The 72,089-nt window shown below is 46.0% G+C and overlaps 1 protein-coding gene across 3 annotated transcripts; it reads left to right on the top strand.

Annotated features, from left to right (window-relative positions):
• The first annotated feature begins 5,423 nt into the window (after positions 1 to 5,423).
• LRRC18 (leucine rich repeat containing 18) lies at positions 5,424 to 25,667 on the top strand. Of its 3 annotated transcripts, none has more exons than XM_068264776.1 (3): positions 5,424 to 5,481; positions 22,904 to 23,014; positions 24,848 to 25,667. In XM_068264776.1, the coding sequence occupies exon 3, from the start codon at positions 24,853 to 24,855 to the stop codon at positions 25,615 to 25,617; it is 765 nt and encodes a 254-aa protein (XP_068120877.1). In that variant the 5' UTR covers positions 5,424 to 5,481; positions 22,904 to 23,014; positions 24,848 to 24,852; the 3' UTR covers positions 25,618 to 25,667. The 3 variants fall into 3 exon arrangements, with proteins under 3 accessions (XP_068120877.1, XP_068120868.1, XP_068120870.1); XM_068264767.1 differs by lacking the exon at positions 5,424 to 5,481 and adding an exon at positions 13,164 to 13,230; XM_068264769.1 differs by lacking the exon at positions 5,424 to 5,481 and adding an exon at positions 13,166 to 13,222.
• The last annotated feature ends 46,422 nt before the right edge of the window (positions 25,668 to 72,089 follow it).

Genomic DNA, 72,089 nt, shown 5'->3' on the forward strand with positions numbered 1-72,089 from the left:
TTGAACCCAGGTCTAGTGCTTGGTAGGCTGCTATCCTAACCATTATACCACCAACACTACATGCTGAAACTTCTTGGAGCAGACTTCCTTCCTTCCTCCAAAAGACACACATACATACCCAATAAAATCATTCAACAGCAACTGCGTGCACGTTCTTCATGGTACACAGTCTCTGTGGCACAATTGGTTAGCGTGTTTGGCTGTTAACTGCAAGGCTTGTGGTTCAAACCCACCTAGGCATGACCTCGCTTTTTGTGTTCAACAGTTGTCTGAAGAGAACCCCAGATAGCCATGTAGATTCACCTCTCTCTCTCTCTCTTCTCTCTCTCTTCTCTCTCTCTTCTCTCTCTCTTCTCTCCCTCTCTCTCCCTCTCTCCTCTCTCTCTCTCTCTCTCTCTCTCTCTCTCTCTCTCTCTCTCTCTCTCTCTCTCTCTCGGATGGTCACCGCTTTCCACGGAATTGTATTTTCCGCAATTTTGGGTGAAATTGGTCATTCCGTTTCCTCGGAACGGAATTGCCTTTTCAATCCAGCGGAATTCCGAAATTGCCTGTGAAATTCTGCCGGTATCCGTTGATGGTTTTAAGCTGAAAATTCACTTCAATGGCATCAAGTCCTAGAGAGAGAGAGTGAGAGAGAGAGCTCATTTTTCTCTTGGGTATATCACAATGGTACATGCTAGGCTGGCTTTAGCATGTAGCATTGTAGTGTGTTGTGTTGGTGGTAGAATGGAGAGAGAGAGCTCATTTTTCTCTTGGGTATATCACAATGGTACATGCTAGGCTGGCTTTAGCATGTAGCATTGTAGTGTGTTGTGTTGGTGGTAGAATGGTTAGGATAGCAGCCTACAGAGCGGTAGGCATGGGATCTATTCCTGGCCAACGTGAGTTGGCTTTTGACATACTACAAATCCTTAAGCAAGCTCATTTTTCTCTTGGATATATCATAATGGTACATGCTAGGCTGGCTTCAGCATGTAGTGAAATGGTGGTGGTATAGTGGTGAAGTGAGCTACCTACCACGCACTCAGACCTGGGTTCAATCCCTGGCCAAGGTATGTAAGCTGGCTTTTGTAATACTGCAATTCCCTGGAAGACAAGACCCTCCTCCCTCCGCGAGGAGGGAGTACACCGCCTGAAGTTGTAAAGCAGTGTAGGCCTGCAATTGAACATTCAATGAGATTTGTGACCTTAAAACACTGCTTTGTGTCAAATCCAGAATTTTTTCTGGGACTTTTGATTTGTATTGCACTCAACGATGTCTTCCTCCAGGTATTGGACCCCTTGAAACATATTTTCTATCATTTTTCTAGTCAGCAGAAATGTTTCTAAATTTTTAAGTTCGCCTCCCCATTGAAGTCTATTGTGGTTCGCGAAAGTTTGCGCGAATCGAACCTTCCACGAAAGTTCATGAACGGGGTTCGCGAACTGAAAATCAGAGGTTCGCGACATCTCTAACCACAGCCCTGGTGGTGCCTAACCCCAAGACTCCCCCTGGTGGTGCCTAACCCTAAGACCCCCCTGGTGGTGCCTAACCCTAAGACCACCCCTGGTGGTGCCTAACCCAGGGCTGGCTATACCATAAGGCACTGTAGGCACATGCCTACAGGCATCTGTAAATGGAAAGGCGGCTTACTTACCTCCCCTTCTTCCCTATGCAGAGTCCCGAGCAAAGCATAAATGAGTGGTTACTCTCCCAGCTCTCAGCATTCCACTGATCTCCCTTCAGCACCACTAGCTACTTAATACTGATTGTACCTCTGGATACCAAATGCTAAGGGACACCTGTAGCTACCTATGACAGGAAAGTGAAGTAAGAGAGAAGTGACAGCTAGGCCAGCCAGCATACTTGCAGTGCAGTTCGGCGGGGGTTTGAAGGTTCATGAAGGGTGAAGTCTAGTGTAACAAGACATCTGTGCCTATAGGCTCCAGTAATGTAAACCCTGAGACTCTCCCTGGTGATGCCTAACCCTAAGACCCCCCCCCCCCCCCTGAAGGTGCCTAACCCTAAGACCCCCCCAGGTGGTGCCTAACCCTAAGACCCCCCTGGCTGGTGCCTAACCCCTATGACCCCCCCCCCCCCCCCTTGGAGGTGCGTAACACTACCCACCGCACAAACACCATTACAAATGTAAAGTTTGCACATACAAATGATATAATATTTGATAGTGTACCATTTGTACATAGAAACAAAATAATATAAATACAACGTGGCAAGTTTCAAAACACTATATTTAAAAAACGTTTATGTTGTTATGTTGAAAACGGTATTTATCAGGCTCCCCAATTTCTACTTTGTTCACCGTATTATTAATATACAGTAATATTTGCATTAGAGCCTATGTGATGCCCCCCAAGTCATTCGGTAGCTGTAGGCACCTAAATTTCCTGCTACCAATACCTGCTATCGTCAATAGTTAACCTGAGGCCCGAAAACCTGAAAAACCAATGGTGATGCTTTATTATGATTGATTATTAGCGCCACCATGTGTTGTGGAGCTGCTCTGTTGTCTATATAGCACCATGATCTTTGGAGGAAGCGTACAGTAAATACACACAGATTATGCATGCAGCCAGGGAAATTCAGACAATGCAGAGCTGAACATGTACATAGAGATGGGACAGAGATATATACTGTATGTACAGCAGCACCAGGAAACACTGCGGCAGAGCCCTGCCCTTTCTAGCTAACAGTAGAGTGGAGTGAATTTACTATAGTTACTATAATTTGACTAACTTGCACTGCAATTCTTAAAGGAAAACTGAAGTGAGAGGGATATGGATCATCTGCCTCTAATACTTTTAGCCATATACCCTGAACAAGCATGCAGCAGATCAGGTGTTTCTGACAATGTTGTCAGATCTGACAAGAGTAGCTGCATGCTTGTTTCAGGGGTTTGATTCAGACACCACTGCAGCCAAATAGATCAGCAGGGGTGCCAAGCAACTGGTATTGTTTAAAAGGAAAGTAATATGGCAGCCTCCATATTCTTTACACTTCAGTTGCCCTTTAAAAACGTTTCTGCTGATTGCCAGCCTGAAGAACTATCTCAAGGCCTGGTAAATGGCTGGCATAGCGTCAGACAGGTGGTCCGTGGTGAAATTTGGAGGGAGATGCAGATGAAAGTTATCTTGACTGGGTACTATGTTTTTGATTTTAAGAAATCTTCTGTAGCCTCATTTTATCTTACCTCATGTCCGAAATGTGGGTTTACATCCCCGGATCTATTTCATTTGCTTTGGAGCTGTATTAAAATACAACATTTTTGGAAAACAGTAACGAAACTTTGTTTTCCGGTGACAAAAATAACAAGATCCTTAAACCCAAAGTTAATGCTTTTTCATTATGACTCTACCCTAAAAGGCAATTCGACCAATTCTTTAAAACCCTTGAAGCATTTATTTTTTCTAGCAGCGAAAAAATGTATATTAACACTTTGGATACATTCTGAATGTCCCTCACATAGACAAGTTCTTGGAAAAATGCGCTCTCTAATGTACATTGCTAAATTTGACGCTGAACAAACTAAATCCAAATCTACTCATAAGTTTTTCAAAATTTGGCGCAATTTTATAATTACATTTGCTCCTAAAGCAGAATTGCAAAAAATAATGCGCCCTTTTACCTATACCACTTGGTATCTTAGGAAGAAAATAGCAGGAACTTTGGGTCCTTTGGGAAATTGAGGATGATATTTAATAAGGTTAGAAATAATCTATGCCCTTTCACTATTAGCTTATGAATATTTGCTGATGAAAGCTTTTGCACAAATAAATACCTACTGGATCTTTGTTGGTTGTGACGTGTGATTAGATAGCTAGATATGTTTCTTTTATTAGCTGCTCCTAGTTTTACTCGAGATCTATCCTTTTTTGATGGTAGTGAGAGTGCCGTCAACTTACCGGTAAGTGGAGTATGTTAATTATGGGGTTATATGAGGTCCCAGGTTATGGGGAGGGAAAAGAATGGGTGGGTTTGGGGTGGATTTTATAGAACCTGGGTCCGCTGATGTTCTGTTGGGGAGGGAAATAATAAAAAAGAGAAGGGCAAACTGGCTGGTTAAGCTCTAAGATGATACTCTTTTGCCTTTCTTAGAATGTATTTACTACAAAATAGTATGTAAAACTCTGATGGAATGTTTTCTTTTCCTTTGTCATCTTACCTGTTCTGGTATTTTTGTATGTTATTTGCTCTTCAAAATAAAATGATTTATAAAAAAAAAAAAAAAAAGCGTTTCTGCTGTAAGGTGGAAAAAAGTTTGTGACCTGGGTCATAGCAGAAGACAATGGAGTGGTTGATAAGATAGAGAATTAAAGATTGTTCTACTGTAACCACATGCGGCATTCTGGCACTCTATACAGTGAAAAACTTTATTTCATTTTGACAGCAGAGGGAGAGGGCTTCGGCAATGGGAGAGTGGTGCGAACGGCAAAAGTGACGGGTCCGCGCGGTGTGACGTCGGTGAGCCCCGATTCCCATTAATGATACAATATTTTCATCACAATCGATGTGAAATGATTCTTTGGTCGATTGGAAAAGGCAAAAATATCGATCCGAAAGTTGGATTTTATGATTGAATTGAAATGTAAAGCCTTCTTAAATCGCTCCGGTAATGGGGAACAACTGATAATTGTCTGCTGATCAGTTTCGATCGCTCAAATTGCGTCCACAGATTGAACCTGAAGGAAAAATTGTACCATTATTGGGAACCTTTAGGATGGACATACACCATACAATCTTGCTTGTACAATCTTTCCGCTTCTCTTTAGTATGAAGAATACTTTTAAACAGATTGTTAGGCAAGCCCTGATAGTACATAAAAGCGTTAAGATTGTACAATTGAAATTGTATAGTGTGTGTCAATCTCAAGTCTTATTGTTTGACTGTCAGCCAATAGAAATCGTCCCTTCCTCTAGCCACATATGGATTAAGCTATAATAGGGCCCTAGACAAGGTAGTAGAATTGGGACCCCCTTTGTGTTTTTTTTGGTAAGCTAAAATGGAGAGAGGTCAGAGGAGGTGGCTGGTGGGCCCTTTGACACCTACTAGTCCCCAAGCACCTGCCTAAGTTGCCTGGTGGACGATCCTGCTCTGCCCCTGGCTGGTGATTGGATAAGAGCCGACAGTCACTGTTTGCCTTAGCACAGTATCTCGGTTTCTGTCACATTCCAATCTTTCATTGGCTTTTAATGTTCTGTTTATTGAATCTGTTTGCGTTCAGTAACTTTACACCTGCGTGCCATTATGTCATGTAGAGTTTTCTCCCTTCTCTGCCCACACAGCGTTTACTGAAATCAAGACAAAGGCAGAGCTTTGCTTTGTGTGGGAATGGGAGTTTTACAGCCGCACTGCGAGTGTTAAACCTCCTGACAACCAATGTTTATAGCAACCGGCCAGCATTGGGAGCTCTGTGCATTAATTTAAAGGCAAGAGAGACATCTCAGAGGAGTCAGAAGGAAACAGAGAGGCTGGGAGAGCAGCATGTAAGTGTCTCTATTACTCTGTGTGTTGTCTGACAGATAGAAAGATGGAACTGGTGTGGGGCAAGCTGTTATAGGCGGGGGGGGGGGGGGGGGGGGATTTGGGCAGCACATATTAAAGGGGCACTACAGAGAAAAAATGTCAAATTTACAATATGTGCAAAGATATACAAATAAAATGTACATTTTTTTCCAGAGTAAAATGAGCCATACATTACTTTTCTCCTATGTTGCTGTCACTTACAGTAGGTAGTAGAAGTCTGACAGAATGACAGGTTTTGGACTAGTCCAGCTCTTTAAAGGGGATTCTCAGGAATATATTTGTTTTCAAAAGCCCTTAGTGAGTGGAAGTTGCTCTGTCCAACTGCCAAAAAACTGTGTAGCGAGCAGGGAAGCTGGCCAGCATCTTTGTTTAAATCCTTTTTAAGGAATAACTTTATAAAGAATAAAAGTCTTGCTGAGAATCCCACATGAAGAGATGGACTAGTCCAAAACCTGTCACTTCTGTCAGATTTCTACTACCTACTGTAAGTGACAGCAACATACGAGAAAAGTAATTTATGGTTCATTTTACTCTGGAAAAAAATGTACTTCTTATTTGTATATGTTTGCACATATTTTAAATTGTACAGTTTTTTCGCTGTAGTGCCCCTTTAAAGTGAACATGAAGTGAGAGGGATATGGAGGGTGCCATAGTTATTTCCTTCTAAACAATGCTAGTTGCCAGGCAGTCCTGTTGATCTTTTGGCATCAGTAGGATCTAAGTTACAACCCTGAAACAAGCATGTAGCTAATCCAGTCAGACTTAAGTCAAGAGCATCTGATCTGAATGCTTGTTCAGAGTCTATGGCTAAAAGTATTAGATGCAGAGGATTAGAGGAACAGACAGGCCACTTGCTTAGTCTAAAGGACACCTGAATTGATATGACATATTTATTTGCTTTTAAACAATACCAGTTGCCTGGCAGGCCTGCTGATCTATTTGGCTGCAGTAGCAGAAATGTACGTAAGCGCTCACAGGAAATGGAAAAGAACATAAAATAGGTTTGAGAGAATTTTGTAAACACCAATCCATGCACGGTGGAGCGCTGCCTGACTATTAGTGAAAATAGCTTTTTGAATGCAGAGTAAACAGTTGGATAAGCGCTCAGAGCAAAAAGTCTCTATTAAAAAGTTCATTTATAATTAATGATTCCTGGCATCAAAACATCGCAGAGACAGCACTAGGGGGGGGGGAGGGGGGGGGAGGCCAGGAATCATTGATTATACTTGAACTTTTTAATAGAGACTTTTTGCTCTGAGCGCTTATCCAACTGTTTACTCTGTATTTGGCTGCAGTAGTGTCTGAATAACACCAGATACAAGCATGCAGCTAATCTTGTCAGATCTGACAATAATGTTAGATATACCTGATCTGCTGCAGGCTTGTTCAGGGTGTATGGCTAAATGTAAGAGGCAGAAGATCGGCAGTAGAGTTGCAAAGCTGCCTGTGAGCGTAAATTACATTTATTTAACCGTGGTAATGATACCCTGTATGGAGTACAGACTGTCTGTGGACTCCCACCAAACATTTTGAATGACTGGCACTGTTCAAAGATGAAAAAATAAAAAATTCAATTTTTAATCAATTACATTTTCATCAAGATTAGCATCTGAGCGCCCATTCCTGGAATCCTATACTATAAAAACCCTGTGTCGCTGCGTTCGTCCATCCATCAGTGCTTTTTATTTTATATACAGTATATAGATTTAACTACTAGCCGACCGCGTAACACCGATGGGGGTGGCAGCCCCAGGACCGCCTAACGCCGGTCGGCGTAAAGTCCTGGGGCTCTGTTTTGCAGGAGATTGCACGCAGGGTGCATCTCCTGCTTGGTGGGCAGAGCGGAGCTCCGCCTTCAGTCTTGGAGCGGCAATTGTCACTCGGGAGACTGTTAGACGGCGTAACCGCCGTCTAATTACATGTACAGCGCTGCGTTCAGCAGCAGCGATGTACTGGGGAGAGCCGTATGACACGGCTGTCCCCTCCTGAGACACAGAGGTGATCGGCTGTCATAGGCTGAAGCCTATGACAGCTGATCACGGGGATTGGCTGGCGGGGGGAGGGAGGGGGAGTTACAGTATAAAAAAAACACTTATTTTTATTTTTAAAAAAACACACAAACAAACAAATAAACAAACAAATAAACAATGGGGGGCCATCAGACCCCACCAACAGAGAGCTCTGTTGGTGGGGAGAAAAGGGGGGGGGGGGAAATCACTTGTGTGCTCTGTCGAGTGGCCCTGCAGCTTGGCCTTAAAGCCGCAGTGGCCAATTTAATGCAAAATGGCCTGATCTTTAGGGGGGGGGGGGGGGGGGGGTGGTTAACAGTGAGGTCCTCAAGTGGTTAAATCTAGTTTTTCCATTTTTACTGTTTCATTGTCTCTGCTCAATGACACATGCATTGATGTATACCAGAGCTTACATCTATGAACTATTATCCTTTTTATCTCTTTCCTGCTCTCAGAAGCCATTTACTGACAGGAAAGTGTTTTATGGCTGTAATTCATTATCAGTGCAGGTTATGACCCAGTCCGGACCTGGACAGAAACTGTCACTTGTATACCTGATGTTTAATTCTTTCAGGCAGAGAAAGAAAAAAAGGAACACAGTATAGTCATTTGTGTGCTTGGCACTGTACATACACATGTCTATCTCATTATGTCACATGTTACCTCGGTTGTCTTTGAAGGGTAGGCATCAGAAAGGGGGTTTGTTGTGGGGGGGCGATTAAAGGATTGCCCCCTCCCCCCCAAAGTACGCTCTTTACGTATCTCTCCAGCAGCCGCTGGAGAGATACGTAGAGGGCGCACTTTTCTTGTGCAGACTTGCTGCGACTGGAGGAAGTTACTGGACCCGGTATCGGAGATACAGAAGATTGAGGGTGGCGGCGTGGGAGCGATCCGTGCGCATGGGGCTGGAGGAAACCCCAGGTAAGTATAACACTTTTTCTTTTCCTTGTCTCTGGTACACTTTAAGGTTAGACATTAGGAATTAAGGGTTTAAGGTGAGGCTCCCATTACCGGCGACAGCCGGGCCGGGTATTTGAAACAATTTAGAAGTGGTTCAATAAGGCTGGCATATGTGTCATGCAAAAAAACACCAATTACCGAAAAATTCAAAAAATACAAAATTGATTTTTATTAATGTACAATAGCTCAAATATTAAAAAGTACATTAAAAGCGCATGGGATGGCCACCCCACCACACACGCAACTGACAACCCACTCACTGGTGCACAGACACTCATGGGATGACCACAAGTTCAAATTTATGGATTGGTCCTATTGGTTAGTATGGTTAGGAAGTTGTTAGTTCCATATAGCAAATGCAGCAATGATGGAAAAGAACGGCAACAAGGACCTCTTTGCATAAGCTTGGCATAAACAGCATAAACCGCTTGGCATAGGAAGCAGTTGCAAACTTGTAAGGTGCTTCAGGGACCGAAGCCAAATCACCACAACAGTTCCAGTTATCCAAGCTGTTAAGCAGAAAGTGGCAACAGGGTCACCCTGTATATCATATTGGCAAAGCAGTTCCACACACTCAAAGCCCCTTTGCACATATAGCACAGCATGCACGAAAGCTTGTCTCAACCACACCTCGGTTGGCCGGGTGTTGGGTGACTCTTCCTGGATCTTCGCACTCGTCATCATCACGCCGGCCACTACGCGTCATCACGGCTGATGTGACAGGTCTGCGCATGCGCGGTTTTCTAACTATAATCCGCGCATGCGTAGACCTGTCACGCTGGCCGGCGTGATGACACGTAGCGACCAGCGTGACAAGTCTTTACATTCGAGCAGTTTTTACATTCGATTCCGATTTTTAATCGTTACTGCATGCTGCGTTTTTTCCTCCGTTTTTCTGTTGATTGTATTCAGGGAAAATCGGAATTGCAAATCGGAATCGCAAAACGGATTTGCAGTGTGCAGGGAGGGGTGTGAGGGAGCGATAAATTCTGCTTAATGCTTTGTGTACACATATGAGCCAATGAGACAAAGAGAGGCCATCATTCAGGGCAGTTTCTAGGCTAAATTGCACCCAGGGCGAGGGTGTAAAAAGTGTGCCCCCCCACAGTCACACATCCACAGGTCACAAATAGATCTGTCTACTTACTAGTGACCAGCCGCTCATCAAGGAGGAAGCAGGGACCAGGAAAACACACAGGCGAAGAGAGCCCGGAAAGCCGACTCCTCATGGGTGCCGCGCACTCACAGCCTGCAGTACCGCTACAGGACACTAGGTGTCATCACGTGGTGGGGACGGGATGATGACTTGACATCTGGCACAGGCAGCCCAGGAGTAGTCAAGGAAGGTGATCAACCTGGTAATTGTCTTTCTTCTTCCATTTGGCTGCACCCCGCGTCACCAGCTCCATAGCAGTTATGACCTTCTGTCTGCGCCCCCCTTCTTCTACTTGCCGGTCTGTGCCCAGGGCGGTCGCCCTGGCCGCACTGCCCAAGAAACGGCCCTGCCTTCATTCAAATCACTATTTGAATGAAGGCCAACTCCCCAGTATAATAGCCAGATGTACCCCCAGTATTAGGTAGCCCCCCGTTTCCCATTTACATAGCAAGATGTTCCCACCCAATTAGGTAGCCCCCAGTCCCCAGTTAAGTTAGCAGGATGTTCCCTTAGTATTAAGTAGCTCCCTCCCCAAGTTAGGTAGTCAGATTAGTCCCCAGTATTAGGTAGCCCTCTCCCCAGTTTAGATAGCCAGATCACCCTCCAGTATTAGGTAGCCCTCTCCCCAGGTTAAGTAGCCAGATCAGCTCTAATTATTAGGCAGCCCCCCCTCCCTTTTTTAGATAGCAAGATCAGCCCCAAATATTAGGCAGCCCCCACTCCATTTTAATAGCAAGATCAGCCCCAGTATTAAGTAGCCCCTCCCCAGGTTAGGTAGCCAGTTCAACACCAGTACTACGCAGCCTCTCTACCCAGTTTAGATGTCCAGATCAGCACCAGTATTAGGCAGCCCCTCCCAAGGTTAGATAGCCAGTTTAGCACCAGTACTAGGCAGCCCCTCTACCCAGTTAAGATGGCCAGATCAGCCCCTAGTATTAGGCAGCTCCCTCCCGAATTTAGATAGCCATGCCAGCCCCCAGTATTAGGTACCCCCCCATCCTTCCCAGGTTAGTTAGCCAGATCAGCCCCCAGTATTAGGTAGCCTCCTCACAAGTATAGATGCGCCCTGTGGCTGTGGCTAGTGTCTTCCCCACCTCAGCCTCTACCTGGCCCTGCAGGTAGAGAAACACAGAATCTGTCATATCAGCAAAGCTACTATCCTTCTGCAGACAACATGTATGTGTTATCAAAGAAAAATAAGCTGGCTTCATCTGTAAACTCTTTTCTGCTTCACGAGTTGTTGCATCATTCTCTTCAAAGTAAATACTTCAGATCTAATAACGTTGAGGCGATTCCTAAGCACAGGTTATTTACTAACTTCAGCTAACTGTCCATCTAATTGACCCTATTAGGCAGAAGCTAATTATTTAAGTGTCTGGGATGAAGGATTGTACTGACTCCAGAATGCCTTGGCGACCTAGCAACACACTGAGACAGAAACTTGTGTGTCCCATGGAGCTAAACACAAGCGGAGCAGCTTGGCTTATGCAGTCCAGAGCATGGGGGAGAGCAGAGGTTAGTACAATGGGGAAAATGAGCACCAAGGGTACGTACATGGCCCAACATGGGGCGGTGTAGTCTGCCTGAAGGAGAAAGGACACTGTTTTGAGGATAGCAGAAAAGGATTAAGACGGCCTTAGTCAAGATAGCAGTTTTTGCCCACCACTGATGATCAGCTGGCTTTTTTAGTAAGATTTGGTGGGGCTAGCAATCTGCCAGGCCCCGGGACTCTCTCTAGGCATACATATTAGTACGGTGACGGTGAGCTTGGCGCAGGGCGAGCCGAATGATGGCTCATCCTGCTGCCGCTCAAATTCCCGGCGGTGTAAAATACTCTGATGGAGATGTCATTTGGGGTCCAGCCAGAGGCTTAACTACAAATCATGGGGCCACCCAGCAAAACTTTGATGGGGCCTTCCAATATTCACACCGTTTCCCTTGCCTACACCATGTGACCCTCATAGCCTGAAGGCCATCTTGCAAGGGTCATAAAACAAGTGTGGACATTGTAACCTTCACACCTATGACAAGTGTAGCCACCAAAACACCAAATTTAAAGGATGGACACGTTTATCAGCGGGAGTGAAGGTCAGCAGTTGAGGCTCCATTACAGCTCTGGGCCTCCCTGCGGTTACAGGGGCTACTCCCCTCTAGTTACGCCACTGGGTCCGGCGATCACCAGAACCCCGAATGATGCTTCCGTGCCTCACGCACTATAACATTGCCGCTATGGCAGTGCCTAGTTTCGGTGCTTGCTGTTGAGCGTTGCGTGCCGATACAACCTGCTTTGCTCTCCAGGCTCTAGGCAATGGCCTAGGTTTGCCTTGTGGATGATCTGGCTTTGGGCAATGTGCATATTTTGGACACAGAAGCTAACTGTTTGCGTGAGGTCAAACTGGAACAACCATCTCTAAAAAGGGAATGGAGGGATTCAAGATCATTTGTCGTCAAATTTGTATCATATTGTGGAGATAATTCACACCTTATGCCCACAGGTAAAGCCCTAATTCACTCTCTTGGATTCCTCATTGTTAGTCAAGGTAAATAATAGACTGTGTAAGTACATTAAGGGCCCTTTTCCACTAGGCCATGATTCACTTCAGAAAAATGGATCGTGGCTTTTGCCGATTGCAACAGCACTCTGTTTTATCATATTGTTTTATCCAACATCCCAAAAACATACAGATAAGTTAACTGTCTATTCCCCTAAACTGACAAGACAAGACAAATAACATTTATATCGCGCTTTCCTCCTGGCGGACTCAAAGCGCCAGAGCTGCAGCCACTAGGGCACGCTCTATAGGCAGTAGCAGTGTTAGGGAGACTTGCCTAAGGTCCCCTACTGAATAGGTGCTGGCTTACTGAACAGGCAGAGCCAAGATTCGAACCCTGGTCTCCCGTGTCAGAGGCAGAGCCCTTAACCATTACACAATCCAGCCACCACCCTAACTGGCCCTAACTGTATAGATACAATACTAGGTTCAAATAGGAGTCTGGACAGTAAAGTGGTATTGAGCAGAAAATTGGGCTATACGGCAGTGGCACAGCCAGTTAGGTACTTTCAATGTGTTCACGGCAAAAATTACAGACCTACAATGCACAAAACCAGGGCCGGGCTGAGCAGAGCAAAAGAGGCTCCAGCCTCAGGGCGCAGTGCAGGAGGGGGCGCACAACTCACTCAGCTACCATTAACCTATTGTGTTTAAATCAGAGAGAAATAAGAAAAGGGGATACATGGCAGTGACCGCAAGCCAATAACTAGAGATTGAGGTATTGGGGGGTGTTGGGGACCCTGGGGCGCCTCTTAGTCTAATAGCAATCAGTGTGTGACGGCTGGGGTGGGAGGGATGGGGGCACACTTTGGTGTCTCAGCCTTGGGTGCTGGAGGACCTTGTCCCGGCTCTACACAAAACACTGCACATTGTTAATTAATGCAAACATTGCATGCACTAAGAAAAATGGGAGGCTGAACTGGTACATAACATTACACAGCCAACAGCTGCATAATAGTGTCAGTTAAGAAGGCAGTTGGCTGAAGTAAGCAGACTACCTACATTTCTCCTTCAAATAATAGAAGTAAGGAAGTAAGTCTGTAGGAATAAAGAAATGTTTTCTAGATAAGATGTTCCCCAACCCTGTCCTCAAGGTCCACCAACAGTGCATGTTTTGTAGAAATCCACAGAGATGGCTAATCAGCTCTGCTGCAACACTAATTACCTCACCTGTGAAAGTTTGTGGTTTCCTGCAAAACATGTACTGCTGGTTAGGGCTGGATTTATCTCACAGGAGCCTATAGGCACAGATGTAGTACCACCCTAAACTTCGCCCTACATGAACCTACAAACCCCCGCTGCACTGCACCGCAAGTGTGCTGGCCGGCCCAGTAGTCACTACTCCCTTCCCTTGCCCGTCATAGGTAGCTACAGGTGCCCCTTAGTATTAGGTAGCCAGAAGTACCCTCAGTATTAAAGAGTACCTAAACTGAAAATAAAAAGCCAAAATAAACATAGACAGGTCATACTTACCTCCCGTGTAGTCTGCTCATCAATCTCCTTCTCCTCTCCTGCATCCATTTGTCCACTGTGATCAATGGAATTCTCCGTCCTCCATTTTGAAAATGGCCATTGCCCATAACAGCTTTCTGGTCAGCACACTGTTAAACTGCTATATCGCCCACTTGAGCCGTAGGGAAACATGGACATTACCTTGCACATGCAGTTGCAACTGACAGCAGCTGTTATATAACTGACAGCAACTGGTATATTTCAGTTCTGACAAAATCTTGTCAGAACTGGAAGGGATCCCTGTAACAAGAAAATGGTGAGATTCTGAGAGGAACTGACAGTGAGGTAAGTATGTAATATTCATTTGCAGCTACGTCATGTGTTTATTTTAAATAATTTTACTCAGTTCAGGTTCCCTTTAAAGGGAACCTGAAGCGAGGAAAATTATTTAAAATAAACACATGAAATAGCTGCAAATGACTATTACATACTTACCTCACCATCAGTTCCTTTCAGAGGCTCCCCATTTTCTTCTTACAGTGATCTCTTCCAGTTCTGACAATATTTTGTCAGAACTGAAATATAGCAGTTGCTGTCCGTTATTTATCAGCAGCTGTCAGTTACAACTGAATGTGCAAGGTAATGTCCATGTTTCCCTATGGCTAAAGTGGTTGATATTACAGTTTAACAGTGTGCTGACCAGAAAGCTGTTATAGGGTAATGGCCATTTTTAAAATGGAGGACGGAGAATTCCATCAATCCCAGTGGACAAACAGGATGCAGGAGAGGAGAAAGAGATTGAGGATTAGACTACACGGGAGGTAAGTATGAACTGTGTATGGTTATTTTGACTTTTTATTTTCAGTTCAGGTTCTCTTTAAGTATCTAGAGGTGTCCCCAACAATGACATAGCTAAGGAGCTATGGGCCCCGGTGCAAGTTTTACATTGAGGCCCCCAATGCACTCTAAATATAAAAATTGATACGGTGTGCAAGAACCTGCAATGGAAAACCACAGATTCAGAGGCACAAGAAGGGGATGGGGAACAGCTTGTTAATGATTATTATAATTTAAGGCATTAATAGAAGTAATCATTACAAGCACAGGACCAATAGAGAGCTAATACTGTGCTTGAGGAAGGGCCCTACGGAGCCCCTCTAGCCCAAGGGCCCCGGTGTGGTCGCTACCTCCGCACCCCCTATTGCTACGCCACTGGTATTAAGTAGCTAGAGGAACCTCAGTATTAAGTAGCTAGAGGTGCCCCTGACTGAAGGGAGATGTCATCAGTGGAATGCAGAGACCCGGGGGAGTAACCTCTCACTGACACTCTCATCAGGACTGCATAGGGAAGGAGGAAGAGAGGCACTCGGGCAGGGCACTGAGCTGCCTTACCATCAGGAGGTGTCTGTAGGAAAGTGCCTACAGTGCCTTATGGTAAATCTGGTCCTGGGTGGTGGATGTTAAGGACAGGGTTGGGGAACTCTGTTTTAAAACGTGGGGGGGGGGGAGAGCACAGAGGAGGGTGCCGACATGGGTGGGTAGTAGGGTGCCACTTTGGGTGGGAGGAGGGTGCCCCTCTGGGGGGAGAGGAGGGTGCAAACATGGGTGGGTGGTAAGGTGCCACTTTGGGTGGGAGAAGGGTGCCACTCTGGGGCGAGGAGAGGGTGCAAATATGGGTGGGTGGTAAGGTGCCACTTTGGGTGGGAGAAGGGTGCCACTCTGGGGCGAGGAGAGGGTGCCAACATGGGTGGGTGGTAGGGTGCCACATTGAGTGGGGTGAAGGGTGCCACTCTGGGGGGAGAGGAGGAAGGAGGGTGCCACTCTGTGGGGGTGAACTAAAGGGTGCCAGTGGGGAGAAAGCAAAATTTGCGGCACCAGCCGCTGAAGTGTAATGCAGGGAGGGGGTGACATCACTTCTCCCTCCCTCATCAGTGCTCCCTCCCAAGTCCCCTTGCAGAGAACGTGCAGCGGGCGTTTAGTTTACCTGAGTCTCTGCGCTCCGGCCGGCTTCTTCATTCTACTTCCTGTTTCGCGTTATGGGAAACAGGAAATAGAATGAAGCTGGCCGGAGCGCAGAGACTCAGGTAAACTAAACGCCCGCTGCCCGTTCTCTGCAAGGGGACTCAAAAGGGGGGCACTTGATGGAAAGGGAGGGAGGAGTGATGTCGGCCTCCCTCTCTGCATTACACTTCGGCGGCTGGTGCCGCGATCTTGCTTTCTCTCCACTGGCATGTGGCGAGACCAGTAGGGGGGGGGAGATTGGGGGCATCTGTAACCCCCCGTGCGTGCGCCAGTGAGCCCCCCCCCCCCCGCGCTCTGCTGTCCCCCATAAATCACACAGCCGTGCTAGCTAGTAGCAACACGCAGCGTGTCGATAGCAGGCTGTTTACCTCTGCACTGTCACTCTCGTCGCTCCCCCGCTTCCTCTATGTCGCCGCTCCCCGCCTGTGTCCCTTCTCTCCCTGCTGATTGGAGGAAAGGGACACAGGCGGGGAACGATGCTATAGAGGAGGCGGGGGAGTGGCAGAGAGTTGCAGTGCAGAGGTAAACAGCCTGCTATAGACACGCTGCGTGTCGCTAGCACGGCTGTGTGATTTATGGGGGACAGCAGAGTGCAGGGGGAGCCTGGGGGGCAGCAGTATAGCAACAGAGGCTGGGCATTATATGCAGACCCAGCCTCTGTGTGCTAATAGGAATCTTAGAACCCACCTCGGGTTCTTTTTAAAAATCAGTGGGCCTTATGTAGGTGTGAATGGGGTTTCACCACCCATAGCTCTGTCCCTTTTGTTTGTCAAGGCAAGCAATGCCCCTCCTGTTGTCATTTGTGCCAACTTGCAGTACAGGAGGTGCTGGTACTCATATAGTGTAATAGTTAGGGCTCCTCTGTCAGAGGCAGAGCCCTTGAGTTCGAATCTCAGCTCTTCCTATTCAGTAAGCCAGCACCTCATTGGTAAGGAGTTATTGGGCAAGACTCCTTAACACTGCTACTACTGCCTACTGAGTGCACTCTAGTGGCTGCCTCACAAGCGCTCTGAATCTCACAGGAGAAAAGCGCTATACAAACATGGAATTGTTATTACTATAAAAAAAAAAAATCCAGATTTTTTTTTTGTTGCTATACCATTACTTTAACCCTTTCTAATTAATTCTCCCAAACACTCATGAAAGGGGATAATTGCAAAACTGCTGCAGTGCCTCAGATGCGGAATGTCTCTACCTCATCGTACTAGAGCAAGGAGGCATCAGGTGTAGGGGTGGGGTTGACATCAGCACCGCCCCATTGCTCACGTGCCAACGTAATATCTGTATAATATGGCACAGCATGGGACTGAAGAGGATCAAAGTGTCAGAGTTTGAGCAACACTTTGATGCTTATAGGCTGACGCAATACCATACCAGATCTAGCAGCAGCACGCCTACAACAAGCTCAAGTGCATCCATGTAATATTTACATTATGTGGCACAGAGGCGTAGGATGGGGCCACTGGCAATCAGATCGTCGGTATCAGTTTGATACTTTCCTCTCAAGGGGCTGACACTGTGGCAGATTTTATTCCACCACAGCGCTCCCTAGCGGCAGCCATTTTTCCTGTGTCAGACTCTGACATTAGACTTATACTAGAAAGTGCCATCGTCCAACATAGGTTTGCAAAGGGTTAATAGGTCAGTGTAAAAACACCTGGAGCCATTTTCAATATGATGCCGGAGTTCCACTTTAAAGGGAAACTACATCTTTTCAGATGAGCCTGGAGTTGACCTCACCCACTACTGCTACTGAAAGATAAACTCTTTGTACAAAACAACAACTACTCTGAGCTCAATAATCAATACATGTATGCAACCAAAAGGTAATATCCAACACTAAATCACAAAAAAGGCACCTTATTGGTTTCAAATGGCTATCTTGCCACTTGGTTCACAATATCCCAATAAATAAGCACTATCACACATGACATCAATGAAAAAATGTAATCAAGTTTATTAGGGACATGTCCCTTTAAAAACAATTAAAAAACAATCTCATAAAATCCCTCTCAAAGTACTGCCTGTAAGCAGACACCCTGCTGCATAAATCATATCTGAAATGCAATTATCCAATATGGTACAATCAAGGAAAAAACACAGGTGGGTTCAAGACCAAACAGTGCATATAGTGCTGTAAACAATAAATATGTGGTATAAAACCTTATATGGAGGTATACCTCACCATGGAGGTATCTGTATTCAGTGACTCAAATGTACTAAAGTGCCAAGTGCAAACCTAATGGATGAGAGATGATGAATGATCATCTCAATGGCTTAGTGAAAGTGAAAATTGTTATGGCTGAAACTCACCCGTGTTAGAAAAACAGCAAGGAAGAGGGAAGGCCCTACGCGCTCACAGCTCCGGCTGCTTCTGAGGAGGCCTCCTTTTTTCTTCATCAATTCCTAGGTAGTGCCTCCCTACTCAATGTGCATAATAAAATACTGACCCTTCCCACACCATCCACAGTGTGTTTATGAAAAAAGTTAAATTAAAAAGTAGTAGTGGGAAATATTTTTTTTTATGGCAGATAGGGCCATGTGGTATAAGGTACACTTGTTGTTGTATTTTTTTATTTTTTGTTTTTTTTATAAACACAATGGCCTAGGCCCATATGCAATTCACTTTTTCTCCTGAGTTTTCTCCTAAGTGATATTTCACACCTTGTCATAAAATGCATTTTACGGGAAATGGGAAGTAATACCGAAAATATATTAACATTAAAAATTGTTACTTAGTTCAACAATACAGCTTAACTTAAACCTACTCTCACACAGAACCCTCCCCTGGTGGTGTCTAAAATGAACCACCCCCCGGTGATGCCTAACCCTGACCACCCCCGGTGGTGCTTAACCCTAACAACCCCCCGGTGATGCCTAACCCTAACCACCTCCCTGGTGGTGCCTAACCCTAACCACTGCCTGGGTGGTACCTAACCCTAACCACTCCCTCTGCAGAAACACCCTTTTACACATAGAAACAATAATATCTTTGATAACGTAAAATATGTACATACAAACAAAATAATATGACAAAAACTATAACTTTGCAAGCTTCTAAAACTATAACATACTTCAGAAACTGTAATGTTCTAATGTTGTTAAAGAGTAACCGTCAGGCTGCAGAAGCTAATTTAAACCTCTATTCTCCTGTGTTAAACAGTTTAGAAGGAAGCCATAAAGGCATTATTGAAGATAAAAATCTCTGTTACCTTTGATGTGTTCTTATCAGAAAAGCTGTTAGACCTAAGAGGACGCAAGCCGCATACTATACTGCAAAGCATTCTGGGGCCCTCCCCTCGGCTGCTAATGAGACGTTTCAGCAGCTTGTAACTCAGTCCAGCGCGTAGCACTGATAAATCTCCGGGGCAAAGTACACTGCAGGAGTCAGCTATTGTTCCTGCGTACGTACAAAAAGGGCGCCTGGACAAAAAGGGCGCGGGGTGTAAACTCTAAATAATAATTAATCATTAATAGGGTTTATAAAAATAGTGTGCTATATTTCGTTTACAAATAAAGTTTAACAAAACTATAAATCATTAAATAATGTTTATAAAATCGGAAATTGTGAAAACGTTAATCTTCCCTATTTCTAAAGTTAAACTTATAATTACGTTTATTAAAAAAACAATAATATATGTTTAATTGTTATAATTGTATATTATTGTGAATAACCTTCATTTATGGTTTGTTCTTATAATAAAATCTGAAAATATTCTTTATAACGATGATATAAATATAAGTACGTTCGTAATAAGTGTTGTAAAACATTAGTAATTATTACTAAAATTTGACTAAAACTATACCTACGCCTACTCTTACACAGAACCCTCCCTGTACCTATCCCTAACCCCTAGACCCCCCTGTTGGTGCCTAAACCTAAGACCCCCCCTGTTGGTGCCTAAGTAACCCTCCCTGTACCTACCCCTAACCCCTAGACCCCCCTGTTGGTGCCTAAACCTAAGACCCCCCTGTTGGTGCCTAAACCTAAGACCCCCCTGGTGGTGCCTAAACCTAAGACCCCCCTGTTGGTGCCTAAACCTAAGACCCCCCTGTTGGTGCCTAAACCTAAGACCCCCCCTGTTGGTGCCTAAGTAACCCTCCCTGTACCTACCCCTAACCCTTAGACCCCCCTGTTGGTGCCTAAACCTAAGACCCAACTGTTGGTGCCTAAACCTAAGACCCCCCTGGTGGTGCCTAAACCTAAGACCCCCCTGTTGGTGCCTAAACCTAAGACCCCCCTGTTGGTGCCTAAACCTAAGACCCCCCTGTTGGTGCCTAAACCTAAGACCCTCCTGTTGGTGCCTAAACCTAAGACCCCCCTGGTGGTGCCTAAACCTAAGACCCCCCTTTATTATGTGGATAATAATGTTTTACAAATTGTGACTCCAAAAAATATATTCCAATTTACATTACGTACTGATCGCTTTATTTTGTGAATAATGTTTTAAAAACAGTAAGGGATAAAACTTTAAATAAAAAAATATATTGCAATTTACATTACGTACTGATCGCTTTATTTTGTGAATGTTTTAAAAACAGTAAGGGATAAAACTTTAAATAATGTTTTAATTATTTAAATTAGATAAATATATTTAGTATTTTCATAAACGTTATTCGGCACGGGTGCATTTTATAAACGTAAATCAACACAAGCTCAGTTATAAATCATTAAACAGCTCCGGGCGCCGTTTGTAAACTTTATTTAGCTCCGGGCGCCGTTTGTAAACTTTATTTAGCTCCGGCGCCCTTTTTTCCTGCTCGGCGCCCATTAAACGTTATTTATTATGGGAGTGAATGGCGGCGCCCTTTTTATCCACTAGCGGCCTGCGCCCTTTTTTCCCAGCTCCATTGTTCCTAGCCACATGGCTCATTAATATTCACTGCACACTGTGTTGTTCAAGTAGGAGCTTATCTGTGATCAGGAAGCAGGCAGGACATGACGACACATTTGACAGAAAAACATGGAGCCTGCCATGAGCTGTCAGGAGCATCTATCTCTGCATATACTATATACAAATTCTGTGAAGTACAAACGTGGACAGTGAAATGCATATGTAATGTAAGTACAGCCAATCTTTAGCTACTGATATATGTGTTTATTTTCTCTGAGACCTTATACCTAACAGCTCCTCTTTAACGATATTTATCATGGCGCCCTTTTTTCGCTGTATTAATGATAATTGCATTAGAGTCTATGGCTGCGTCCTTTTCTCCTGCTACCTTTTAAACCACCAGCAAGCAAGAAAATAATTTGATAGTTTTTTTCAACTACTTTTTGGTACTTTATCAATTGTAAAATGCTGAAAAGAAGAATATCATGACGTGGAAGATAACACAGGACACAAAGTCAATTGGATATGGGCCAATGGGAGGGTAAAAGAAGGGTTAAATACTTTATTACACACTGGACAGGGAGGAAATGCCAAGTTGTGTTGCTGCAGTAGGAGAAGGTGGGCAGGGTCATATGATCTGTTATGCCCTAGGGCGGGATCTCCAATAGAGTTGGGCCGAACCTCCGATTTTAGGTTCGCGAACCGGGTTCGCGAACTTCCGCGGAAGGTTCGGTTCGCGTTAAAGTTCGCGAACCGCAATAGACTTCAATGGGGATGCGAACTTTGAAAAAAAAAATTTATGCTGGCCACAAAAGTGATGGAAAAGATGTTTCAAGGGGTCTAACACCTGGAGGGGGGCATGGCGGAGTGGGATACACGCCAAAAGTCCCCGGGAAAAATCTGGATTTGACGCAAAGCAGCGTTTTAAGGGCAGAAATCATATTGAATGCTAAATGACAGGCCTAAAGTGCTTTAAAACATCTTGCATGTGTATACATCAATCAGGTAGTGTAATTAAGGTACTGCTTCACACTGACACACCAAACTGTTCACTGAACAGAACAGGTATGCAGTGGCGGGTTCACTGAACAGAACAGGTATGCAGTGGCGGGTTCACTGAACAGAACAGGTATACAGTGGCGGGTTCACTGAACAGAACAGGTATACAGTGGCGGGTTCACTGAACAGAACAGGTATGCAGTGGCGTGTTCACTGAACAGAACAGGTATACAGTGGCGGGTTCACTGAACAGAACAGGTATACAGTGGCGGGTTCACTGAACAGAACAGGTATGCAGTGGCGGGTTCACTGAACAGAACAGGTATGCAGTGGCGGGTTCACTGAACAGAACAGGTATACAGTGGCGGGTTCACTGAACAGAACAGGTATACAGTGGCGGGTTCACTGAACAGAACAGGTATGCAGTGGCGGGTTCACTGAACAGAACAGGTATACAGTGGCGGGTTCACTGAACAGAACAGGTATACAGTGGCGGGTTCACTGAACAGAACAGGTATGCAGTGGCGGGTTCACTGAACAGTACAGGTATGCAGTGGCAGGTTCACTGAACAGGTATGCAGTGGTGGGTTCACAGAACAGGTATGCAGTGGTGGGTTCACAGAACAGGTATGCAGTGGTGGGTTCACAGAACAGGTATGCAGTGGTGGGTTCACAGAACAGGTATGCAGTGGTGGGTTCACAGAACAGGTATGCAGTCAGGGACAAGCTAAGCCTAACTAATCTTTCCCTATGAGAGACAGTGCAGCAGCTCGCCCTACTCTCACTAATGCAGGCAGGCAGTGGCACACGAGTGACCGTAATGGCCGCCGCTGCCTGCCTTATATAAGGGGGGTGGCGCTCCAGGGGCTAGTGTAGCCTAATTGGCTACACTGGGCCTGCTGACTGTGATGTAGAGAGTCAAAGTTGACCCTCATGGTGCATTATGGGGCGAACCGAACTTCCGCAAAAGTTCGCCTGCGGGACGCAAACGCGAACCACGAAAGTTCGCATGGAACCGTTCGCAGGCAAACCGTTCGGCCCAACTCTAATCTCCAATTCTGATAGGAAGAAAGAGCTACTGGATGCTGCCGGACAGGACCTTTCACTAAGTTTGTTGCAAAAAGTTCAGATGTGTAATGTACAACACATTGTGCATTGCTTATTAGTGCAAGTTTACCATCATATGCAATAAAAAGATGAGAGGTCAACTAAGGGCTTGTACGTATTTATGCTGTACTCGTATGTTTGACTTGACATCATCTTACTGTATGTATTTTTATGTAAGATTACATCCCAAACGTGGCGAGCCAGCTAGAGTGCTACATTAGGACTGCGTTAAAGGGAAACCTGAGGAGTACTGAGTTAGCCATTAATGATTTGTCCTTCTTTCCTCGCAGGCTTCCCACCATATCATCTGTCTCCTAGGCTTCTTATGTAGCTTGCAAAGTAGAGCCTGAGGTCTGAGCCGCGGTCCTGTTTTGTCTATCTCCGGAGCAGTGAGAAAACAGGTAGGCTGATGTTTTATGCCTTGTATTTTTGCTTATACATTCGTTATTTACTAATCAGATATCCAGATTTCCTGTTACCACGACTCTGAACTTATACGGCATCAACAAATGACTCAGCTCTGTACAATGAATTAGTGAGGGGTGTAGATTACAAAGGCGAGAGAGCCTCTAACTATATACAAAGGAGAAAAAGAAGAACCTGATCCATCAGGATCAAAAAGATCTAAAGGCTCATACTGAAATCCAACATAATGCACAACCAACCGCACAACATGACCAACCACACAACAAGTTGTTTACATGACAAGTACGTACACACATGCCAACCAACTAAACAACCAACTCACTTAAAGAGACTCTGTAGCCTCCGAAAATGACCCTTTTTTTTTTAGCCAGCCTTGTTAAGCATTAATATATTAGCTGAACCGCCGATATCCTGCGGCAAACCAAGGCTTTAATCACCCCCAAAAGCCCAGGGCAAATTGCGGTGCTCCTTCCTGTTGGAAGCAGAGCTTTCAGCTGCAGGGCCGCCTCCTCCCGCCCCTCTCAGTCTTCCTTCACTGAGAGGGGCGGGGAGGAGCTGGAGATCCGCAGGAGGTGGACGTGAATGGAGACAGAGCTGCAGCTGAAAGCTCTGCCTCCAACAGGAAGGAGCCCCGCAATTTGCCCCGGGCTTTTGGGGGTGAATAAAGCCTTTTTTTGCCGCGGGATAGCGGCGGTTCATCTAATACATTAGTGCTTAACAAGACTGGCTAATAAAAAGGGTCATTTTCAGAGGCTTCAGAGTCTCTTTAAATACTATGTGTGCAAGCTAAACGACAAACTGCACAACATGTCCGCATTTAAAAGCAACAAAGTAGTTTAAAAGACTTGTACACACGTGGCCAACTTGCACGATAGTTGGGCAGGTTCAACCACCGGTTGATCTGGCAAACAACCTGTTATCAGTTGGTCGTCTTGTTGTTTGCCTGCCGTACACAAGCCCAACTATCTTCCAACTGACTAAGGTTAGAAGTTAGTTGGGCAGACAGTTTGAACATGTGTATGATGAGCCTTGAGGCAGGGTAGCCTCTAGATACTGTAGGGGGAGAAGAGCACACTGCTATAACAGGCTTAGGCTCGGTTCACACTGACATGGATGTAACTACTGATCTGTGTAAAAAAACAATCAGTGGAATGGATCAGTTTTTAAAGGCATCGGTGTTCCATCTCCGACACATCTGTCGATCTGGAAAAATGACTGCAGATCCAAACTTGCGGTCCATCCAGCAGATCGTGTTGAACGGGTCTGTTCGAATGAACCACTGTGGGCAGATCCATAGGTTAACATTTAAAAAAAAAACTGTAAAAAAGACAAAACATTTGGAAAAATAAAAAGGAAGCTATATACTCTACCAGTTTATAAATTCTCAGAGGTCAACTTATGCTTGGTCAAAATCTGGCAGCCTGAAACACGCCCCAATTTAGTTATATGGGTGTGAAAGAGGGAGAATGATTCCCCAGTCAACTGACTGTCAGCCTATTATGACTTTACATTGTGAGGGAGGGTAAGAGCGTAAGTTTGTGATGTTTCTCATTTTCTGTGAATTTTAGTGCAAAAATAAATTATTTTTTTGCTGCAAAGTAATGAGTAAGTTTTATTTTTTTTTGCAAAACTTTCCATGCATTATTCATATATGAGAATGTTCTTTCAAAGACATATAAACAGAGATAAAAAATATATTTGTGACCATTTATTTTACAGATTGCTGTAACAGAGCAATTAGTGTTTTTTAATTATTTATTATTTACACTGCTGAGATTCTGATTATTTTCCTAAACCTTCTTTCTCAGGGCAAATGCCAAAAAAGGCGAAAGGCCCCAAGGGTAAGAAAATTACCCTTAAAGCAGCCAAGAACTGCATGCGGATTACATTTGATGGCAAGCGGAGGCTGGACCTCTCTAAGATGGGCATTGCAGTCATACCTAAGTGCTTGTTAAAGCTCTGTGACGTGGAAGAACTGGATCTAAGCCGAAATATAATACGCAAGGTGCCTGAGTGGATACAGCGCTTCCAGAACCTTCGCTTGTTAGACCTTCATACCAATCAGATCGAGAAACTTCCCGAATCCATAGGTCAGCTCCAGAACCTTCTACATCTCAATGTCAGCAACAACAAATTGACTGCAAAGGGTGTTCCCATGGAACTGAGCCAGCTGAAGAATCTTCGCCAACTCAACCTGGGTCTTAATGACCTTGAGATGCTACCAAGCAACATCGGGGCCCTCAAAGAACTCAAGGAGGTGGGCCTTTTCGATAACAATCTTACCGCCGTTCCCCCTGGTATCCTTAAATTGCCCAAGCTAAAGAAACTGAACACCAAGAGAAATCCCATCTCGCCAACCAAGGAGGAACTGGAGGCCGAGGAACAGGAGAAGATCCAACGTGTGCAAAGCCTTTATCTTGTCAATGAGAAGGACTTGTGCTGTCCTTGTTCAGCCAAGTGTCAGGCTGAGAGAAACAAGCTTAGTGGCCTGAAGGCTATTGTGGTCCCAGGAATGAAGAAATCTCATGTCGCTAACTTAGTGGCCCCAAACTCATCAGCCAAAGAAGTACAAGCATAGTTTACAAAGAGACAGAAAATAGGCAATAAAGTGGTGCTGTAGAACACAAATAGCGTTGGGCGCAACTGTCATAGTTTAGCGGTTGTAATTATTTCGAGCAGTCTTTCAATCAGTTCACCATTTAGACCAGTAAATGTGTATAAATCTCATAAATGCATTTCTTACATACTTTGTTATTATTTTTTTTATTATTATTATTATATAATGTCATTAACAGCCCTGTGCACAGTGCAATATAGAGCAATAATACATTTCATACCTATTCCAGCAACTAGACCAATATTTGTAAAGCGCTTGTTCTCCCAAAGGACACAAAGAGCACAGCGTGTTTCAGTTCAATAATTTGTGGCAGGCTCGATTTTGTCACAGAGGAAAGAGGTACATGTCCACAAATGCCAAACTAAACAAACGTGGTCAAACTTCATGTGAACCCCTCAGGGATGGAGCTGTCTTTAATGAGTGTGGTAAGGAGTTCCATAGGGCAGAAACAGCACGACAGAGGGCTCTGGTTCCAAAAGTTTTGAAGTAATTCTGGAGATGAATAAGTTATTAGATCCAGTTGATCTGTAGTTGCAAAAAATGCGGTACAGATGCAACAAATCCTACAGATAGCCAGGGCCTAAATCGTGTAAGGATTTTAATGTCAGACTCAGTAGGCCATATTGTAAGAGAATTCTTCACTTGATGGATAGCCAGTGGAGAAAGCAAAGGATTGAAGTTATGTGGGATTGGGTTTGGCAAGTTGGCAGTGGTGTTGTTTCCAAATTGTAGGTGGTGCAGATCCTTATTTGGAACGCCTATTTAGAGGGCACTATAATTGTTCAGATGTGATGTAATGAACATTTAGGAGTCATGGGGTGTTTAAAGTCAATGGGAATCTCTAAAAAAAATTAAAAATCAGCCGTATACTTACCTAAGGAAAGAGAAGGCTCTAGGTCCTATAGAGCCTTCCCTCCCCTCGTTGCAGCGGCAGCTCCTCCATTTGAATCCCACACCGCAGGGGACTTCAGAAGACTTCAGGAGCCGAGTCCTCCCGAAGACAAGCTACTCCATACTGCGCACATACGAATGCGCCAGAGAGGGTGCTCGGACGTGCGCAGTATGGAGTAATCCGTCTCCTGAAGACTTCCGAAGCCTCCTTTTGGCGGCAGAGAGAGCAGTATTTGACCAAATTTGTGAAATACTGCTACCGGGTTGCACTTGCCAGAGCTGGAACATAGAACTGAGAGAGGAGCAGAAAGGCTCTATTGGACCCAGAGCCTCCCCTCTCCTTAGGTAAGCCTTAGGTAAATATCTGGATGATTTTTTTATCATCGATTTCCAATGAATTTAACAACTTCACATTTAAGCCTTGTTTCTGCCTTTTGGACAAAAGTAATTTTGTCATTTTAGCTATGTCATTATTTATTCCTTAAAAAGCCTATTCAGTCTAAAATATAAATTCTCTGGATCCTCTTCTCATGTAAAGTTATAACTACTTTGCAAGTCTTTTTCCTTCACCTCCCTCCACTAGCCCGTGTCTGCCGCGCATATCTCCGCCCCCTTGAAGAGAAATGCTGTGGCGCTTCCATGGTACTTTCTCTGTCTCTACTGCCACGGCATTCTTCTACAAGAAACCGGCAGACACCGGTGCTTGGGGAAAGTTGGAGGAAAAGAGTGAAAGGATGGGGATTTAAGGCTTAGTTCACACTGTGAGTACATTACAAATCGCGAATCGCGATTGCAATTGAGATTTTGTGGCACAAAATTTTGCATTTTTACCACGATTTGCGATTCCTGTTCAATAGAACGAGAATCACAAAGCAATCGCCCCTAAAATGCTGCCTGCAGCGAGTTTGCGATTTATGCAAATCGCAAATGCTGCAGTGAGAGCAATCCCAAAGGGATACCTTAGACACAGCGCTGGTGATGAAAACAAATTTCACATATCCTAATTCATTTTGCATGTAAATGTAATCAGGAATCATAATTTCACAATTTTACTTAATTTTCATGCAATTTCATGCAGACTTAATAGCAAATAGCGCTTAATAGCAGTTAATAGCTAAGCTTCCATACATGCTATCGTCACCAAAATTGCTCAGTATGTTAAGGTAGAAATAAGTCAATTTTTTTTTTAAAAAGACCTTGAAGAAACTTGATTTTAAAAATGCAAATGAAAAGTAGTTTCTAAACTGTCATTTTTCTGAGTTTAAAAAACATTTTTCCTGTGCATTTTCAACCACTTCAAGTAACTTATCTATATATCTTATCTAAAGTTTAGATAGTTTACACATCAAATCTAGCTGCAAACAGCTTCACCAGTAGATGTTTATTTCTTCCTGTGACACAATGAGGGCAGCCATGTTCCGTTTGTCACAATGTCACAGGCTGAGGGCTGGAGATGCTATCAGCTTGCCTGTGTGTAAATTCAGTCCCCTCTCCTCCTCCCCTCTGCCTCTGAAATCTCTGGCTAGTTACCTCCTCCTCCTCCTGCCCAGACTGACCTCCCATAAGCCACTCTAAAAAGCTGTGGGCGAGGCGTGTTTAGTTTATAGGGAATTAGAGTATTACAACAAAACAAAAAGTATTTGGCTTGAGGAATGCTCTATAAACTATATGAAAGAAATACAATTATGCAATGAGTAAAAGTTTATCTCGGATCCACTTTAAAGAAAATCTGTAACTTCAAAAAGTTCCCCTGGGGGGTAGGGTAGGGGGAAGCCTCCTGATCCGATCAAGGCTTCCCCATCCTCCTGTGTCCCACGCCGGTCTCGCTGTGCCCCTCCGAACAGCGGGCATGTAAATATTTACCTCCCTGGCTCCAGAGCAGGCGCAGTATCCGTTCGGAGATAGGCAGAAATACCCGATCGCTGTCGGCCCGCTCTACAGCACAGGCGCCATTCTCCTGTGCCTGCGTAGTAGAGCAGACCCGACAGAGATCGAGTATTTCCGCTTATCTCTGTATGGTTTGCGGCAACAGCGCCCCCGCTGGAGCCAGGAAAGCTAAATCAATCAGCGCTTGTCAGCCTTGTCGAGGGAGGATTCCAGGACACTTTGTGGGAGCCAGCGCTGGACTGCCTGCAGCTACAGGGGAGGGGGAAGCCTCATTGGGACCCTGAGGTTTCCCCCTACCGAGGTGAGTACCCCCCAGGGGAACTTTTTTTAGTTACAGAGTATCTTTAAGGATCACAGGTTTTTTCCTTTGAAAACCAAAACAATTTTCACAATTCAGTGCTCCTCCTATTCATTCATCAATAACTTTATTGTTACTTATCACACTGAAATTATCTATACATTGGTTTTTTTTCCACCACAAATTAGGCTTTCTTTGGGTGGTACTTTTTGCTAAGATTTATTTGATTTTATATGTATTTTAAAGGGAATAATACTTTTTTAGCCATTATAATTTTAAAATAAAATGTGCTTCGATACATAAAACCCACACATTTTATTTTCCCATTTGTCCCACTTATTACAACATTTAAATTGTGTCCCTAGTACAATGTATGGGCATAATATTTTATCTGGAAATAAAGGTGTATTTTTTCTGTTTAGTGATTTTTAATACTATATCACTAATTACATGACTTTATTTGCAAAATTAACAGTAACATGCCCTCATGACATACATATTAAAAAAAAGTCCCTAAGGTAATTATTTATGCAGTTTTTTTCTTTAAATGATGTAATTTTTTTTATTTATTTTAACAAGTGTTATTTTGGTAACTATGGGTCAGAGGTGGGAGGGGTTAAAAATAATAAAAATGTATTTTAATTTTTCTATGTAAAAGTGTATAATGGTGTATTTGGGTGTATTTTTACTTTTTGACCACAAGGATGGTGCTACACTATTCTGTGTTCTATAAATAGAACATGGAATCAAGTGTTTACATCAGGGTTTTTTTTGAATGAGAGTTTGAGTTGCTGCCGCCATCTCTGATTCATCACCGCCACGGTGATCAGGTTTGAGAACAGCTTTTTCCCATACCCTGATTACGGAAGAAGGGTATTGTGATCGTGAGGCTAACTGAAACAGCGCAGGGATTACGAACGGCGCCAGTAAGTAAACAATACGCATATCTACACCCTTGATCCGCAAGTGAAGTATACAGCGGCAAAGAAATGCGTAGCAAATGTCCGGAAGTGGTTAAAATCTACACAAAATAAATTGAATGTTCAAATCAGAATTACGTATTGCCATAATTGTGAAAATGTATGAAAAATTTAGCATAATCGTAATTAGCAGATTGCGATCCCGATCATCACTACACAGCGCTTTGCCAAGTGCTGAAAAGCTCCCAAGTGTGAACCAGCTCTAAATGATAATGGCTTTTATAAACAAGAGGCACCCAGAGTAATAAAATGGTTAAAGAGAATCTGTACTGTTAAAATCGTACAAAAGTAAACATACCAGTGCGTTAGGGGACATCCCCTATTCCCCTCTGTCACAATTTTGCCGCTCCCCGCCGCATTAAAAGTAGTCAAAAACAGATTTAAAAAGTTTGTTTATACACAAACAAAATGGCCACCAAAACAGGAAGTAGGTTGATGTACAGTATGTCCACACATAGAAAATACATCCATACACAAGCAGGCTGTATACAGCCTTCCTTTTGAATCTCAAGAGATCATTTGTGTGTTTACCTTCTTCTCCCTGCAGCTCTCATCCACTGAAGAGTGACAGGCTGATTGTTTCTTCCTGCAGACAGCTCTGCCGTGTCTGTAATTCCTCAGCATGTGACAGCCCAGGCAGCCAGCTCCTTTCACAGCCTAACAGAGGACAATTTATCCAGCTTGTAAAGCTCTCTTCTCTCACTGAGAGCGCAGAGAGGCTGCCTATTCTAAATAACACACACGGGAGTGTGCATAGAGGGGGCCTGGAGGGGGGGAGGGCATGAATAACAGATCAACAACACTGAAGAGTTGGCAGCCTTCCAGACACAGGGCGACAAATCCGACAGGAAAGAGATAAGTTGATTTATTACAGAGACGGTGATAGTAGAAAGTGCTGCAGTAAGCCAGAGCACATTAGAATAGGTTTAGGAACTTGTAGGATAGTAGAAAAAAGGATGACATTTTTGTTACAGAGTCTCTTTAAAAGGGGAACTCTGATGAAAATTTAAAACGTTGTACCCCAGGTGTGAGTAACGCTGAATGAAGCTGACATTTTTTTTACCTTTACCAATCTGTCATCTCTGGCAAGTTGCTAAATAAATACTATTAATGGGAGGACAACACCTAAGCTGCGTTCCTGTGCTTGTACTTCTATGGTCAGGGAGAGCTACAGACTGACAGCGGCCTTTGTGATCCAGTGCTGTCCAGCAATGAGCAGTCATTTCAAGGATCATGGGAAGTGTAGGGCCGGGGGGCTACAGTGATGATGTCATCAGGATATTAACAAGTACAGTAGAGTCTCTGATATCCGGCACCGACAGGTATGGGCTGATGCCGGATAAGTGTGCTTTCTGGTTTCTTGAGACTCAATGTTAAACATAGGCCTAGTTAATAAAGTACTATACTGTCCTCTATACAGGTATACATACCATGAACTCTGTATTAAATGTAAAAACACAGTTGCTGAAAGTATATTGAGCTTGGGGAGCCATGGAACCCGGTCTTTAAAGAGAACCTGAGATGGGGATTAAAAAGAAAATATACATACCTGGGGCTTCCTCCAGTACCCTCCAGGCTTATCCCTCCCATGCCGTCCTCCTCCGCCTCCATATTCTTCTGCAATTGGCCCCAGAAATCCTCCAGTGAGAGGGTCAACTGTGCATGGCGCGGCCACGCACTCCTGCCGCGCTACCATCACCGGGAGCATTATGTGCCTGTGCAGTACTACTGCGCAGGTGTAGAAAGTTTCCTGCGACAGGAGTGTGTGCAGCCGGATTGCACCTGTGCTAACTGGCACCGACTTTCCGGGCCAATTGCGGACCAACGGGGCCAATTGCGGAGGAGGGCGGTGATCGATAAGCCTGGGGGGGGGGGGGGGGTGCTGGAGGAAGGCCCAGGTAGGTATATTTTCATTTTTAATCCCCCATCTCATGTACACTTTAACTACTTTAGGACCGCCTCACGCCAATGGGCGTGGTCGCGCCGGCAGCCCCAGGACCGCCTAATTGGCGTCAAGTGCTGGGGCTGCATTTTGCAGGAGATCGCTGCTCGGGAGACTGTTAGACAGCGTGATTGCCATCTATATACACGTGCGATCGGCAGCAGCGCTGTACTGGGGACAGCCGTGACACGGCTGTCCCCTCCTGAGGCTGGGGAGTGATCAGCTGTCATAGGCTGAAGCCTATGACAGCTGATCACCCTGATTGGCTGGCGGGGGGAAGCAGGGAGGGAGCAGGGGAGGACAAATAAAAAAAAGCAAAAATAAATATTTATAAAAAAAAAAAACAACAACTGTGGGGCGATCAGACCCCACCAACAGAGAGCTCTGTTGGTGGGGGAATCACTCGTGTGCTGTGTTGTGCGGCCCTGCAGCTTGGCCTTAAAGCTGCAGTGGCCAATTTAGCAATAATTAGCCTGGTCTTTAGGGGGGGGGGGGGTTAACACTGCAGTCCTTAAGTGGTTAAGCACTGCACAGCCCACAAACAGCATAGCAGTTGGACTTCACCACGGTGAGTACTGCAGGCGATTTGTGCTGGTTGGTTGAGACTTCTGGTTAGTTGAGTTCTGGACTCTACTGTACTTCTTTTTAAAGTTTATAAGTGAATCTAATCAAAAGAGGGTCAATAATACAATACAATATTTTTTTCTCCCACAGGACTCAAAGCACATATATATTATTACTATATAGTGCAAACATCATCCATAGCACTGTACATAGTGCAACACAAATAGTGGGCAGCATAGATACATGAGAACTTCAAAACTTTGTACAATCAGGACATCCAGCAATACAAATACATACCATATTTTTCGGTTTATAAGACACTCCTGACCATAAGACGCATCTGGGTTTAGAGGACAAAAACCAGGGGAAAAAAATACACTAAACTTGGTGCAGGCAGGTCCCACACTGGTGCCCGATGCCCCCACCACCACCACACCTCCACCTATTGGGCTATAGATGACCACTATGCCGACCTCCGCTATGCGGTAATATAACCCACTGATGTGTGTCATGATAGCAGCTAGTTATGATGTTAAGGATAATACAGGAACATATTTTTCATTTTTCATTGTGTGTCACGTGTATGGCTGAAGGAAGCTGCTACCTTGAGTCTGTATTTAGTCCTCTGGAAGTTGGAAGCTGCTAATTGGATCTCCTGTAGTACATTTGCATCTGAGGGTGAACAATAGCTTCTCTGCTGTCTCAGATGTGATTGTCTGTGTCTGGGTACAGGTAATTACATAACAACATTGCTTTGAACTCTGTGTACATGTAAACAGCTACCTGTTGGCCAAAATACAATTTGACTAATTGAGTCTGCCAAGTTCGAAGTGGACAGGAAAAGCCTTGGAATTTACATATGACAGGAGGAAGCCTCACTCCACAATCTTTTGATGTATGTACTAGACTATAGTTTTACCCCAAACTTCACAAGCTAAAACAGGAACGCTTTGAAGTTGCATGCGTTAAACAGGAAATTGGATTATTCCTGGATTTGGAAATTGGGGTGGCCCTGGGGCACAAATTTTCTATAAAACAGCAGCTAGGACAGTCACAGATCAACTTCTCTTTGAGGTAGCGCATAGCTAGGGATGATCCCGAGCGAATCGGAAACAGTGTTCTCTCACCAACCACGTTCTAACCTACGCTGCTAACGTTATTTATTTCCCTTTTATTTTTTGCAACTTGTCTTGTTGTGTATCCTCGTAACTTTTATTTTGTAACATTTTAGTTTGTTTTCGTAAATCTTTTGTATATATTATTTTCTGCATTGTTCCACTTTTTTCTGCAATATTAAATCGTTATTTAATAAGTTTGACTTCTGCTGTACTAAACTAACACTCATAGCCTAGAAGGAGAGACTGCAGTGTTGCTTGCATTACAAGTCAGTGCCTGATTGTGCCGTGCTACTGTACGATTGTACTGTGTGTGTGTGCGTGTGTGCGTGGAGTTCCCGAATTCGGCCTAAAGCGCAAAGCTGACCCGAATACGAAAACACGGATTGCATGCTGAGCTAGTGGTGGCAGTGAGAAGTGTTTGAGGGGTCACAGCCTTGGTTTTAGCTTGAATAAGGCTACTCCCCGCTTGATCTGGTCAAACCCACAGTTGGGAACCGTATACGCAGGCGTGCCGTGGGGCTGGTTCCTGACCCCATGATTAAAATTACTGTGAGTGGTTGCGCAGTCCGCATTGCCGCGAGTGCGGCTGCGCAGCTCTAGGGCCAACCCCTCCGAACCACGCACTATCGCGTGGATTGGGGGTTGGCTCTAGAGCTGCGCCATGGCCAGCTCCGGCGGCCGTATTAGGAGTGGCTGGAGAGCCCGACCCGGCCTGTGGGGTCGCGAGCGCATGGGGGGCGATGTCACTAAGGGGACCCGGCCCATCCGCGTCCTCCGTGCATTTAAATAACATGCAGGTACTTTGCTTTTTTACAGGTTTTGGCCTCGTAAGTCCTTTAACCTCCTTAGCGGTAACCCCATGCTGGACACGGGGTAAGCCACCGGAGGGTGCCACTCAGCACTTTTTTTTTTTTAGAGCAGCCTGGCGGCGATTGCGCAGCCTGGCCAATCGCCGCCAGGCTGCGCTATGGGGTGGATCGGGGGAAGCCCTATGGGGCGGTGGATGCGCTATGGGGTGGCGACGGGGGAAGCCCTCAAGGAAATCCCGTTCAGAACGGGATTTCCTTATGGGCAAGCGGGCATTACGAGGGGACGCCGCAGGGAGGGGGGAAGCATGTAGCTAGCGCTAGGCTAGCTACATGCTAAAAAAAAAAGGTGGAAAAAAACCCTCCCGCAGCCGCGCAGCCGCGGGAATCATACCGCCAGGGAGGTTAAGATGCCAGAGGTGCCCAGTTCTGACAGGGTTAATTATACAATAAGAACTAAAACAAACATAGTAAAAGCTAAATTTTTCTGACCACTCCCCCCCCCCCCCCTGCAAAACAAAACAAGGTATGCACCACAGGGTTAAAGTGGACCTGAACTCTTCCACAGGACAGAAGGAAAATATAGAGAAATTCACCCAGTGTGTGTATTTCGAGAGTTTATCCTGTCTAATTCCCACTCATCTGTGACTAATCACCAGTGTAATTTGATCTCTCAGCTGTGTCAGCCCAGAAACCTCGGGAGCCTCGGCAAAGTAGCTAATTTGTAAACACAGGAGGTTAATACTACGTCTGCTTCAATGAAAGCAGGAAGTAGACACACTGCAGATTTATTGCAGGATTTCTATCAGCCGTAACAAAGATTTTTTTTTACTTTAAAGGTAATTATGCTGTTGATTATCTTTTAGAGCAGATAGGAAGTTCAGGTCCGCTTTAACCTGGGCACTTGCTTAGGGGCCCGAGCACTTGATCGCTTTGAGTCCAACAGGAGGAAAGCGCTATACAAATGTTCGGATTATTATTATCATTATTATTTACAAGTACCCAAAACAGTGATTGCAGAAGTGACAACAACTTTACCATCAGCGCAGTATTAACCAGTTTACCCCCAGTGGTGCGGATTTCTCCGTCCCTTTTTCCACCCTGTTAACACCAAGGGACGGAGAAATCCGCACCTGACGCCGCTCCCGCCGCTGTCCGCGCTCCCGCTCGCTCGTCCGCGTGCCCCGCGCTCGTGCACACCGTTCGTGCACACCGCTCGCCCGGAGATCAATGAACGGGAAAAACCTTTCCCGTTCGTTGATCTAAGCCCTCCACAATGATCAGCTGCTTCTACGAGAAGCAGCGCGATCATTGCGCAAAAAAAAGTTTCCCAGCCTCCCTGAACTTCCTGCAAGTGTACTTCCTGTACGCTTGCAGGTCGCATAAACAAAAACTTACTGTGGCCATCTTGTGGCCAAATAGTAAAACTACACCCTAAAGCATTTTTCATATACAAATATATCAGTTATACACTAAAAATTAACTCATTACCTCCCCCACGCCCCAATTTTTTTTTTTTGTAATTAAAAAAAAAATTGCAATAAAAAAAATACATAAATAGTTACCTTAGGGACTGAACTTTTTGAATATTTATGTCAAGAGGGTACAACACTGTTACTTTATAAACTATGGGCTTGTAATTAGGGACGGACGCAAACTGAAAAAAATGCACCTTTATTTCCAAATAAAATATTGGCGCTAAACATTGTGATAGGGACATAATTTAAACGGTTTTATAACCGGGACAAAAGGGCAAATACATTTCATGGGTTTTAATTACAGTAGCATGCATTATTTAAAAACTATAAAGGCCGAAAACGGAAAAATAATATTTTTTTTCCCACATATTTTCCTATTTATTTAAAACACATTTAGAATAAAATAATTCTTGGCATAATGTCCCACCTAAAGAAAGCCTAATTGGTGGCGAAAAGAACAAGATATAGTTCATTTCATTGTGATAAGTAATTATAAAGTGATAGACGAATGAATGGAAGGAGCGCTGAAAGGTGAAAATTGCTCTGGTGCTCAAGGGATAGTTGTGAAGTGGTTAAAATGTAAACGGGCCAACATTTATTTTTCCCTGTTGCTCCATTTCATATAAAAGCACCCCTACATAAAATAATGGCAGCTACCTCAGTCGGGAAGAAAGAGTTAATATAGTGGTGTTGTTGTGTGAAACCAGCGAGCAGACTTTTCAGAAGATGTGGATCTGGCAGCGGCCCAAGTATAATTTCAAATCATTCACCCTCCAATCCTCTCTGTGAGAATAGTTATTTAGTACAATTTGTAAGCCATAGCTGCTTTTAACGTCTCGGCTGCAGATTATTTTAACCTCCTCCTGCTTTTATCTATCATTTTGTCTTCACCTTGTAACTCTCCCTGCCTCTTCCTTCTCCTCAGTCACGGGAGATAAGTGACTGTGTGAATATTGCTGCGCATTTTACCTCCGGTCCCCCTGTCGTTGCACTGCTGTGGTGTTGCGGTGATCCTGAACTCATGTGACAGAGCTGTCAGGCAGAATTAGTGGGAAATGTGCAGCCAAGCGCTCAGAAGCGCTGCGGTGAGCACAGCCTGGACTGGCCTTGGTTGCACGCCGCACTCTGATGCCACATCAACACAATATAAAGTGGAAAATCCAAAATCAACCTTAAAAACGCACCTAAACTTTAATGTCTTCTAAAATAAAATGGTATTTGTGTGTTCTCCTCCAAAGCATAATTAGTGATACACCTTTACATTGTCTCTGTGAAGTTCCATTCTTCAGATATTCCCACTTCCTGCCCGTTGTTTGCTGCCAGTTTGCAGACAGTAAAAAGGGAAGTATCTGAGAAATGAGACTGTGCAAAGACAAAGTAAAGGTATGCAGTAGCTAATAATGCTTCCAAGTAGAACACACAAATATGTTTTATAGAAAAAGAAACAAAACAATTCAAGTCCAAATAGAGCCACTTACCAAAAACTAGACATACAGGCACACCCAGTTTGTTACTCATTAACATAATCAGGATGTACAGGTGCATCCTTTGAATCATCAGCGGTTGCGCGCATCTGTGCCCTCCCGCCACTCATTCACGGCAGGAAGATTGGTGAATGGGAACATGTGTTTCCTGAGCCAATCTAAATGCCTATCTATAAATGAACATGACTCCAATCAGGAGCCATGTTCATTCTTAAAAATGAAAGTAAAAAGTATTGTTAAAAAATGATCAAATACATCCTGGTAATCCAAGATAGTGTATAGCACCATATTGTGGCCAACAAGTTAAATTAAAATAAAATTACATTAAAAAATACATTTGATATAATTATAAAATCACCCCTTCTAACCACCCTCAACCATAGTTTCCAAAATAAAACAAACAAAGCAACAGCATTTAAAAAATAAAAAAATAGTTAACTTAGGGACTCCACTTTTTTAATATGTATGTCATAAGGGTATATTACTGTTATTTTTTTTTTTTTTGCAAATAAGAGCTTGTAATTATTGAACAGGTAAAGTGAGAAAGCAAAAGACTTTTGACAGCCAGGACAAATTGGAAAATTCAATGTGTGGGTTTTATCTATAGTAACATTGTTTATTTTAAAACTATAGGGAATTGAATTGGAAAATTGGTGGTTTTTTTCCATTTTTCCCTTGTTTTTCCCTATAAAATGCATAAAAAATAAAGTTATTAATGAAAACAAGTATTGCCCACAAAAAGCCTAATTTGTGGCAAACAAAACAACATATAGATAATTTAGGTGTGATAAGCAGTGATAAAGTTATGGCCAAACGCATGGGAGGAGCGCTGAAAGGCGAAAATGGCTCTTGGCGGTAAAAGTAAAATAGTCTGTGGTGTGAAGTGGTTAAAGTGTTCCTGTAGGGGAAAAAGTGTCCAATTGAGATACTAACCTCGGTAGAGGGAAGCCTTTTGACAAGGGCTTGTCAAAGAGGTTCGCACAGCTGCACTGCACTGGGCTTGTTCACCAATAAGAGTACAGCCGCAATTTTTCTCAGGGTCCAAGTGTTCAGTGGTAATCGCATGGAGGACGTGGAAAACCTCTAGTGGATTCAGATGCTTCCCTCTACCTAGGTAAGAATTTAACAGGCTTGCTTTAGGCTATTACAACATTTTGGAATGTTACATTGCTGGAATGCCTCTGGTATGACCATCTGGAGGCAGGAGAAAAACATGCCTGGTGCCCTGGATAGGACAAGAGGTCCACCAAATTATGGTTATGCAGTTCATTCTAGCATTGGCCAATAGCCTGAGGGTGTATCTCAGAGCATGCTTCTTCTGATCATCACCACTGGCGTAACAATAGCCCCTGAGCTACTGACATCACACTGTGGGAGCCTCGTTGCATTTCGGGTGAAATAACAGCTGTTTACATTTGCCCCCAAAAAAGAAAGCAGCATCTCCTTCCAGTAACATCCCCTGCCAGCAGTAAAAGTATCACCATGTGATAAATGTCAGAATGTTAATCAGGGAGAGGAAAGATTTTACAATGAGAAACACTGACTAAATCATTTACACATAATTATTGTAAAAATTAAGCACTTTTTTGTTACATTATTTTCACTGGTGTTCCTCTCTTTATGTGACCTACAGGTCATTTAACATCACCGGGGGGACATTGCTGGACTCAGGGGACACAGAGAGGACCGGAAAGCCTCTATGGAATCCAGAGCTTTTTTGCTTAGGTGAATAACTTTTTCTTGCAGGGCCGCTTCAAGGTCACTGTAAGTGTGGAGGACACTCATAGGTCAATGGCGTTGTGTAGAGCTACCTTCATGCTCGAGGTCAGAACCACAGATTGGACAATTCTCAGTAGACCAGGACGGTGCGGGAATAACTTTATTTCAGTGACTCCGATAAATGAAGACCAATATGGAACATATTGTATTGATGTGTTAAAATATTTACAAGGGAGCGTGTCATTGATATCCCTCCTTATCTTGTTTACTTTCATTAATTTTCCCCATGAAAAATAAATTGCTTCTCCTGGTGCCAGAAGGCCATCATTTATGAGTAACCGATCCCTTCCCTCCGCCCAGCGCCATTCCACCGTCTACAGCGAGATTCTATAAATGCCGAGCCCTCGAATTAAGCAAGAAAAACACAATAACCTTCATCTGCAAACAAATCACGCTGCAGCATTATACAGCAAAAGTCTGGGATTTCTGGCCAAGGATGTTTGAGGCTTTTACTTATTTATTTTGCAAGTTTACAAATTGGGGATTTATATCGCGGCAGAATTATTTAATTTTTCTTCTCCGACCTCTATAAATAAATAAACATTAACAAACACGAAGAAACATTGAAACCAAGGTGAAGTTATGTTGTTTAGTTTGCAAAGAACACAGCTGCCTCCTTGGATTCAGCCTGTCTCCGCAATCGATTGGGCCAATGCCTCGTTTATAGCACTGAGGTGAGGTCGAGCTAGAGAGATGCATTGATCAAGTGCTTGCTTCATGAGAGAACCGGCTCTGGGGATAGTCAACGTGCGGCACTTTAGAGAGCACATAGTCATGTCACTCACTGTCCTCAGAGGAGCTCACAATCTAATCCTACCATAGTCATAGTAGCATAAAGTCCAGCATGGAGAGGGAAGAAAGGAAACTACACTGACTACACTGACCTGGGCCAAATAGAAAGAAACCTATCCTAATGTGAGGAGAGATGAGTGGGGCAATAGGGACTAGTTTCTTGGTTTTCCCTTCCTGTAAATCATCATCCAATAAATGCTGTCACTTCCTGAAAGAACATAAGTTTGCCTTCTTAAAATAGAAGGTATTTGCAGTTATTCAGATTGGAGTGAGTATATGATGTTTCCCACAATGCATCACTGCTAAATATGCTGGAATGCAATGATACATTCCATGCATGGAATGCTAATACGCTGGAATGCAATGATGTGTCTGCTTGTTAACTGTACAGAGTCACAATAATAAGTCTTACCACATAGAGCCACATTAATCCATGTCATGCACTGATGAGAACCAAACAGTCTGAGACAGTCTGCATGCATGTTGGATTAGTTTGGCTCTGTAATATTAACAAGCTGACACATCCAGGGTTGGATTTAGGGCAAGGCCACCTAGGCCATGGCCTAGGGCACCACAGGAGCAAGGGCACCAAAGCAGCAGGCTAAACTGATGCAAGCTTGCAAATGCTGCAATGCAGAGAGATCAGGCGAGCCACTACTCTGCTGCCAGTGGCCTGTGCAGCAGCCACCTTGCTCTCTGTGCATGTTGAATTGTGGCCGGCGCCTATGGACTTGGGCAGCATTGGAGATGGAAAGGAAGAGCAAGCTTCTGCACTGGAGATGAGCGGAGAAATGAGTGACACTGATGGCTGGTGTGGTTTGAAGGGGAACTGACTACCTATACTGGAGGGAGGAGGGGGTGAGGTGGGAAAAGTAGGGATTAAGGGAGTCATCTGGTTACATATAGGGAGAGAAAGGGGGAGGAGTCACCTTGTTTCCTATACCGAAGGGGGGCAGCTGGTGACAGTGGCTTTGGGCGGTAAAGAATACGAATCCGGCCCTGGACACATCATTGCATTCCAGCGGTTCTGGAGGTGTGATTAGCTTTCAGGAACATAAAGGGATGATTTGCATATTCAGCAGTGAAGCATCATGGGAAACATCCTATGCTCACTCCAACCTGAATTATCACAAATACTTTCTGTTTCAAGAGGCACATACATTTCTGTTTTGCATAGTATTTTAGTAAGAGGCTTTTTGGTCCTTTTTAGCCACTCACACACTCCCGGGAGTTCTGCTTCACCATGAGCTTGCTGGGCAGCACAAAGATAAGAAGAAGAGACTGGCACTAGATGTCAACAGTAATGCATGGGTCCGATTCACCGGATTCCGTATTCAATGCATGCACGTGCAACTCTAAGCAAAGCACTGTGTAGATAGCAAAAAGAAAATGGGAGGCACTGTGCTTGCAAAAAAGATATACCTTTAATCCTCGGTGGGGAGACACATCGGGGTGAACAGTGGGGGTGAGGGAGGCCTGACAGCTGTTTCGCTTAAAAACAAAGCTTCCTCAGAGGCCAAGGGAAAGAACCTTTCTTTTTCTTTTTGCTATCTACACTGAGCTTGCTGGGCAATCTACATTCCTGAAAGAAGAAAGACAAATACAACAGCCTGCCAACTAGCACCGCACAAATTGGATCCGCCACGTATTACAAAGCAATTATTTGCAACTGAAATCAAACTGTAACCAAATCCAGCCTATCGAAAGAAACAGCAGAGCAGGTGATCAATGCCGCCTAGCAAAGGTTTTTTAACTCCTTCGGCAAAAGATGACAGCGGTAACGATACTCAGGCAAGAGCCGCCGCCGCCGACCAGTAATAAACGCAGAAGGCTTTTCCCTCTGGCTGCCTCTGCAAACGCATTTATTTTTCTCATTAACCGGCACACGATCTGCCCGCCATTGTCTGTCGCCGTGCCTCAGTCAGGAAACTTTAGAAAAGAGCTAAAGATGTCAAGGAAGGATAAGCCTCATTTATTTTTATAACCGTCATCAGCACTTTCCCTTTTTTTCTCTTCCTTTCCTTGCTTAAAGGCCTATAATAGAATCCACTGATTGGAATCAGCACCATATCAGAATCTAGATACCGCCAAACATCCTCTGAAGGTGAATGGGGGATTGAAGGACGTATCACCTATTTCTGCCGTGATAGATTGCAAAAGGCAAAAACTCATCGTGTTATTTTCCCTCATGCTGACTCTATGTGCCGGTGGATGTCGCCAGTCTGAGCTGGGGGGGTTATGCCGACATGGATTAAGATGTAATGGGGACCTAGGCAAGGTTTGATGCCCCCTTGTGGTCCTTTTGGTAAGCCGAAGTGGAGAGCGGTCAATGTAGGTCTATAACAATGTTTTTTACATACATTTGTTAAAATAACGGTATTAAGAAGGATGCAGAGTGAACTTGATATTGCAAATATTGCAAAATATTGTCCATAACAATGAAAATGAAGAAATATTTACATTGTAATGAGGACAGTAAAACATTAGTAAATATTACAGATATTTTACTACAACTAAATCTAACCTCACCCTCACACAAAACGCTCCCCTCTACCGATGACTAACCCTAACCCCCCTCAGGGCTGGATTTGTACTCTTTACTGCCCAAGGCCACTGTCAGCAGCCCCCCCCCCTTCAGTATAGGTAGTGAGATGGCCCCTCCCCTTCCCTCCAGTATAGGTAGCCAGATGATCCTTCCCTCTCCCTCCAATATAGGTGGCCCATTGACCCTTCCCTCCAGTATAGGTAGCCAGATTACCTTTTCCCTCTCCTCCAGTTTAGATGACACCTCCTTCCCTCCAGTATATGTATTCTGATGACCTCTCCCCTCCTTCCCTTTAGTATAAGAAGCCAGATAACCTTACCACACCTTCCATATAGATAGCCTGATGACAATCCTCACTCCTGTATAGGTAGCCTGGTGACCCTTCACTTCCTCTTAGTATATCCTGCTGCCCACCCACCCTTGATACTGTGGTGCCCTAGGCCATGGCCTATGAGGCCTTGGCTTAAATCTGGCCCTGACCCCCCGGGTGGTGCCTAACCCTAAGACCCCCCTGGTTGTTCCTAACCCTAAGACCCTCCTCCCTTGTGGTACCTAACCCTAAAACCCCTCTTCTTGGCCCCTAACTCTAAAACTCCCCTTCCTGACTGCTAACCCTAAAACCCCCCTTCCTGGTGCCTTATCCTACAACCCCTCTCCGTCCTCCGTAGATAATGAAAAAAAAAGATACATTTCTGAGACAATACATTTTAAAACAATAATTTACTAAATGATGATTCTCAAAATTAATTTCAAAATTATAATTTTCACAACAATAATTATTGAAAAATTTCGGTTGGAGGGGCCCAGTGCCCCGCTATTTACTGGGAACCCAAATTTCCGCTTTTGGCACCCAAATTTCCGCTTTTGGCACCCAATGGCCGATATTTTGCATTAGCGCCTATGGGGTGCCAAAATAATCCATTATCTTCAGGTGCCCAAATTTTCTGCTCCTGGGTTAAAGTTGCTCTTTAAGAAAGAAGCTGAAATAATGTTTGGAAAAAAACCTCATCATTAATAGACCTCACCTGAAGAAATAGTTTTTTTCTTATCAAAAGCGGAGTTACTCTTAACAAAAAGCACAAAGTTGCGTAAATGTGTAAATAGCCAGATGCATGCCCATGCTACGTATCATTGAGGGACTTCATAGTTTGTGAAGTTTTACTTTTGTCCTGATTTACGTTGGTTAGACTGCAGTGCTGCGCACCCACAGACCATATGGAATAGGATCATTTTTTTACGCTAATAAGTACATCTTTTCCCATCTGAGATGATGGAAGACATGAAAGGAAATGAATCGGCGCCTTGGCGTTGCTGGCAGCGAGGTTCGCCGTGAACGGCTCCGGCAACAGATGCTCCTGCAGCTCATCATCACTCCGTGTCCCCAACTGTTTCTAATAAAAGGTGACAAGTTGTGTGTGATTTCCAGAGAGTAGCTAGCTCTCAAAAAATCTGCTCTGCTAATGATTGGCTGCCTACAACTGACCCCCCTTGTCACTTTCACTGACCCTGCCTGTCCTTGCGGCTGTTGTGTGTACCGCATGTGACAAGCTACTGAAAACAATGCTATGAAGGCCGTCTATTGAAATGCAGCATTTTTTATGACTATCGGAATTCAGACCCTTTACAAAGCTTAATGGCCACAACGTTTTGCAGACATGAGGAGAACTCATGGAGAAGCATGTGCTCAGTTTGATCAGCTGATATTTTTGCAGGGGCGTCGCCAGGATTTTTTTTATTGAGGGTGCTATGCAGGTGCTGGATCTAGTGACGGGGTAGCTGTCAACCTGTGGTGCGTGAAGCCATGGCAAAAAATGGTAGTGTCCAAGCAAGCACTGGAAAGTTGGCGTGGTAATAACGGGTCAGGGGCAAGGTCAAATGTACATGAACTTAGCAGCTGTGCGATTTACAGACAGTGGACATCAACAGCACTCTATGTAGCCACCCCCGCCCCCAGTATAGGTAGCCAGATGTCCCATAAGTATAAGCCCCATTTCTTAGCCTTAGTGACCAGATGTGTCCCAAGTATAGGTAACCTGGTATAGGTGCCCCCAGTGTAGGTAGTAGTGTTGGGCGAACACCTAGATGTTCGGGTTCGCGAACGTTCGCCGAACATCGCCGCGATGTTCGGGTGTTCGCGCCGAACTCCGAACATAATGGAAGTCAATGGGGACCCGAACTTTCGTGCTTTGTAAAGCTTCCTTACATGCTACATACCCCAAATTTGCAGGGTATGTGCACCTTGGGAGTGGGTACAAGAGGAAAAAAAATATTTGAAAAAGAGCTTATAGTTTTTGAGAAAATTGATTGTAAAGTTTCAAAAGGAAAAACTGTCTTTTAAATGTGGAAAATGTCATGTTTCTTTGCACAGGTAACATGCTTTTTGTCGCCATGCAGTCATAAATGTAATACAGAGAAGAGGTTCCAGGAAAAGGGACCGGAAACGCTAACTCAGCAGCAGCAGCAGCACACGTGATGGAACAGGAGGAGCCGCAGGAGGAGAAGGCCACGCTTTTTGAGACACAACATCCCAGGCCTTGCATGAGGACAAATAGCGTGCGGATATAGCAATGCTTTTTGCCGCCATGCAGTCATAAATGTAATAAAGATGAGAGGTTCAATAAACAGGGACCGGAAACTCTAACCCATCACAGATGGTCATTGTTCATGTTACTTGGTTGGGGTCCAGGAGTGTTGCGTAGTCGTTTCCAATCCAGGATTGATTCATTTTAATTTGAGTCAGACGGTCTGCATTTTCTGTGGAGAGGCGGATACGCCGATCTGTGACGATGCCTCCAGCAGTACTGAAACAGCGTTCCGACATAACGCTGGCTGCCGGGCAAGCCTGCACCTCTATTGCGTACATTGCCAGTTCGTGCCAGGTGTCTAGCTTCGATACCCAATAGTTGAAGGGTGCAGATGGATTGTTCAACACAGCTACGCCATCTGACATGTAGTCCTTGACCATCTTCTCCAGGCGATCGGTGTTGGAGGTGGATCTGCACGCTTGCTGTTCTGTGGGCTGCTGCTGCATGGGTGTCATAAAATTTTCCCACTCCAAGGACACTGCCGATACCATTCCCTTTTGGGCACTAGCTGCGGCTTGTGTTGTTTGCTGCCCTCCTGGTCGTCCTGGGTTTGCGGAAGTCAGTCTGTCGGCGTACAACTGGCTAGAGGAGGGGGAGGATGTCAATCTCCTCTCTAAAGTCTCCACAAGGGCCTGCTGGTAGTTTTCCATTTTGACCTGTCTGACTCTTTCTTCAAGCAGTTTTGGAACATTGTGTTTGTACCGTGGATCCAGAAGGGTATAAACCCAGTAATTGGTGTTGTCCAGAATGCGCACAATGCGTGGGTTGCGTTCAATGCAGTCTAGCATGAATTGAGCCATGTGTGCAAGAGTCCTGCCAGAATCCTCATCATCCTCTTGTGAGCGTTGTGATAGTTGTTGTGATGCATCATAGTCGTCACCTTCTTCCTGGTCTGCTTCTGCTGACCATTCGCGCTGAATTGTGGAAGTCCAACGTGCACCGCTCTGGCCCTCGTCAGTGGTGGCAGGAAATTCCTGCTCCAACTCCAGCTGTTCCTCCTCCTCTTCTTCGTCATAGCTGCTGGGGCCAGCGTTTCCTGAGGCGGATGGCCTGATGTTGGTACCATCACGCTGATCGTTTTCTCCCTCAGATTCCCCCAGTTGCATCATGACAGCTGTTTCCTTGATTTTCAACATCGACCTCTTCAGTAAACACAGCAGTGGTATGGTAATGCTGACTGAAGAGTTGTCACTGCTCACAAGCAACGTGGATTGCTCAAAATTTTGGAGGACTTGGCAGAGGTCCAACATGTTGGCCCAATCGGATCCACAGAAGCTTGGCAGCTGTCCGGATGCGCCTCGGTACTGCGCCGTCATGTACTGGACCACTGCACTCTTCTGCTCGCAAAAGCGGGCTAGCATGTGCAGCGTAGAATTCCAGCGCGTAGGGACATCACACAGCAAGCGATGGTGGGGGAGATTGAAGCGCTCCTGCCTCTTGGCGAGTGCCCCCGAAGCAGTACTGGAATTTCTGCAATGTTTGGCCACTCGTCGCACCTTCAACAGAAGATCGGCCACGCCTGGGTATGTCCTCAGGAACTGCTGAACTACTAGGTTCATCACGTGCGCCAGGCAAGGGATGTGTGTCAGCTTAGCCAACCTTAAAGCGCGAATGAGATTACTCCCATTATCACACACAACCATGCCCGGTTTCAGGTCCAGCGGTGCCAGCCACAAATCCGTCTGTTCCTTTATTCCCCTCCAAATTTCCTCCCCTGTGTGCTGCTTATCCCCAAGGCAGATCAGCTTCAGCAACGCTTGCTGACGCATGCCAACAGCTGTGCTGCACTGCTTCCACGATCCTACTGCTGTTGGGTTAGCGTTTCCGGATGAGGTACAGCTTTGAGATGCGTTGGAGGAGAAGGAGTCAGAGAGGTAGGTGCTGCTGTTGTTATCCAGTGGGAGGGATGGCGGTGCAGCTGTTTGCGGCGTGGGCAACACCCGCGCCGTAGCAGGTGAGGAATCGCTGCCAGGCTCCACAAGGTTCACCCAGTGCGCGGTAAGGGAGATGTATCGACCCTGGCCGAACGCACTCGTCCAGGTGTCAGTGGTGAGGTGAACCTTGCAGGCAACGGCATTCTTCAAGCTTCGGGTTATTTTGCTGACCACGTGCTCATGCAACTCAGGCACTGCAGAGCGCGCAAAGTGGTAGCGGCTGGGAACCACGTAACGTGGGATGGCCACTGACATCATGCCCTTGAAGCTGTTTGTCTCCACCACTCGATATGGCAGCATTTCGCAGGCCAGAAGCTTGGCTATGCTGGCTGTTACTGCCACGGCCCGGGGGTCATTTGCTGGCAATTTCCTCTTGCGCTCAAACATCTCCGACACAGACAACTGAACCGTAGCGCTGCACACGGAAGGGCTGTTGGTTGTTGTGTTTGATGAACACTGGGAGACCTCAAGAGCACTACTCCGGAAAGTGACAGTGTCAACGTCGTCTGATGTTTGTGAATGTTGTGAACCACGCAATGGCTGGGCTACTGCTGCTGCTGAGGCGGGTCTGGTGGTGAGTCTGGTGAACCCAAGGGAGGCAGTGTTGCTGGTACCCTGTCCTGCCGCGTTTGCCCACAGAGTGGGATGTTTGGATAGCATGTGGCGGCTCATGCTGGTGGTGGAGAGGTTGTTAATACTTTTCCCACTGCTCAGGCGGGTCTTGCACACCTTGCAAATCGCCATGGTAACATCCTCAGTGCAGTCTTCAAAGAAAGCCCAGACTTTGGAGCACCTGCCTTGCTGGCGATTTCTGTTTGCTCCTCTTTTGCCTCTCACTTGAACTTCCACGCTTGTGGTGCCTGAAATTGCGCGCCGCCTACCTTGTGGCACAAGGCGAACTCGTGCAGCAGTGGGTTCTTCAACAGACTCATCTGTGCTGCTGCTACGACGGCGATGTTCTCATTCACAAACAAAATCTGGGTCTCTGTCCACATTGTCCATACCCTCCTCTTCCATCTCCTGAAACTCGTCATATGTCATTGTGGGGGGCCGCCGCCGTGGAGTAGAGCTCCCCAGAACAACCTCTGCGCAGCTCACTCCAACGTCGTCTTCCAGATCTTGTCGGCCGACCTCCTGCAATTGCAAACCCTCCTGCCCAACTTGCTCTGGGATTTGGGTTTCCGAGTCCTGCTCGGACTCGCCTTGTATTTCAGTGCGCGGTGCATTTCCCACAGTTAATGGTTGTGAATCCGGGCACAACATTTCTGGCTGTTCCTCCATTGACCTTTGAAAGGTGGAAGTTTGTTGGGCTGGGAATAGCTCCTGCGAATACCCCATTGTGTCCTGAGGTAATTCATCGGACTGGTTATCTGGCAGTTGTGTGCGTGGTGTCGCTGCCGGTTGTGTCAGCTTTGTGCCCACTGGCTCCTTGTAACTGGCTGAGGACTCGGACCTCGTGCGTGATGTGCTGGTGCTGCTTAACCCACTGCTGGACGCTTGAGAGGTCATCCAAGTAATTATCTGGTCCTGTTCTTTTGGATTTGTGAGGGTTGTTGTCCTGGACAACATGGGCGGTATTGAGTGAGTTTTCTTGGGTGCTCCCCTGTGGCCTGTACGTGAACCGTCAGGGGAAACACCTCTTCCCTTGCCCCTCCCTCTTTCACCGGATTTCTTCCTCATTTCACTTATCCTTAAAGTACACGCTGACTGGAAAATGCTATACAGTGGCGGGTGAGCGGTGTATCACTATTCCCAGCAGCGACACAGAGCACAATGCTATACAGTGGCGGGTGAGCGGTGTACTACTATTCCCAGCAGACACAGAGTGGCAGTAAACAGAATGCTATATAGTGTGGCTGAGCGAGGTACACAGAGTGGCAGTAAACAGAATGCTATATAGTGTGGCTGAGCGAGCGGTGTACTACTATTCCCAGCAGACACAGAACAGTAAACAGAATGCTATATAGTGTGGCTGAGCGGTGTACCACTATTCCCAGCAGCGACACAGAGCACAATGCTATACAGTGGCGGGTGAGCGGTGTACCACTATTCCCAGCAGCGACACAGAGCACAATGCTATACAGTGGCGGGTGAGCGGTGTACCACTATTCCCAGCAGCGACACAGAGCACAATGCTATACAGTGGCGGGTGAGCGGTGTACTACTATTCCCAGCAGACACAGAGTGGCAGTAAACAGAATGCTATATAGTGTGGCTGAGCGAGGTATACAGAGTGGCAGTAAACAGAATGCTATATAGTGTGGCTGAGCGAGCGGTGTACTACTATTCCCAGCAGACACAGAACAGTAAACAGAATGCTATATAGTGTGGCTGAGCGAGGTACACAGAGTGGCAGTAAACAGAATGCTATATAGTGTGGCTGAGCGAGCGGTGTACTACTATTCCCAGCAGACACAGAACAGTAAACAGAATGCTATATAGTGTGGCTGAGCGAGGTACACAGAGTGGCAGTAAACAGAATGCTATATAGTGGGCTGAGCGAGCGGTGTACTACTATTCCCAGCAGACACAGAACAGTGAACAGAATGCTATATAGTGTGGCTGAGCGAGGTACACAGAGTGGCAGTAAACAGAATGCTATATAGTGTGGCTGAGCGAGCGGTGTACTACTATTCCCAGCAGACACAGAACAGTAAACAGAATGCTATATAGTGTGGCTGAGCGAGGTACACAGAGTGGCAGTAAACAGAATGCTATATAGTGTGGCTGAGCGAGCGGTGTACTACTATTCCCAGCAGACACAGAACAGTAAACAGAATGCTATATAGTGTGGCTGAGCGAGGTACACAGAGTGGCAGTAAACAGAATGCTATATAGTGTGGCAGAGCGAGCGGTGTACTACTATTCCCAGCAGACACAGAACAGTAAACAGAATGCTATATAGTGTGGCTGAGCGAGGTACACAGAGTGGCAGTAAACAGAATGCTATATAGTGTGGCTGAGCGAGCGGTGTACTACTATTCCCAGCAGACACAGAACAGTAAACAGAATGCTATATAGTGTGGCTGAGCGAGGTACACAGAGTGGCAGTAAACAGAATGCTATATAGTGTGGCTGAGCGAGCGGTGTACTACTATTCCCAGCAGACACAGAACAGTAAACAGAATGCTATATAGTGTGGCTGAGCGAGGTACACAGAGTGGCAGTAAACAGAATGCTATATAGTGTGGCTGAGCGAGCGGTGTACTACTATTCCCAGCAGACACAGAACAGTAAACAGAATGCTATATAGTGTGGCTGAGCGAGGTACACAGAGTGGCAGTAAACAGAATGCTATATAGTGTGGCTGAGCGAGCGGTGTACTACTATTCCCAGCAGACACAGAACAGTAAACAGAATGCTATATAGTGTGGCTGAGCGAGGTACACAGAGTGGCAGTAAACAGAATGCTATATAGTGTGGCTGAGCGAGCGGTGTACTACTATTCCCAGCAGACACAGAACAGTAAACAGAATGCTATATAGTGTGGCTGAGCGAGGTACACAGAGTGGCAGTAAACAGAATGCTGAGCGAGCGGTGTACTACTATTCCCAGCCAGGGCCGGTTTAAGCAACAATGGGGCCCCAGGGCAAAATAAACCTGGGGGGCCCCCCCAACAGATACCCCGGAACAAAAATCGGCATTAGGGGACCTTTTTTGCAGCTGGTATAACAGGGTGTGAAGTCCCAATCGGTCGGAGCTCCACATTCTGGCTATCCCAGCCTGCATGGGGGACAAGGGGTTAAAAAGTTTCAGGAGGGGGGACCCCACATAATTTAAAAAAAAAAAAATTCCCACACTCTAAACATAAAAAAAATAATTGGGAAAATAGGAAAAAATGCCAGGGATCTTCATACAGCCATATTGCGGCTGTATAGCGATCCCTGGCCAAAGCGCTGCGGCTGCGTATGGACCCCCTGGAAACCCCGTCAGGAAATTTATTGCGCTTTCGTTTGATGCATGTAAAATTACACTACCGTTAGGTTTGCTACTAAAAGTGACATTTACCGCATTTAAAAGTATACTTTTTTCCTTCGAAACTTTAAAATCGATTTTCTCAAAAACTATAAAGTGTTTTTGAAAAATAGTTTTTTCCTCTTATTCCTAATGATCTCCTTAACATATCCTGCAAATTTAGGGTTTCTAGCATTTAAGGTGGATTTGCTATTAACCATTAAAGTCGGAAGGTTTTTAAATGTGTATTTTTTTTCCTTTGAAACTTTAAAATCGATTTTCTCAAAAACTATAAGGCCGATTTGAATTTTTTTTTCTCTTGTAGCCCCTGGGGGCCCCTACAAGCTCTGGGGCCCTGGGGCAGCTGCCTCCTTTGCCTTAATGGTAGCGCCGGCCCTGTTCCCAGCAGCGACACAATGACTGGGGGGACCCTGGCTAGCGTGGCTGGAGCGCGAACTACCCTGCCTGCCTACCCAAAGCTAAACCCACAGACAAATGGCGGAAATATGACGTGGTTCGGGTGAACTCGAATAGCCCATTCACTATTCGAGCTATTCGATCAAACAGCGCTATTCGAGCTCGAATACCGAGCTCGAATAGCGTCATAGCCCAGATTGATGTCCTTAGAGCCAATCAGAGGGCTCCCAGGCCCTCTGACGGCAGCCAATCACAGAGGGGGACCCTGGCCAGCCCCTACCCTATAAATAGCGGCCGCCATGTTCCGTTTTTTCCGTCCTTGCCTGACTTTGTACAGAGAGAGATCTGCTCCTTTGTGCTTTGGCTTAGCAAGAGCTTTATTGTGGTCAACTACCTAGCGTTTTTGCTCACATACACCTCCTATACACACCTATATTGTTGTTAGTTAGATAGACATTGTATTTTAGTTAGTAGCTTGTGTGTTACATAGAGACAGACACAGCTGCTGCAGGCAAGCTTACACTGCTTTAGGCCTCAGGGCCTTGCCTGTGTGGGCAGCTGTCCTCCTGTCCTCTGTTAGTTTATTATACCAGTGTTTCTGCTGTCCTACCTTTACTACTGAGTGATTGTATTTTGTAGTAACTGTACTAGGACACTCACTGTCACTGTTTGTTCATAGCTCCTGCGTGTGTGCGTGCACAGTACACACACTCTATTTCCTTCTGATTACTATTGATTATTGTAATTTCTAGTTGTACTTACTAACTACTTACTACTAGGGACACTCAGTCACTGTTCATAGGCTAGCTCCTGCGCTGCGTGTGTGTGTGCGTGCACTGTTAGTACACACACTCTATTTCCTTCTGATTACTACTGATTATTGTAATTTCTAGTTGTACACTTACTACTTACTACTAGGGACACTCAGTCACTGTTCATAGGCTAGCTCCTGCGTGTGTGTGTGCGTGCACTCAGTACACACACACACTCTATTTCCTTCTACTTAATCTGATTACTACTGATTATTGTAGTATTTTCTAGTTAGTGTACTAGGGGACACACTCACTGTTCACTGTTCACACTTATACTGATTACTGAATTATTGTATTTTGTATTAGTACTGTACTAGTAATAACTTATCGATCTAATCACTTAGTGATTAGTGTCACCTCACCCACCAACCCACTCCATTAAAGTACCCCACTTTTTCACCCGCCCTTTTAAAAAACTTTTTTGTTTACGCCCAAAACATCAAAGATGTCTGGAAGTGGCAGCCAGCGCGGTTTGGGCAAGGGGAAGGGCAGCAAGGGAATCAAGAGGAGAGGGAGCAGCATTGTGGCAAGCCGCGGCCGCGCCACCATGCACAGTTCCGCAGCAGCAGCAGCTACGTCAGTGGCTAACATTCCGCCTATAGCCACTGGCCGTGGACGCCTTGGGCGCCGCCCAGCAGGAGCAACTCACGCTGCAGAGACACAGCAGCAGCAGCAGCGTGTAGTACCTGCTCCTATTTTCCTCCAGCCGGGTCGGAAACGTCCCATTGAGGAAAAGGATGCAGACACTGTGGTGCAACTGATGACGGAGGATGAGCAGCCCGCCATCAGCTCTGCATCCGAGGCCTCCACCCTCACCACCACCACCACCCCTGTTCGCAGCAGCCGCCCAGCAGGGCCTGGGGAGGAGGCCAGTTCACCGTCACAAGTTGGCGACCTGTCACTCAGCAGTATTTTTACCCCAGGCACCATCAGGGTATTGTCTGCTGTTGTTGGCGATTTGGAGGAGGAGATGCTGATGGGCACTTTGGGGGATGAGGGATTGGACAGTAAGACTGTGGCGACAGTCAAGCAGCCCATCCATGCATCAGGAGAGGAGTTTGGGGGGTCATCATCCCAGCAGGACATGTTTCAGGAGGGGGAGGATGATGATGATGATGATGATGTGGTGACAGACAAAGACTGGGTGCCGCCACCACCAGCACCAGGGGATGTCGTCATCAGCAGCTCTGAGGAGGAGGAGGAGGATGCGCTTGTGGGCCTTGCAAGGAGGCGCATCATTGCAAGCATTGGCAGCAGTAGGCAAGTCCCACAGCCTGCTGGTGTCTCAGGCTCAGCAGCAGCAGCAGCAGCATCTGCCAGTACCACCACCAGCCGCACCCAAGCCCCCGCCCCAACCACCACACGGAGACAGGCAGCAGCGGCTCCAGGCCGTAGGGGGTTGTTTTTGTCACCAATCTGGCGATTTTTCACCATGCCCACAGTGTACAGCAAGTACGCCACTTGCAACCACTGTCAGCGGAAGTTGAGCAGAGGTGCAGACCCCATAAAGTTCAGTACCAGCTCGCTCATCAACCACCTTGCTGCGAAACATTTCCACCACCATGAGGAGTTCCAGAGGCTGAAGGCATCTGGTGCTGGCAGTGGCACCACACCCATCACTGCACAGCCTTCAGCAGCAGCAGCAGCAACAGCAGCCACCCGCCCTCCTGCTCCTCCAGCAGCACCAGCAGGAGTGCGGAAACGCACTGCTCCTCCCCCCTCTGCAACTCCTGCCGCCGACACTGAGGCCTGTTCTGGCAGCCAGTCCTCAGTGGCCTCCTCTGCTGTGTCCGCTGATTCCCGTGCCAGCAAAAGGCCACGCCAGAGCCTTTTGAGCGAGTCCTTCCAGTGGGGTGGTTAGGGCTCTGCCTCCTAGCAGCCGTCGCGTGCGTCAGCTGAACGGCTTGCTGGCACGGGCCATGTGCTCCCAACTCCTGCCGTACACGCTCGTGCAGGAGGGGAGCGACATGCGTGCGCTGCTTGCTTGTGCAGCCCCAGACTGGCAGCTCCCAGCAGATACAGCGAGGGCTGGAGCACGCGGTTGGTGAAAGGGTCCACGTCACCATGGACTCCTGGAGCAGCCGCTTCGGGACAGGCCGCTACCTGTCCTTCACTGTCCACTGGGTCAGCTTGGTGGAAGGGGGTGAGGATGGGAGAGCAGCAGCGGGCACAGCAGCAGCAGCAACACAGTGGGTGGTGCCACCAAGCAGGGTCAGGGGAACTGCAGCAGGTTCCTCCGATCCTCTGCCATCCTCCGGCACACCTGGCCAAACCCCCCGCCTCAGCAGCAGCGTGAAGGCCCGCCACTGCTAAGCGCTGCTGCAGTTGGTCAGCCTTGGGAAGACCAAACTGACGGCAACCCATGTGTTGGCCAAACTCCAGGAGCAGGAGAGGATTTGGCTGACCCCCAGAGGCCTCAGAGTCGGAGAGGTGGTGGCTGACAATGGGGCCAATCTGGTTGCCGCAATTGACAGGGGAAACCTGACCCACATCCCCTGTCTTGCCCACGTGCTGAACCTGGTGGTGCAGAAGTTCTTGCGCACCTACCAGGGGATGGGCGAACTGCTGGAAACGGCAAGGAATGTTGTGCGTCACTTCCGGCGCTCGGCTGCAGCCTGTGCGAGCCTGGAAGACGTGCAAAAGGAGCCGGAGCTGCCATGCCATCGGCTGATCCTTGACGTTCCAACTCACTGGAACTCCACCCTGGCGATGTTGGAGCGTCTGGTTGAACAGAAGCACGCTGTCAACCAGTACCTTGCCCAGGCCACTGTTTCCGCCGCTCAGAGAAGGGACAAGACCAGCAACATCCCGTCCATCGTCCCCGATGATGACTGGAGGCACATGCAGCAGGTGTGCTTAGTGCTGGCTCCCTTTCTGCAGGCCACTAACATGGTGAGCAGGAACCATGCTATGGTCTGCGAGTGGGTGCCCCTGGTTTGTCTGCTGAACAGGGCCCTTGATGCTTTGCTGGAACAGGGAGCGGCAGCCTTGGACCAGCAGGAGCGGCAAGCAGCTGCACAGTCCACCTCTGAGGGGGAGGAGGAGGAGGACTTGGTGGAGGTCCCTGACCTTGCTGCTGATGAGGGGGATCGGCACAGCGTAGCTGAGTTGGTGCGGGGGTGGAGAGAGGATGAGGCGGCAGAGGAGGAGGATGAGGACAGCACTGCCGTCGATGTGCCAGCACACGTGGCCCGCCTCTTCCCAATGGCAGCGCACATGCTGACGTGCCTGCGCAAGGACCCCAGGGTGATCCAGATGAAGCAGAGGGAGGACATCTGGATCAGCATGATGTTGGACCCACGCCTCAAGGGGAAGTTGAGCCAGTTCCTGCCGCCTGCAGGAGGAGACCCAGCGCAACAAATAAGGAGCTTGCAGCAGGCCCTTGATTTACCTTCTGCTGCCGCTCTGCCACCAGCTATTACGTCAAACAATAGCTGCCCCTGCTGCCTGTATTTACCTTTAAAAAAAAAAAAAGGTTTAATTTTTCTGAGGTGCCCGGGTTGAAAACTGTGTTGTCCCAGTTGTGTATTGGACACGATGTGGGCTGCACGACCGCTGTCTGGGACCTCCTGTTGTGTTTATTTACAGCCCTGGTATCAACGCTAGGTACCAGGGCTATTATGTCACGCTGCCTACCTACCTGACTGCCTGCTGCCACACACTCATCCTCCTCCTCCTGCTGCTGAATTTACCTCCTGCTGTCTGTGTGTTTCCACTGCCAGGGAGCACATACAATGGCGCTTCCAACATGCGTGCGCCACCAGCTATTTATTACGCTCAAAAATAGCTGCATTTCTTTAAAAAAACAAAAAATATATATATTCTTTTTATTAATACTTTGTGATATTATTTTTAGAGGTGTCCGGGTTGAAAACTGTGTTGTCCCAGTTGTGTATTGGACATGATGTGGGCTTCACGACCGCTGTCTGGAACCTCATGCTGTGCATTTACGGCCTGGTACCACCTTCTTCAAGAAGAAGAAGAAGAAGAAGAAGAAGATGAAGAAGAAGATGAAGAAGAAGATGAAGAAGAAGAAGAAGATATAGAAGAAGAAGAAGATGAAGAAGAAGAAGATGAAGAAGAAGAAGAAGAAGATGAAGAAGAAGATGAAGAAGAAGATGAAGAAGAAGAAGATAAAGAAGAAGAAGAAGAAGAAGAAGAAGAAGACGAAGAAGAAGAAGAAGAAGAAGAAGAAGAAGAAGATATAGAAGAAGAAGAAGATATAGAAGAAGAAGATATAGAAGAAGAAGAAGAAAATGAAGAAGAAGAAGAAGAAGATATAGAAGAAAAAGAAGAAGAAGAAGATATAGAAGAAGAAGAAGATATAGAAGATAATGAAGAAGAAGAAGAAGAAGTATATACACTACTGAATAGAATTTTGGACACAACTTCTCTTCTCTTTCCACCTTTTTTTTTAAAGGAACATCCCCACATAATCACTTGCTGTTGTTACTTGGGAAAAAAGATGTTTCTTGCATCATTCGCCCTCAAAACAAGTGTTGGAAGATATTTAAGGCCAATTCGAATAGTCAGCTCGAATAATGAGCTCGAATACCGACTCGAATAGTGAGCTCGAAGTCCGAGGTCGAATCGAATAGTAAAAAATATTCGACTCGAATATTCGACCGAATTCGAATAATTTACTATTCGAATTCGACCAAACTCGAATAATAAAAAGGGGTATCCGAGCATCACTGGTGTACAGAGCATGGAGCAGCAGCTTGTGCACAGAGCATAGATCAGTTGAGTATGAGCACAGCCCTGTGCCCTGCTGTGTGAATGCTTCACTTTCCCCTTCATTAGCAATGTCGACTGTCCTCATTATTATCTGTATCTAAACTGCTCCTGATCGATCCCGTTGTCGGTTGGTCGGGAAACTGCAGTATGTGTACCCAGCATGATGTCCTACCATATTATTATACTGTATTATGCGTGGCTTCAGGAATACCCCCCTTGAAAATAGTGGTTTTGCCCCTGGTATAGGTGGCCCCAGTATAGTTAGCTAGGTATGTGTAGCCCCCTAGGGGCATATTGTTACTATGAGATGGAACGCAAGAAACCAGGGAGTAAGTACATGTGACGTCTCGCCTGACTATCCTGATTTAGCAACCTGATAGCACTAGCCCGCCCGCCTGCAGTGGCACTGTGGGCAGGGGTGCCGGTGCTATCAGAGTGCTAATGAAGATCTTGGGGGAACTACAGCCCTGGTAAACTCCCCCCTGGTGCCGCCAGTGTAGATTTGCTGGTCATGATCATGCGTTAAACAAGGAAGTCACCACAGCCTTCAAAATCTATCAGCTGATCAAACTAACCACATGTGTCACCATTAGTTCTAAGAATTGCCATACCTACATAGGGGTACACTCTAAAACTGTAGTAAGAAGAGTAATGTGCATAAAGTCTTATGCATGAATGATGAGTGTAGATAGCGTAAATCATTATTACACGTAATGTAAATGAATTATGCTCCACTTGTTGTGGGGTAAAATACTTTACGCACGTTATTCTGCTTATCGCGGTTTAGTGAATACACCCCATAGTCACATCTTTGACATAAATCTGTCAAAAACTGATTTCCTGCCAAAACCAACATTTAAAGCGGACCCAAACCAAACATTTTTTTAATTCAAAATATTTAGTTGCACTACTCTGACACATGCAAAGATAAATAAACACTTCCTTCAAGCCTATGAGCATTTCAGTGCATGCTTTTCACCCTTCTCTTTTCATAACTAGGGTTATACAGGTGGCAGCCATTAGCAATTCCTCCTTTGCTGGACACCTCCTACTCCACCAGTCTGGCGGATTCTGTCCCGGCAATATGAAAGGAAGGGAGGGGTCCCTCCAATAAATGTAAAATATTCTATGTTTGTCATCATGCAGCTGAAAAAAGGCTGCTATTTATTATTATAATTTAGAAAATAGATTTTATTTCTGAAATCTTTGATTTTTAATTTGGGTCCACTTTAAGTAACTACTCTTAGTTACATAAAAGAGCATTTTAAAGCATTCCCAAACATTTCATGCGTATTTTTTTTACATTCAATACAAAGAGCAGTGCACTAGTGCAGGCTTTCTTATCTCTTGCTCATCAGCAAATGTAATCATAGACGGTGCTCCAATAAAATAGCCTACATTTTTGAACTAACCTACATTCAATGATTTTACTGTCCCCCTCCCTAACCCTAACCCTTAACCCTTTTGCCTATGCATATAGGCTGAATAGAGGCATAGGCAGAAATGATTCTACACCAACTGAAGTTCTCTGCATATGTCTTCATTCTGCTGAATAGACATATCACCCTGGGAACAACTGAGTCACTCCAACAGAAAAGGAGAGGGGCAGAGCAAAGACACAGGCAGAGAGGGTCTTCTGGCTGGCAATGATTACATTTGCCATTGGCACAAGATAAGCAAGCTTCTGCTGCTCTTTGCAGTGGAAATAAATGCTTTTACACACAGGGAATTGTTAAGAATGCTTTCAAATGTAGTAGATACAGAAATTTTAATTTTAGGAGTACTGTATAATACCACTTTAATTGAAATACTGAGCCCTTCACATGCTTATTTGTAATAGAAATGTAAGGCCCCTTTTCTACAGGAGGCTGAAGGTGGTTAGTGAGGGGCGAATATTAGTTTTATCATAATTCATTTCATCAAAAACATATGAAAATGTGTGAAAATGTGAATGTGAAAATATATGCACAAATGCATAGTCTATGGATAAGAGAAACCTCAATTTCGCACAAATCAGTACATATGCAAAAATGTATAGACATTCAGACAAACCCCCATTGTTACCAAACGGATTCAAGTCAACTGGCATTAGAAAACACATATAGGGTACAATAGAGAAAGGACGGCCCTTGTCCTTAAAGGGGAACTTCAGCCTAAACAAACATACTGTTATTAAGTTACATTAGTTATGTTAATTAGAATAGATAGGTAATATAATCTTTTACCCACCCTGTTTTAAAAGAACAGGCAAATGTTTGTGATTCATGGGGGCTGCCATCTTTGTCATGGGGGCAGCCATCTTTTTGGTTGAAAGGAGGTGACAAGGAGCAGGAGACACAGTTCCAACTGTCCTGTGTCCTGATAACCCCTCCCAGCTGCATACGCTAGGCTTCAAATGTCAAAATAAAAAAAAAAAAGTGCACCAAAACAGCAGAACGAGAAAAACAGCCTCAGAAATCCCATCATGCTTTGCACAGCATCAGGGGAAAAATGCCCGGACAGTTTTCTTCTGTGCAGCTAAAAATGAGGCTTGTATAAGAGAAACAAAGTTCTGATGCTGTGAAACTGTTAAAGAAACACCAAGCCTTCTCAGTGCTGCTGAGTAGATTTTTAGTCTGGAGGTTCACTTTAAGGGGCGAGAGGTGTCCAGTCCCAAAAGGGTTAAAGGGAGAGGGTCTGCAGATTTGACCATCAGATAGATCCCTCTCTGTTTCAATAAGGATAGATTTCCTTCAACAACATTTAAAATTTGTAATCTTTTATTTGTTATTAAAGGGATAAAATCAATTGAAAGATCGTACTAGCATGTTTACTTTTAATTACTATCCTTTTACTGAAAACATTGCTCTCTCCTAAGGCCCGGTTCACATTAGCGTTCGCTGTCCGGATTCGCTGGGTCGGATCCGGACCGTATACTGTACATACGGAATGGACGTTCGGCATAGCAATGCAAAGTCTATGCGGCCGTACACACGCGTCCGTTCCGTATGGACCGGAGCCGGACCGATTCCGGACTCCGGACACTTTTCCAACATGCTCTATTTTTTAGGTCTGGATCATCCGGCCGACGCACCCGGACCGCAGCCTGACTGCACCATCTGGCAATAGAAACCAATGGGAAACGGAAAGCACAGAACACACTGGCTATAAAAACCGGACATTCTACCCCACTTCCTATGCGTTTTCTAGCGGCCATTTTGGATGGGGACACATGGGCACAGCATTTCTGGAGTGGAGCAGCAGTGACTTTGTGCTGGAGCTGTTTGGCAGTATGTCGGACGTGGAGGTGAGGCCCTGATTCTACAGGTGCAGCTTCTGCAGACCTCCAAGACTCCAGGAATTTATATAGTGTGTTATCTCTTTAAAAAAACGGATCTGGATCGCAGTCGTATTCATACCTGATTGAAAACGTATGCAAACGGACATCCGGTCCATTTTCCCCAAAAACGCAAGTGTGAACGGGGCCTTACATGGCTTCATAGTTACATAGTTACATAGTTATTTTGGTTGAAAAAAGACATACGTCCATCGAGTTCAACCAGTATAAAGTACAACACCAGCCTGCTCCCTCACACATCCCTGTTGATCCAGAGGAAGGCGAAAAAACCCTTACAAGGCATGGTCCAATCTCGTGGCGAGAATTTGCTGCCATTCTCGCTAGAATCTCATTAAAGAGAACCCGAGGTGAGTTTGAAGAATATTATCTGCATACAGAGGATGGATCTGCCTATACAGCCCAGCCTCTGTTGCTATCCCAACCCCCCCTAAGGTCCCCCTGCACTCTGCAATCCCTCATAAATCACAGCCACGCTGCTGACAAACAGCTTGTCAGAGCTGGCTGTGTTTATCTCTATAGTGTAAGTCTGCTGCTCTCCCCGCCTCCTGCAGAACTCCGGTCCCCGCCTGCATCCCTTCCCTCCCTGCTGATTGGAGGGAAGGGACGGGGGCAGGGACCGGAGCTATGCAGGAGGCGGGGGAGCAGCTGAGACTGACACTACAGATGTAAACACAGCCTCACAGCACGGCTGTGATTTATGAGGGATTGCAGAGTGCAGGGGGACCTTAGTGGGGTTTGGGATAGCAACAGAGGCTGGGCTGTATAGGCAGATCCAGCCTCTGTATGCAGATAACATTCTTTAAACACACCTCGGGTTCTCTTTAAAGGTAGCCAAAATACAAATTATTATTATTATTTTTTTTTTTTTACATGTGAGAAGTACAATTAGTTTTTCAGATTGCAACATTGGAAAAATCTGACCAACATTTCGTTCATGTGTGCTCAATTTTTCCCCAGTTATGAAAATAAATTATTGAAAACTTCCCAAAAATTGCTTACATCCATAAACCAAGTAATTGACAATCTGTCCCACACCATTACATTTTCATTAAAATAGACCAGAAAAATCCTGATATCTACTTACATCGATAAAAATGGTAAATTTGATTCGATTTCTCACTCGTATAAAAGAAAAACTTTCAATTTTTTTGTACAACTGTTTTGATCAAATTGTTGTAAAATCAAATCTTTTACAGGCTGTAAAATCACACACTTTCCGATTACTGTATCTAGTAGGGAATAATCTCAGGCATCCAGATCCAGGGCCAGTGCCACCATGAGGGTAAAATTGGGTAACTACCCAGGTCTTCATGCTCTTTAGTGGCCCCACAATTTAGGGACAGTAGAGGTCAGGTCACAAGTTTTACTGTCAGTTCAGTATAAACATTTAAAGAGAAACTCCAACCAAGAATTTAACTTTATCCCAATCAGTAGCTGATACCCCCTTTTACATGAGAAATCTTGCTTTTCACAAACAGACCATCAGGGGGCGCTGTATGACTGATATTGTGGTGAAACCCCTCCCACAAGAAGCTCTGAGGACCGCGGTACTTTTGACAGTTTGCCACAATGTAACAAGGTTCACAGACAGGAAATAGCTGTTTACAGCTGTCTCCAACAGCCAAAACAGCTAGCAGCAGCTACATCACCTGCCAGCAGTAAAAATGTCACCATGTGATAAATGTCAGAATGTAAATCAGAGAGACTAAAGATTTTACAATGAGCAAACACCGACTAAATCATTTATACATAATTATTGTAAAAATGAAGCACTTTTTTTATTACATTATTTTCACTGGAGTTCCTCTTTAAGGGGCCTCCCATTCATTTTGCGCAGGGCCCTATTTTACCTAAAACCTATATCGAGAAGCTGTAGCAAAAGTGGAGGTGAAAAATATGCCAAGAATCAAGCAAAGCAAATATTAGCTGTGCTTAGGAACTAAAACACAAACAAAATCCTTTTGGTGCTATAAACTCTTCAGCAATATAATGATCGATAGTTGAAAGCAAGATTAGCGCCCAAACACGATTGGAGAAATTCATTTGGAGAAATGCAAAGTAGAGAATGCATCATTTTAAGCATAAAAAAAACTTAATTAGGTGATTCTCAGCTTCACAGGGCTGATATCTTTGTCCTTCAATAATTTAACCAAAAGCTTGCAACAATTTGAATAATTAATAAAGTTTTCTGGAGCGTATTTATTTATTTTCCAAGTATCTAAAACAAGCAGCATTGTGTTTGTACATGGGGAATAGTTCTGATGCTCATCGTTAGCCTGCAATGGAGGCTCAAGATGTCCACTTGTCCAAGTTTGGCAATAATGAATAAAATAATTGCTGAATTAGTCCGTTTTATTTATTTCAAGGCTCCAGCAGAGAGAATCAGAGTCAAAGCTTGTGTTCAGAAACACATACTCACCTAAGTAAAGGGAAGCCTCTGGATCCTAATGAGGCTTCCCACGGAGGCCTCTGATCCCCCGTTGCCACCTGTGGACCCACTAGCTGATCGGGGCTGCGCTTGAAGAGGAGGTTCCACAAACAGTGACGGGGATGGTCTTCCCTCTGTTTAGGTAAGTATGATTTTGTACCCGAGAACCAGAGACAAAGCACCCTCATGTATTTTACCATATATATGAATGGGAACATGACAGTAAACAACTACCCACCTCTCAGCGGCGGCTCCAGGAAATTTTTTTAGGGGGTGCTATGCAGGTGCTGGACCAATTTCCGGGGGAGCTGACGACCTGCGGCGCGCTAAGCGCGCCGCGGCGAAAAAAATGGGCGTGGTCATGACCGGATGAGGGCGGGGCTAACTGTAATTTAAAGTGAACCCAGGTTGAGAGTGATATGGTGGCTGCCATATTTATTTCCTTTTAAACAATACTAGTTGCCTGGCAGCCCTGCTGATCTATTTGGCTGTAGTAGTGAACTGAATTACACCAGAAACAAGCCATGCAGCTAATCTTGTCAGTTCTGACAATATTGTCAGAAACCCCTGACCTGCTGCATGCTTGTTCAGGGTCTATGGTTGAAAGAATAAGAGGCAGAGGACCAGCACGGCAGCCAGGCAACTGGTATTGCTTAAAGGGAGATAAATATGGCAGCCTCAATATTATTCTCACCTCGGGTTCCCTTTAAAAGTGCAACGCAAAGACAGAGGGCCCAAGTTTTGGTGACCCTTTTCCCAGAAAATTCACATAATTGTGCAGGTTTTCTCAAGAAAATACACGTAATGTGAGCAGATTTTAACAAAAAACACGTCCAATGACCCCAATATGCACAATCGTTATCAGATATGGCTCCAATATGCACAATCGGTAGCAGATATGACCCCAATATGCGCAATCGGTAGCAGATATGACCCCAATATGCACAATCGGTAGCAGATATGACCCCAATATGCACAATCGGTAGCAGATATGGCCCCAATATGCACAATCGGTAGCAGATATGGTCGCAATATGCACAATCGGTGGCAGATATGGTCCCAATATGCACAATCGGTGGCAGATATGGTCCCAATATGCACAATCGGTGGCAGATATGGTCCCAATATGCACAATCGGTGGCAGATATGGCCCCAATATGCACAATCGTTATCAGATATGGTCCCAATATGCACAATCGGTAGCAGATATGGTCCCAATATGCAAAATCGGTAGCAGATATGGTCCCAATATGCACAATCGGTGGCAGATATGGTCCCAATATGCACAATCGGTGGCAGATATGGTCCCAATATGCACAATCGGTGGCAGATATGGTCCCAATATGCACAATCGGTAGCAGATATGGCCCCAATATGCACAATCGGTAGCAGATATGACCCCAATATGCACAATCGGTAGCAGATATGACCCCAATATGCACAATCGGTAGCAGATATGACCCCAATATGCACAATTGGTAGCAGATATGACCCCAATATGCACAATCGGTAGCAGATATGACCCCAATATGCACAATCGGTAGCAGATATGGCCCCAATATGCACAATCGGTAGCAGATATGGTCCCAATATGCACAATCGGTGGCAGATATGGTCCCAATATGCACAATCGGTGGCAGATATGGTCCCAATATGCACAATCGGTGGCAGATATGGTCCCAATATGCACAATCGGTGGCAGATATGGCCCCAATATGCACAATCGTTATCAGATATGGTCCCAATATGCACAATCGGTAGCAGATATGGTCCCAATATGCACAATCGGTAGCAGATATGGTCCCAATATGCACAATCGGTGGCAGATATGGTCCCAATATGCACAATCGGTGGCAGATATGGTCCCAATATGCACAATCGGTGGCAGATATGGTCCCAATATGCACAATCGGTAGCAGATATGGCCCCAATATGCACAATCGGTAGCAGATATGACCCCAATATGCACAATCGGTAGCAGATATGACCCCAATATGCACAATCGGTAGCAGATATGACCCCAATATGCACAATCGGTAGCAGATATGACCCCAATATGCACAATCGGTAGCAGATATGACTCCAATATGCACAATCCGTAGCAGATATGACCCCAATATGCACAATCCGTAGCAGATATGACCCCAATATGCACAATCCGTAGCAGATATGACCCCAATATGCACAATCCGTAGCAGAAATGACCCCAATATGCACAATCCGTAGCAGAAATGACCCCAATATGCACAATCGGTAGCAGAAATGACCCCAATATGCACAATCGGTAGCAGAAATGACCCCAATATGCACAATCGGTAGCAGAAATGACCCCAATATGCACAATCCGTAGCAGATACGACCCCAATATGCACAATCCGTAGCAGATATGACCCCAATATGCACAATCCGTAGCAGATATGACCCCAATATGCACAATCCGTAGCAGATATGACCCCAATATGCACAATCAGCATCAACTGAAAAAGAAAAGAAAAACCCATTTACTCACCTACAGCCAGAAGACCTTCTTTCCCGACCTCCTGTCCCGAGTCCCGACCTCATTGTGGAGCGCAGCGCCCGCGCGCCCACGATCCTCTTCCTTCCCGACGTCACGACGAGACTTCCTGCCTGCATGCAGAGAGCAGGGCTACGGGAAAATGGCCGCCCGAAGCCATGCACTGCAGACTCGAAGTCTGCAGAACAGGGCTCCGGGCGGCCATCTTACCGTAGCCCTGCCTGCTGCTCCGTGCTGCCGCTGTGTGAACTGACTTGGCGTCTTTTAGACGCCTGAAGTCAGTTCACTCCAGGGGGTGCTTTGGGGGTGCTTGGACAATTCTAGGGGGTGCTCGAGCACCCCCTTGCACCCCCCTGGCACCGCCCCTGCCACCTCTCTGTTTCATTTTTCTCTACTAAATCTGCCTGTTATCAGCCCTGATAAGAATCCCCGACTGAGCATTCCGTCTAGCTTCTCCCGGAATGATTATAGCTGAGTCAGTCTTCTGTGATGTCTTTTCAAGCTGAAGTCTGCCCCCTTGTGGCTTTGCTTTGCTGCTATTTATCCTCGAAGCAGCAAAGCAGAGCCACAAGGAGGCAGGCTTGGGCTTGAAAAGCCATCACAGAAGACTGACTCAGCTATAATCATTCCGGGAAAAGCTAGACTGAATGCTCAGTCCGGGATTCTTATCAGGGCTGATAACAGGCAGATTTAGCAGAGAAGAATGAAACAGAGAGCAGGGTAGGTGTTTACTGTCATGTTCCCATTGATATATTCTAAAATACATGAGGGTGCTTAGTCTCTGGTTCCCTTTAAGTTTATGTCTTACTGCACCACAGACTGTCACTGCTATCAGCTACAATCTTCCCAGAGAAATTCCATCTGTGCCCCGCCCCCATGCAGTCTTAAAAGCAGGAAGAGACAGTTCAAACAGCCCCAACCACAGAGCTGGCTTAGCTCAGCTGCTTCTGGTCACCTGATCACAATTTAAAAAGTACCCCTGAACTGAATTTTTAAAGCTTACTTTTAATTACGATTTATGTGCGGTGCTTTGTCACAGCACCATCCGCAGCCTCCAGTGCCCCCCTGTGGCCCCCGCTCTGCTCAGCCACGTTGATTATGGGCAGGGAGGAAGTGACAGTTCCTTTAGTCCACCCCTAGAAACAGAGGCGTCACTAGTAGTGTTGAGCGAACAGTGTTCGCCACTGTTCGGGTTCTGCAGAACATCACCCTGTTCGGGTGATGTTCGAGTTCGGCCGAACACCTGACGGTGCTCGGCCAAACCGTTCGGCCACATGGCCGAACTAAGAGCGCATGGCCGAACGTTCCCCGAACGTTCGGCTAGCGCTGTGATTGGCCGAACGGGTCACGTGGTTCGGGCCCGAACGCGCTCTGATTGCCGAACGGTCACGTGGTTCGGGTAAATAAATACCCGAACCACGTCATATCTCCGCCATTTGTCTGTGGGTTTAGCTTTGGGTAGGCAGGCAGGGTAGTTCGCTCTCCAGCCACGCTAGCCAGGGTCCCCCCCAGTCATTGTGTGTCGCTGCTGGGAACAGTAGTACACCGCTCGCTCAGCCACACTATATATAGCATTGTTTACTGCCACTGTGTACCTCGCTCAGCCACGCTATATATATAGCATTGTGTTTTCTGACACTCTGTGTACACGGCTTAGGCTAGCCTGACTAATATAGCATTGTGTGTACTGCCACTGTGCACCTCGCTCAGCCACGCTATATATAGCATTGTGTGTACTGCCACTGTGCACCTCGCTCAGCCACGCTATATATAGCATTGTGTGTACTGCCACTGTGCACCTCGCTCAGCCACGCTATATATAGCATTGTGTGTACTGCCACTGTGCACCTCGCTCAGCCACGCTATATATAGCATTGTGTTTTCTGACACTCTGTGTACACGGCTTAGCCTGACTAATATAGCATTGTGTGTACTGCCACTGTGCACCTCGCTCAGCCACGCTATATATAGCATTGTGTTTTCTGACACTCTGTGTACACGGCTTAGCCTGGCTCTATAGCATTGTGTGTACTGCCACTGTGCACCTCGCTCAGCCACGCTATATATAGCATTGTGTTTACTGCCACTCTGTGTACACCGCTCAGCCAGACTATATACCATTGTTTACTGACACTCTGTGTACACCGCTCAGCCAGACTATATACCATTGTTTACTGACACTCTGTGTACACGGCTCAGCCTGACTATAAAGCATTGTGTGTACTGCCACTGTGCACCTCGCTCAGCCACGCTATATATAGCATTGTGTTTTCTGACACTCTGTGTACACGGCTTAGCCTGGCTATATAGCATTGTGTGTACTGCCACTGTGCACCTCGCTCAGCCACGCTATATATAGCATTGTGTTTACTGCCACTCTGTGTACACCGCTCAGCCAGACTATATACCGTTGTTTACTGACACTCTGTGTACACCGCTCAGCCAGACTATATACCATTGTTTACTGACACTCTGTGTACAAGGCTCAGCCTGACTATAAAGCATTGTGTGTACTGCCACTGTGCACCTCGCTCAGCCACGCTATATATAGCATTGTGTTTTCTGACACTCTGTGTACACGGCTTAGCCTGACTAATATAGCATTGTGTGTACTGCCACTGTGCACCTCGCTCAGCCACGCTATATATAGCATTGTGTGTACTGCCACTGTGCACCTCACTCAGCCACGCTATATATAGCATTGTGTGTACTGCCACTGTGCACCTCGCTCAGCCACGCTATATATAGCATTGTGTGTACTGCCACTGTGCACCTCGCTCAGCCACGCTATATATAGCATTGTGTTTTCTGACACTCTGTGTACACGGCTTAGCCTGACTAATATAGCATTGTGTGTACTGCCACTGTGCACCTCGCTCAGCCACGCTATATATAGCATTGTGTTTTCTGACGCTCTGTGTACACGGCTTAGCCTGGCTCTATAGCATTGTGTGTACTGCCACTGTGCACCTCGCTCAGCCACGCTATATATAGCATTGTGTTTACTGCCACTCTGTGTACACCGCTCAGCCAGACTATATACCGTTGTTTACTGACACACTGTGTACACCGCTCAGCCAGACTATTTACCATTGTTTACTGACACTCTGTGTACACGGCTCAGCCTGACTATAAAGCATTGTGTGTACTGCCACTGTGCACCTCGCTCAGCCACGCTATATATAGCATTGTGTTTTCTGACACTCTGTGTACACGGCTTAGCCTGGCTATATAGCATTGTGTGTACTGCCACTGTGCACCTCGCTCAGCCACGCTATATATAGCATTGTGTTTACTGCCACTCTGTGTACACCGCTCAGCCAGACTATATACCATTGTTTACTGACACTCTGTGTACACGGCTCAGCCTGACTATAAAGCATTGTGTGTACTGCCACTGTGCACCTCGCTCAGCCACGCTATATATAGCATTGTGTTTTCTGACACTCTGTGTACACGGCTTAGCCTGACTATATAGCATTGTGTGTACTGCCACTGTGCACCTCGCTCAGCCACGCTATATATAGCATTGTGCTTTCTGACACTCTGTGTACACGGCTTAGCCTGACTAATATAGCATTGTGTGTACTGCCACTGTGCACCTCGCTCAGCCACGCTATATATAGCATTGTGTTTTCTGACACTCTGTGTACACGGCTTAGCCAGACTATATAGCATTGTGTGTACTGCCACTCTGTGTACACCGCTCAGCCAGACTATATAGCATTGTGTTTACTTCCACTCTGTGTCTGCTGGGCCTGGGAACAGTAGTACACCGCTCACCCGCCACTGTATAGCATTGTGCTCTGTGTCGCTGCTGGGAATAGTGGTACTGTATAGCATTTCTGTACTGCCACTGTACTGCTGCCAGTCAGCGTGTACTGTAAGGATAAGTGAAATGAGGAAGAAATCCGGTGAAAGAGGAAGGGGCAAGGGAAGAGGTGTTTCCCCTGACGGTTCACGTACAGGCCACAGGGGAGCACCCAAGAAAACCCACTCAATACCGCCCATGTTGTCCAGGACAACAACCCTCACAAATCCAAAAGAACAGGACCAGATAATTACTTGGATGACCTCTCAAGCGTCCAGCAGTGGGTTAAGCAGCACCAGCACATCACGCACGAGGTCCGAGTCCTCAGCCAGTTACAAGGAGCCAGTGGGCACAAAGCTGACACAACCGGCAGCGACACCACGCACACAACTGCCAGATAACCAGTCCTATGAATTACCTCAGGACACAATGGGGTATTCGCAGGAGCTATTCCCAGCCCAACAAACTTCCACCTATGAAAGGTCAATGGAGGAACAGCCAGAAATGTTGTGCCCGGATTCACAACCATTAACTGTGGGAAATGCACCGCGCACTGAAATACAAGGCGAGTCCGAGGAGGACTCGGAAACCCAAATCCCAGAGCAAGTTGGGCAGGAGGGGTTGCAATTGCAGGAGGTCGGCCGACAAGATCTGGAAGACGACGTTGGAGTGAGCTGCGCAGAGGTTGTTCTGGGGAGCCCTCTACTCCACGGCGGCGGCCCCCCACAATGACATATGACGAGTTTGAGGAGATGGAAGAGGAGGGTATGGACAATGTGGACAGAGACCCAGATTTTATTTGTGAACGAGAACATCGCCGTCGTAGCAGCAGCACAGATGAGTCTGTTGAAGAACCCACTGCTGCACGAGTTCGCCTTGTGCCACAAGGTAGGCGGCGCGCAATTTCAGGCACCACAAGCGTGGAAGTTAGAGTGAGAGGCAAAAGAGGAGGAAACAGAAATCGCCAGCAAGGAGGCAGGTGCTCCAAAGTCTGGGCTTTCTTTGAAGACTGCACTGAGGATGTTACCATGGCGATTTGCAAGGTGTGCAAGACTCGCCTGAGCAGGGGGAAAAGTATTAACAACCTCTCCACCACCAGCATGAGCCGCCACATGCTATCCAAACATCCCACTCTGTGGGCAAACGCGGCAGGACAGGGTACCAGCAACACTGCCTCCCTTGGGTTCACCAGACTCACCACCAGACCCGCCTCAGCAGCAGCAGTAGCCCAGCCATTGCGTGGTTCACAACATTCACAAACATCAGACGACGCTGACACTGTCACTTTCCGGAGTAGTGCTCTTGAGGTCTCCCAGTGTTCATCAAACACAACAACCAACAGCCCTTCCGTGTGCAGCGCTACGGTTCAGTTGTCTGTGTCGGAGATGTTTGAGCGCAAGAGGAAATTGCCAGCAAATGACCCCCGGGCCGTGGCAGTAACAGCCAGCATAGCCAAGCTTCTGGCCTGCGAAATGCTGCCATATCGAGTGGTGGAGACAAACAGCTTCAAGGGCATGATGTCAGTGGCCATCCCACGTTACGTGGTTCCCAGCCGCTACCACTTTGCGCGCTCTGCAGTGCCTGAGTTGCATGAGCACGTGGTCAGCAAAATAACCCGAAGCTTGAAGAATGCCGTTGCCTGCAAGGTTCACCTCACCACTGACACTTGGACGAGTGCGTTCGGCCAGGGTCGATACATCTCCCTTACCGCGCACTGGGTGAACCTTGTGGAGCCTGGCAGCGATTCCTCACCTGCTACGGCGCGGGTGTTGCCCACGCCGCAAACAGCTGCACCGCCGTCCCTCCCACTGGATAACAACAGCAGCACCTACCTCTCTGACTCCTTCTCCTCCAACGCATCTCAAAGCTGTACCTCATCCGGAAACGCTAACCCAGCAGCAGTAGGATCGTGGAAGCAGTGCAGCACAGCTGTTGGCATGCGTCAGCAAGCGTTGCTGAAGCTGATCTGCCTTGGGGATAAGCAGCACACAGGGGAGGAAATTTGGAAGGGAATAAAGGAACAGACGGATTTGTGGCTGGCACCGCTGGACTTGAAACCGGGCATGGTTGTGTGTGATAATGGGAGTAATCTCATTCGCGCTTTAAGGTTGGCTAAGCTGACACACATCCCTTGCCTGGCGCACGTGATGAACCTAGTAGTTCAGCGGTTCCTGAGGACATACCCAGGCGTGGCCGATCTTCTGTTGAAGGTGCGTCGAGTGGCCAAACATTGTAGAAATTCCAGTACTGCTTCGGGGGCACTCGCCAAGATGCAGGAGCGCTTCAATCTCCCCCACCATCGCTTGCTGTGTGATGTCCCTACGCGCTGGAATTCTACGCTGCACATGCTAGCACGCTTTTGCGAGCAGAAGAGTGCAGTGGTCCAGTACATGACGGCGCAGTACCGAGGCGCATCCGGCCAGCTGCCAAGCTTCTGTGGATCCGATTGGGCCAACATGTTGGACCTCTGCCAAGTCCTCCAAAATTTTGAGCAATCCACGTTGCTTGTGAGCAGTGACAACTCTTCAGTCAGCATTACCATACCACTGCTGTGTTTACTGAAGAGGTCAATGTTGAAAATCAAGGAAACAGCTGTCATGATGCAACTGGGGGAATCTGAAGGAGAAAACGATCAGCGTGATGGTACCAACATCAGGCCATCCGCCTCAGGGAACGCTGGCCCCAGCAGCTATGACGAAGAAGAGGAGGAGGAACAGCTGGAGTTGGAGCAGGAATTTCATGCCACCACTGACGAGGGCCAGAGCGGTGCACGTTGGACTTCCACAATTCAGCGCGAATGGTCAGCAGAAGCAGACCAGGAGGAAGGTGACGACTATGATGCATCACAACAACTATCACAACGCTCACAAGAGGATGATGAGGATTCTGGTAGGACTCTTGCACACATGGCTCAATTCATGCTAGACTGCATTGAACGCGACCCACGCATTGTGCGCATTCTGGACAACACCAATTACTGGGTTTATACCCTTCTGGATCCACGGTACAAACACAATGTTCCAAAACTGCTTGAAGAAAGAGTCAGACAGGTCAAAATGGAAGAATACCAGCAGGCCCTTGTGGAGACTTTAGAGAGGAGATTGATATCCTCCCCCTCCTCTAGCCAGTTGTACGCCGACAGACTGACTTCCGCAAACCCAGGACGACCAGGAGGGCAGCAAACAACGCAAGCCGCAGCTAGTGCCCAAAAGGGAACGGTATCGGCAGTGTCCTTGGAGTGGGAAAATTTTCTGACACCCATGCAGCAGCAGCCCACTGAACAGGAAGCGTGCAGATCCACCTCCAACACCGATCGCCTGGAGAAGATGGTCAAGGACT

The sequence above is a fragment of the Hyperolius riggenbachi genome, chromosome 2 (genome assembly GCF_040937935.1).
Source record: "Hyperolius riggenbachi isolate aHypRig1 chromosome 2, aHypRig1.pri, whole genome shotgun sequence".
NCBI lineage: Eukaryota > Metazoa > Chordata > Amphibia > Anura > Hyperoliidae > Hyperolius > Hyperolius riggenbachi.

What these genes read in the sequence shown, in the direction of transcription:
- LRRC18 (XM_068264776.1), top strand. Translation starts at nt 24,853, where the DNA reads ATGCCAAAAAAGGCGAAAGGCCCCAAGGGTAAGAAAATTACCCTTAAA.